Below are 72,089 nucleotides of genomic sequence, written 5' to 3' on the forward strand. Positions count from 1 at the left end.
CCTCAAAGTGCTGTTCCTCTCTAAGAGAGCACCCAAGAAGTGTATGAGTGTGCTTAATTGGAAAAAATAAATGCGCATCAAAAGCGTGCATTGGTATTCTGATATATATGAGGGATTCTTCCACTTTTCTTGGCAGAACGGTATGGTCTGAAAGATCTATTTGTGCTCTGCAGGATAGACTCCTCTATGCCCGAATAAATCAGTGGGAATAAGTGCATTAAAGTGAAAGGAGTTATTCCAGTGCTAAGTATTGCAGAAGCAGTACAAGCCAGCTTTCTCTAATATGTCTCTGTCTGCTGTCCAAAAGCTATATATTCATATGGGCAAATCCTAATGGCTTTAATCCCTTCTGACTTGCAGAGCTGCACACTTCAGCAGTCCTGCCCAGGGATTCGGGATTTGGGCAGCCAGGCAGAAGTGCCACTCCTCAGCCTATACGCACCTCAACCTTTGCGTGCCTCAGCCTATATGTGCATTTCCTTTCCCTGGGCTGCTGCCTCCTGTGCCCTCTTACAGCATCCCAAAAAGTTCCAATTATGTCTCCTTTGCATTTATTCTTTTCCAGTACTGGCAGATGGTCACAAGCTACTCTTCTTCTCCTTCTACATGTCTTTGCTTGTTGGCACATTTTCTCCATCATGTCTTGGAAACTTTCAGCTTCTAACTCTCAGTGTGTCACCTGGTTGTGTCCCTTCAGAGCCATAAAAGGAAATGATTGCTCAGAGGGCAGAGCTATACATCTTTTTCCAGCATGCATCATGCTTTGGTGGATGAAGTGAAAAAACTTTGTGTGGAGGAGGGATGTCTTTCAGCACATCCATTTGCCAGGAGAAGAAATATGGCAGTAGGGCTGCTGAAAAAGGAGGAGGGAAAGAAGCTAATTAGTTGTGCAAGTCAGCTCTGAGAATAAATACAGAAATAAAGGAGTTAACGCTCAGATGTGCTTCAAATCCTGAGGCTGCTTCTATGCTCTTTCATGTCTATATTTAATAATGCACAAGTCCAGTGCTCACGGGGCGTCTGATCTGTGCTGAAGAAGAACTGACCAGCCCACCCTGCTGTCTGCCAGCTCTCAGAGGGCATTTTTTTCCCTCCTACTTTCCCCTCAACCTGTGCTCAGCCCAGGGGCTGTGTCTCACTTGCTGTTCTCCCACTACCCCAGACCCAGTGGGATCAGCCTGGTGGAACAGCATCCCTCTGCCCATATGCTGGCCCAGGAAACCCCATAGAACCAACCCTGGAGCATGTGAAAGCCCAGAGCCATAGAGAAATAAAAGCTTTCAGATTAGGACGTATGGGACCCTCCAATCCATATCCCTCCATATGATTGCCTAACAAATTTGCAGATGTGGTCCCTCCTGAAATAAACTTCTCCATCGCATTCCCCTCTGTTAATAATCAGCTGGCCTGGGAGATCATTCAGTGTTTGCAATGCAGCAATAAGTGCTTATTCTGGACAAACAGAGCTTGTTAAGAAAGACTTCTAGGTCTTCTTGCTGGCCTTGTTGCTAGGAAACTGGAAAAGCTACAGTAAAGATGTTTGAGTGTGCTAGAGTCTATTGCTGGCAATCAGTGTCACTTGCCCTAGGTGATAGCCCACAGCCTTTAAAAATACTGCAGCATACCTTGATTCCATCACATGAGTCCTGCAGATGTCGTCAGGGCATGCAGTTAATTAAGTGCCCTGTGTTTGTGTGTTTGGAGCCCAGGAGTTCAATGCAAATATCGCCATTTAAAAGGCATTAGGGAAATGTTTAGGATGGCACAGGTTATGTGGATTTCTGGCCAGGCTCATTATAAGTCAGAGCTGATCAAGGCAGGAGTTTGCAGCAGGGTGGGAGGAACCTCCTGTGAGGTTTTGCAATAAACAGCCCCCTGGTCTCACTTTGTGTTGAATGTGGTTCCTATCCACAGCCTGGGAAGGAATTCTGAACAGGGTGGAAGCTCTCCATGCTCAGGGTGACCATTATCACCCTTTAGGGATGACCATGCTCACCTGTTAGAGGTGAACACCTTCACCCTTTAAGCATCTCTGGGTCCTTCTCAAAGGATACATATACACCTTAATCTTATTAGAGAAAATCTTCTTAGGCCAAATAAATCTCCAGCATAATCCCAATTGTCAGGAGGCATGTGCTCTCCTGAGGCACCAGATGTGAGTGAGAAAATGGAGGTGAAAGCTTTGATGTGCCTTCAAGAGGACATCAGAAGAAACAAAGCAGATAGGGGAATTTCTGCAATAGAATGAACAGCCCTGAGGAGCAGCCTGGAGGATACGTACATGATGGACCATGCACTCCTGAGCCTGGCACAGCCTTTGGGGAGGGAGATACTCTGGCAGTGGGAATGCAGCCTCTGACACCACCTAAAACACGGTGTGTCAGCTGCTTCGTACCAGGGCTGTTCTCATCCTCTACACAGATCTGCTTTCCTGCGAAGAGAACAAAGGTATCCTTCTTTATTTTTCTTTGTAACTTTTCCATTTCCATGGAAACCTTCCCTAGGAAAATGCTGTGCAAGGGTTTTGGGGGGAGGAAAGCTTTGTAGAAGTACTAACTTTCTGGCTAAAAGTTATTTTTTAATAGGTTACCAGGTGTATGGCTAAAGGAGACCAAAAATACAGCCAAGTAGAACTGTTAACCACTTACATCCCAATAGCCCATCTTCATGGCAAAGACTTGTGTTAGGAGGAGGATTCCTCTGCTCTTAATATGGAAACACTGATGGCTTCAGAGCCCACCCCTACCCTTGTCTGCAAAGTTGCATTATAGCTGCTATTTATTTAGCAGAAATTTAGGTTGTAGATATGTTTTCCTTGCTGACCTGTCTTTAATACCTCAGAATCTTTAGGACTCTCTTCAAAGGAGCTGTCAAACTGCACCAAAATGCTATTTTTATTTGCTAAACAAGACAGAAATACAAAAGAAAAGTCTGCAGTTTCCACATGGAAGATCAGCATTTTTTGTAACAGAAGTTATTAATGAATTACTCTTTTTTTTTTTTTTTTTTTTTAGAAATTCAGACACTTTATTGTGGGTATTCATATGACACAAGCATTGTCGAGCCCATAACGTATTATTTGACAAGGCAGTGATTTTCAGCTGTTTTTACTTTGGGGATCCTGGCTGCTTTCCAGCAGAGAGCTGTGAACCCCTCCAGGGAATAAAAAGCACAGCTCTGCTCCACAGAGTTTGAGGGTCACTTCATAAAAGCCATCCAAAACTGATGGCAACCTTTCTGGTGGTAGAGAACACTCCATAGCCAGCTATGAGGCACTGGCACAGGTTGCCCAGAGAGGTGGTGGTGCCCCATCCATGGAGAGCTGGAGAGCAAGATCAGGCTGGATGAGCTGAGTACCAGATGGAGCTGTGGGTGCCCCTGTTCATTGCAGAGGCTTTGAACCAGATGGCTTTTAATGGTCCCTTCCAACTCAGATGATTCTATGAGCCCAGCATATAAACCATGTTGGATCTTCCCCTGCATGTGTGCTTCCACCACCTGCCTGCATTCTCTCCATGGGTGCTCCCAGCAAACTCAGTGCTAGTGGCACAAGCTCTCCTCCCTTTTTGAAATTAAGACTTTCATGCTTATTCTGAGGAAATGAAAACAAAACTCAGGTGCCATGCAGTAAAAGGAGATACAAGGAGGGAAAGCTTGGAATTAAGGGTGTAATAAGCGTGTTTACAGTCATGCTGTCTACTTCTGGGACTGAGTATTGAAAAAGACATAGCACAAGGGGAGGAGGGAGAGAGTTTAAGATGATACCATATACAGGAAAGGATACCAACCTCACCACTGAAAGATACTTCACTATGGCTAAGTGGAACAAGGGATGTAAATTGAAATGCTTTGTGTACTCAGATTCAAGTTCATGTAAGCGTACAGACCTTTTTGTTGTCTTCCAGACATCATTTTCCAGAGAAAGGTTTCTTACGTTAAGGTCAGACACATCCTCAAAGAAATGCATGAAGACTTGCATGAAATGCACGCATGACTTGCATGACTGTGGAGACAATAAAAAGGTGATGCTCACCATGTCCTCTCCTGTTGGAAGCAGTAGCCTCAAAATCTGCCCCCTCCCCACCATCCAAGCCCTCAAGCTAAGTAAGAGCAATGCCTGGCCAGATGGCTGCACAGCAGGGCTCTCAGTGTCACTGCTCACTCTTCCCCTATGTGCCCTGTCCTGCTCAGCAGTTTTCCCATGAACTCATTTGAGCAGCACTCTTTGCTTTGTGCTATGAAGATCAAAGATGAGGTGTCCTGAATGAAAAGTTACCATGAGGTCTGCCTCTCAATGCGCTGGGAATAGAAATGTGGCAATCAGACTTTGGGATGAAATCATATTGGACATGCTGGCTTAATCTCTAAAGTATGAAATTGTAAGGAAAGAATTACAGCTAAAAAACATTTCACATTTTAGAAAGCTTCTCTGACCTGTGCTGGATCAGGAAAGAGAAGGAGAAAAAAAAAAAAAATACAACCCAAACCTGTGATGCATGATTGTGTTTGTATAGGAAAAGGCTGACTTTGGCTTATTTCAATTCTCAGGATCAGGTTTGCTATTTGCAAATACTTGGGCATTAGCTTCATGTATTTTAGCCCAATTCATCTCACAATCGTGTTTAGGTTAGATATGGTGCAGTACTGAGTTGGCTGCTCTTGCAGTACACCTTTATTTAGCTGGGCCATCAGAGGGAAGAAACAATAGTCCATAGATAGCCAGCTGCAGAAGATGAATTATAAGCAGAAAAATAATAAAGAAACAATTTTTGGGTTCCTTGCTAGAAGACATTTGCAATTCAATTAATATTATCTAATGTACATCCAAAACCAGAGACTCTCACTCTTCTATTCCATGGGTTGCAAAAAAAAAAAAAAAACACCTAAGCAAACAAACAAACACCACCAGCAAAAAAAACCAACCAAACACTCAAATTTACAAAAAACTGCATTATTCACATGTCATCATAAAGAGAAAGAGGAGGACTGGGACAACAATGGCAATGAGTACTGCCACACTCAGTGGCACACCTTGAGTTTTGTCATTAACACAAAAGAACAAGAGCTCACTGTAGCAATGTTTGAACTGCATCTCAACTAGATGGCAAAAATAACAAAGCCAGAGATTAAAGAGACCCCTTGCCTGCTTCGCTTATCAGTAAAAGTTTGCTCTTTTTGTTGTTCAGTGTTGTGTCAAGCAGTAAAAACCTGTAATTGTTAGTGTTTCTCAGCTTTCAACCATTCAACACACTCATTATTCTGGCAGGGTTGTGGGTGTGTATGGATGTCACATCCAGAAAGACTTTTTCCTGAGATAGTTATGAACCATGTAAACTCTGTCTTGTTTGTAGAACCAGAGATTCATCTGAGTTGGAAGGGACCATTAAAAGCCATCTGGTTCTAAGCCTTTGCAATGAACAGGGGCACCCACAGCTCCATCCTGTGCTCAGAGCCCGTCCAGCCTGACCTTGGCTGTCTCCATGGATGGGGCACAACCACCTCTCTGGGCAGCCTGTGCCAGTGCCTCACTGCCCTTAGCGTATGTTGTAGGTGATGGACTAAGCTCTCCAGCTTGGCCAGCTGAACCCTGGCCAAGGGATAATGGAATGACCCGTTAGTAAGTGAACAACTGAGAGTGTCTGCAAGGGGAATGGTTGGGGTTTTTGTTTTTGGTTTCTCTTTCTCATTTTTTTCATGGATTCTGATTTCTGAAGATTGGATGGTTTACCCATTGTATTCCATTGGAGAACTGTGCCTCTTGCTGAAGCTAACACAGATGGGTCAATGGGACCCTCCTCAGTCATGCCCATCCCTGCCATTCCACTACCACAGACCCTTCCTCTGTCCTCTCAAACCCACCTGCCTTGGGAGGACACAGGACAGCCCACTTGATTACCTATGAAATCTGCACCATCACTGAAAGAATGCTACATTAGAGACATTCAGCAAGGCTCAGTTTATTAGCAAGAAGTGGGAAGCACTGTGTGTGACACTGTCTATACACTCATAGTACCTCGAGGGCACATCATCAGGTTAGTCTTTCACCGCAGTGTCTTCCTTTCGCAGGATCATGCTTCCTTCTCTTTGCACAACAACCTATAAAGGCTAACATACAATTGGCAAAACATACTAAAAGTGTTTATAATTTGGATGGATTTTCAAGGTTTTTTGACCAGCTTGATGAGGAGAGAGAAAAGAAAACAGAGGTAAACAGTGAAACACAAACGGGTGAAAACCTCTGTATTAGGTCAAAAAAGGAACAAATCTCTGCAGGATTCCAAGGGGAGATTCTATTTTATTGTTGTTTTTATGTACAAAGGGAAAGGTTAATAGAAGGTCTGAACAGAAAGGTTCATAGAAAATTGTCATCTGTATGTGTTTTCTTTTTGAAGTAATAGTTTACAGGAGCCAAGGGAAGGGGTAAACCAGGAAAGGCCAGAGGTAAACTGAAGGTGGAGTGGTTTGGAAGAACTTTGACACCACCACTTAAAATCAGGGGATGTAGTTTTGTCAAAACAAATGCGTTACTAAATTATGCCAAGCTGTGCCTAAATTTTGTTTTACAGGAAAGGAAACAAGAGGGGATGAATGCTAACATTGAAAATAGCATTTAGAATAGCAGTTTTATTTTTCTTCTCCAAATTAATTTTCATTTAGATCAATTTTTGTAATTGAAATGACTTAATAGGTTGTCCGTAAAATAACAATGAATATCAAAACAAACACCACTGATCTAGAAAGTTTAAATCAATCCTAAATGAATCCCTGGGGTATGTTTTGTCTTGCAAAGAATGATTTAGTTTTCCACACGTGGTTCTAAGCCAGACTGGAAGAGAAATTCAAAGAAAAATATGAAGAAAACCAATTCTGGGCAAAGCATAAGGTCCGTCATTTGTCTCATGGTGGTCTCTGTGTAGAGCAAGGTGGGAGGAGGCAGCTGCGAGGTCTGAGCTCCTCTTCAGTTTGCAAGCCACTCTCACATTAGAGGGCTTGGTTAGTTTTGATTCGCCTTTGGTTTAATTTAATGTCTGTTGTACTGATGAGAACAGAGGTCTAAATAACCCACTGTGTCATCCCAGCAGTGTTCAACAGAAGGAGATTTTGCAGTGGACTGAGGTAATAAACAGTTCTTGGCTAGAATGATTTTTACCACCTTATAAACTCAATGGCACTGAACCCTTCTGGGATCCTTTCTTGTTTCAATCTTTTGCATATTATTTAAAAATTGAGATCAAGTAGAAAGGCAGCAGCTAATGGACCTCAGTGCTGAGGAGGAGCAGTTTAGTCAGTCTGGGCATGGCATCTGCAGTGGGCTGGAGAAGTCATTATGTCCTTTTGGATATGATCGACACTTCACCTCTCTTAAATCTATAGTCAGACTCCAAGCTCTTCTTGCTGTAAACAGTTTCCTCCTAACACAGGCGTATTAAGCCCAGAACTGCAGTGAGATGATCAGGTAAATATTTTCCTCATCCAGGAAAGCACTGCCCTGGGGTCTTCAAGAACTTATTTGCACCTTGTGTTTGGCAAAGGCGTGCAAGTGTGACAGGATGGCAAGAGTTTAGTTAACCGTATTCAGAAAAGAGCCTCAAAGTGCTTGCAGAGATCTGCTGTTCACAGAATCATTACAGTTGGAAAAGACCTATAAGCTCATCTAGTCCAGTTGTCTACCTACCATCAATACTGCTCACTGACCATGTCCATCCATGCCATATCTACACAGTTCTTGAACACCTCCAGGGACAGTGATTCCACCACTCCCTGTGCAGCAGTGCCAATGTATCACCACTCTTTCTGAGAAGAAATTATTCCTGATATCCAACCTGAACCTCCCCTGGAACAACTTGAGGCCATTCCCTCTCATCCTATCAACAGTTGGTGAACTAAAGTATGCAACGTGCCACTTCCATATGATGGTGCTCCCTGTGAATGGGTGCTCCTGTTGGAAGCTGTGTGCCTTTTTTTTTTCTTTTTCTCAGACATCTTACACTCTGGGATACGATTTCCCAGATATTGTGTCAGATCAGCAGAAATTCAACACTGTGCAGCTCTTAAGCACCAGAATTTGACATTTCCGCTCAGCTTTAAAAAAAGCAGCATTGGTTCCTCTGATCCTGATACTTGCCAATAACTCAGAAAAAGCAGCCTTAACCAAAGTGTGGATACAGCAGTTTGCTGCTGGCTCGGTTGCTAGCTGAGCTCTTCAATGAGTATTCACGTAGAAACAGGGTGCTTTTCAATTAGGCTGCAAACTGCAGCAAGAATGGTAAAACACGGAGCTCAGATATTTATCTGATCATTATCGGGAGCGCAGGTAGCTGGAAAGACCTGTGAGAAATAAGAAGTTTGCAATTGGGTTTGAATAGAGAACGTATTTGAGCATGAGAATATAACCACTTTTGTCTTGGAAACATGCAGAGAATTACCCTGGAGAGATTAGACGGCTGTGGTAGTAGATAGGTGGGTAGGTAGGTAGATAGAGAGAAAGGAAAAGAAATCTGAACAGAAGCAAGAGAGAAATTAGAATAGTTGAACATAAGGTGGGTGTGAATGGCATTGTGGGGCTTTCCTCTGATAAAACTCAAAGCACTTAAAAAATAATTTTAAAAAAATGGACTTAAGGGCTTTCTCTATAAGGAGAACTGCTATGGTAGGAGGAGAAAAATGGGCACCCAAAGGGTCAGTGCTCACATCAGGAGCAGGATGGAGAGGTCCTGGTGTGCTGCTCAGCCCCACCATGCTCTACATGATGGCACTGGGGCACATTGAGAAGGCAAGAAGGCTCCACAGCAAAGCAGGCAAAATATTTCTTTGTGAAAGGACTCTCAGGAAGCCCAGTGCAGTAACTCATCTGGAGGGAGAGCTGTAGAAAGAAGACAAGGTGCTGTGCTGGAAGACATATCTCCCCCCAGCCGTCCATTGCACTTTCCACCTGAACTGCTGCTGTCTGTGGAGAATGTCAGCTCCTTGGGGCCTCGTCTTCCTGCACCTCCCACATGGTGCTGAGGGCCCAAAAAACACCTCCCCAATAAATTATGGCAATCACAGGGAAGGGAACAGGTAGGGGAGAGGGTTTGCAGTGATGCTAGTGACATTCTGCCTACAGAAAGTACATGTTAGGGGAGAATTTCAAACTGTTTCCAGGAGCTGAGGAGGCAGATGCAAGTTAGAAACCTTTGAAGGAGATGAATAGCAGGAAGCCTCTCTAAAAGACCCACAATGGCATTACTGCAGAAAAACCAGCTGCAAAATGAGGTAATGACTCTTCAGTACTCCAAGAAGCTGGAACAAGTCCTCTGTGTTTCCTCTCCCTATCTATCAGCATTGCATTAAAAGATCTTCAAGTGTTTGCAGGCGGATGTGGTGGAGATGCTGACCCCTCCTTCTGCGGGGGGTACAGTGATGCAAAGGTCAACATCTCCACACACTCAGCAACACAAGAACCAACTCCACTGTGATTTTTTTTCATCTTAGAGTCATAGAATCATAGAATTGTTAAAGTTGGAAAGAACCCTTAAAAGCCATCTGGTCCAACCCCCTGCAATGAACAGGGACACCCACAGCTCCATCAGGTGCTCAGAGCCCATCCTGACCTTGGCTGTCTGCAAGGATGGAGCACCACCACCTCTCCGGGCAGCCTGTGCCAGTGCCTCACTGCCTTTATTGTAAAAAAAAAATTATTCCTTATATCCAATCTAAATCTTTTCTTCTATAGTTTCAAACTATTTCCCCTGGTCCTATCACAACAAGTCCATGTATTTCCTATAATTCCCCTCCTGGGGAATTTCTCCTGGGATAATAATTTAAGATAAAAAATAAGACCAGAGAAAAGCTGGGGTTGAGATGGTGGAGGGGAACACCCTGTTTCTGTGTGTCCCCCAAGACCTGACCAGCACATAGAAAATCAATGCACAAATGGCATCCTGGTCTGTGGTGGACCTGGGCTGGCTCTGCCAGTACAGCACTCAGCTCCAGCACTGCCACATCCCGCTCCTTCCCTGCCCCACTGCAGAAGGATCCATGCAGGCTGGGGCCCACCTGGAAAGGAAACTTCCTTGAATAAAAATTCAGACTCAAGCAGGTGCCCCTGCTTTGTACGGGAGAGAGCTTTCTGCGTGCAGGCAGCAGGAGAATAGATGGAGACCTGTCAGAAAGTGATGCATAGGCAGCTAAGTGAAGCTCAAGCATTCATAAAGAAACAATGTTATCAAAGATGAATAGCTTGAAAACTGCTTTTAGGAACATTTACACAGGGTTTCACCTCCTGGCAACACAGAAACGTCAATGCAGCTCTGCCGAGCTGACTCATAGCAGAACAGGAGAGCTTTGCAGAGGGCTCACGCTATTTCTTTCTCCCTCACCAAGGTCTGTGCAGAGGTGTGCGTGCAGAGGGGCGGCGGTGCAGCACCGAGGAATCACCCTAAATTGGTTCGGAGAGGAGTTGTTTTCAGACTCCTTGCCACGCTTTATTAGCGTGGAAATTCAATAATCTCATTAATTACAGAAAATAATGTAAGGTGGATCTGCTGGGCTCCCGAACAATTTGAGCTCTTCTTCTGTGGGTAATTGCCAATGACATGTCTGAGAGAAATATCACAAAGATACATAACAAAGGGCAGCGCAGCTTTACAGCATAGATCTTGTTGCTATGGGAACTTGTCTTTGCTCCTATCCCGGAGCTAGATGATTTATGTGTGTGTAAGAGTTCCTTTATTTTAGGGCTTTTGCAAAAGAGAAAAAAACTATCAGATCTCTATCCACATCTATCCATCCAGCTATCTAACCAGTTATCTGATAATTCTTTCTTTATTATAATTACCTGTCTATTACAATCTCTATCCACTGCCCCCATTCTTCTAAATAATCCACTCGCTATCTACTTTTAGGGGCTGAGATATAAGACAAGCAGAGGGAAACGTGGACATCACTGACTCTTAGGGTGTGTGAACACGGCTGCAGGGATGTGGCTGCTGTTTGAGAGCTGAGCCCTGTGTCACAAACCCTGCTGCCCTGGCAGGGATGTGCCCATGTCCACATGCAGCAAAGTGACTTAAAGCATCTCCCCGTTGCAGAAGCATAAAAGGAATGGCAGAGCAGGAAAAGCACTTAGTTCCCACTCCTTGTCGTAGCACCTTCCTCACTCATGCAGGGCATTTGATGATGGAGTATTAGCAGGTAGTGCTGAGCATCCTAGAAGGACTCTCCAAAATATTGAAGTTAGGATGTAATTTCCATTAAGTCCTACCCTTGATCTGACCATCTTGTACAGCAAGTGTTTGGGTAGTCATCTCAAGTGGCCTGGTGATATCTGGATAAATACCCTAATACCGAAACAGGAAAGTTTCGCTGCAGCTCTTTGCTCTCCTTACATTTCATGATCCATCAGGCATTTCCTCTTGGGCCAAGATTTACCTGAATTTAATAGGGTGCCTGTTTTGGTGGTGGGTTGTGGTCATTAGATACTTCCCTGGGACCTTGTAACCTAACTGTGTGTCATTAGGAGGTTGTAGTGAGGTGGGGGTTGGCCTCTTCTCCCAGGTAACAGTGATAGGATGAGAGGGAATGACCTTAAGTTGTGTCAGTGGATGTTCAGGTTGGGTATGAGGAAAAAATTCTCCAAAAGAGTGGTTGGGCACTGGCAGAGGCTGTGCAGGGAATGGTGGAGTCACCGTCCCTGGAGGTGTTCAAGGAATGTAGAGATGTGGTACTGAGGGACATGCTCAGTGGACTACTGAAGCTACTGAAGCTTCACACTGAAAAATGAGTGTATAGCAATCACTGGAGACACCCCAAAGATGATCTGTGGAATGCACAAGAATTTAAACTGACTTGGAGACATAAAGCTGGTCCTGGGAGGGAAACCTCCACATGTGATCCATTCCCCATCCTCTCCAGTTATATGAAACTCCTTGAAACGTGTACCTGTGTTTGTATAGAGTGAGGAGTGCAATAATTTGCAATTTCAAAATTTGATATGGAAAACATGTCCAGTGACCACATTCCAGTCAAGATTCATCTCTAAATCAGTCACATAAGACCTTGAGAAACACCTGGCACTTCTGTTAAATCACAGCAGTACCTAAAATGCAAGTTCACTCTTATTTAGCCAGACAGTACAGGATTACTCAAAGCTATTATTTTACTGGAAGAGTGAACATGATGCCAATGACTTTGTTCACTCGATGGCTGGAAGTAATTGTCTTCTTTTAAAATGCATCAGAAAGTCAGCGCTTTAAATTTTCAAGGAAAAAAAAATCGTGTGAACTTCTTGATCTTGAAAAGAAAGAAAGTGAAAAATTCTGTATTTATGAGAGTTCTCTCTTCGCTTGGAAATTCACTGATCAGTGAAACCTCACTTTGTGATTACACTCCCAATCTGATCAGTTCTTTGCAGCATGAAAACCTCCCCCACACAGACCTCCTGTTTGACTTTCCCCCCCTCCATCCCACTGGGGCCAACTCAATGCCCTGCCTGTTGGAAGCGCCAAATCACAGAGAGGGGACCAGGAGGTGACACACGATAAGACAAACTTCGTGGCATCTGAAGCTCTCTTGCTCCGTAATTTCACGGGTCCTCATCAGGAGGACAGCATGCTCACTGAAAGCACTTCCCTAATTCGTATTGAAGATAAAAGTTAATCCCTTGGCACAGCTGATCGACTCTTCGCAAGAGGGCTCCTGCTCCCACCACGGTTCTGTAGCCAGGAGCAACAGCTCACTCCTCCCTCAGCTCACGTTTCAATTCCTTGAAGCTAATCAATATCCTTATTAATGTTCCAAAATCAATTATCCTAATAAAGCCTGGAGGGAGCTGAAGGGTTGCTATTCAGCACTCACCTTTTATTATCCCGGCTGTTTATTTTCCCATTGATAGAACTGTCTAACTTTATGACAGATTACGGGTGAAACTGCAGTACTCAACACACTTGTCAGCCCTAGAGATATGTTGTGTTATTATTGCTATTTTGAGAGCCTTTTGCTTACATTCCCCAGTTGTGTGGATGCCTTAGAAAGAGTCCCTGACTTTGGTGTGCTGTAATGTGATACGGAATGCTGCAGCTCAGTACTGCACATCAAACAGATAATAATCTGTTATATCTATTCAATTATAATATTGCCCTAGGCCATGGCACTTTGTTTATGCAGTAGGCAGTGCTCTGTGATCTGCAGCAAGATGGCAAGACACATGCAGGAAAAATCGCCTGGTGGTAATTCGCAGCAGGTCAGGTGGATGTGTGTTCAAAATCGTGGTCCCTGAAGCATCAGGGGAGAATTGCATGTCTTCCAATTACATCCCTCTCTTCCATAAGGAGATTGTGCCAAGGGGATGGGATAAAAAGGATCCTCCTTCCTGAGCCTGTTGATTGACCGCTTAAGAACAGACAGTGGGAGAAGAGACTCCATGTCAGGCTGTCTTCTAAGATCAGTCTGGCAAGGAGATGAAGTAGGAAGGAAATGAAAGTCTACAAAAGAAATCAGCCCTTCCTAAGTGCCGTCCTTGACCTCGCATACATTTCCCATCCTAGCCAGCACACTCCTGGTGAGTAGAACTGGGTTGGAAGTACTAGGAAGGTCTTTGGATGTGCAGCCTCTTCCCAGGCTGGAAGGGATCCCCTCCCTCCTCCATCTCTACACTGGCAGCTCTGAAGATCCAGAGAAAACTCATTTGGCTGCATTTGGATGAAGGCATCTGAAATCACAGAATCATGGAATGATTCAGGTTGAAAAAGGCCCCTAAGATCATACCACCACCCACAACCTTTCCTTCACACCTCCAGGGATGGTGACTCCAGCGCCTCCCTGGGCAGCCTGTTCCAACACATTACCACTCTTTTGAAGAAGAAGAAATTTCTCCTAATATCCAACCTGAACCTTCCCTGGCACAACCTGAGGCCTTTTGACAGTACTGGAAATATTTGTATACCCAATATGATATGACCCAAAAAGATGGCAAGCTAATGGTGAGACTGACCTTTGAAGGAAAGACTGCCATACACAGATGCTTTCCTTCTTACCAGGGCCAGAAAACAACATGTACCACTTACTCCTCTTCAGTTAACCAGTATGAGATAAGATCATTCATGCCAATCTTTAAACTGATAATGAGACAGTCCCCATTTCAGGAAGATTATTGCTTTATTATGGAGCGAGCATTCGACAGATGTCTTAATTTTGCAGAATTCATTTCACATTATCAAGATTTCTGTCTATCTTATTTGATGTAACATTTGTTAGGAGTGATTTGTCTCTTTAACGCTTAAGACCAGTGCAGTCCAATCAAGCAAATTGTCTGTAATTTAAAGAGTTCCTAGGGGATTCATAATAGCAATAGGACCTTTTGGGTTTTCTTCTGAAAAAGGAAAAAAACCCGGAAAATACATCCTGTGCTAATGATTTCTCTCATCCTAGACTTCTTTTATCCCAGCCTTTCCTGCCAATATGCCCGTATAGCACAATTCCAGATAAATCAGAAATGCAATGAAAAGTGGCGTGAAAGCAGTGTCACAGAAAGAAAAAAACTTGATTGAAGTTGTGAGCTAGCAAGAGAAATGTGAGCCCATCCAAATCTGAATTAATTAAAGATTTTATTAGCATCTGATAGCACCCCTGGGAAAAGTACATTCATTTTAATCCTCTCTCTGTTTTAAAGGCAACATAGCAGGCAAAAGCATGTAAGGTCATGCAAAAAAATTAGTTTTGGGAGTGACACAGCTATCCTCTAGCTGTACTAAATTATTGGTGATGATTTTAAACACGGTCAAGCCAGATGTGTATTTTCTGTAGTTGGGATCTGGTAAGCCTGTGCTGATTGGGAGCTCAGTCGAACAAGAAATCAATGTGTTCTAAAATGTTACCATTCTTTTTCCAGTTTTTGCGGTGGAATGGAGCTCTGAAAAACTCCCCAGCTAAGTGGCCCCACACCTAGGTCATGTTAGCAGCTCAGATCTCCTATCCCTTCATGTTTCATCACATTCAGACCACCAAAGCAGCCAAGAGGATGAGCTCTCTGCTCTACCCACCCCCTGACAAACTGCCCCAGTTCACAGGGTTGGGGTTCTGTAGAACCAACATCAATTCTGGAAGAGAGAGCCTGGGGGAGTGCTTGAGAATTTAAAAAGCTCCAACCCCAGACTGCAGCCTGTGTTGTGAGCTCCACCTGAGTGCAGTAGAAACAGAGATGCTGCCAGATTTACACAGAGTTTGCCATTGAGCTGTGAAATCCTAGCCCTGCTCCCTGGACGTGCTTTGACGATCAAAGCCAGGAGGATGGGAGCAGATAATTCCCCTTCCATCCACCTCTCCATTCCCTCCCTGGTCTGCTAAGAGCTTGGTCTTTGTAATGAGGCATTTTCTTCCCAGGCAGAGAAGAGATTGCCTCAGACACCAAAGACTATGTGCAAGGCACAGACTCTCACACATTAGCAAGTGCTCGCATTTGCTAGAGCAGTGATGCGTTAAGGATCATGGCTAAAGCAGTGTTAAGAGCACCAAGCTATTCATAATTTGTTTGTTCAAGTAAAGCCATTGGTTCTGTATTTCTGCACTCAGCTGAGTCATTATATGCCACATTCAGAGGTGGCTGGCAGATGTGTCACCTAGACATCAGCAATCAGGAGAAGCATTAGGAGGCACTGCGTGTGGTATGAGCTGCTACAAGTCACAGAGTTGGGCTCAGTCATTTCCCCGACAAACTGTGGATGCCCCATCTCTGGAGAGATGGACAGCCTGATCTAGTGAGGGGCAACCCTGCCCATAACAGGGGGTTGGAACTGTATGATCTTTAAAGTCCTTTCCAACTTAAGTCATTCTATGATTCTTGGGAGGCCAACTGAGTTGGCAAAGCTTTGAGGAGAGATTTGGCAGTTGAGAGAACCAAAAATTGAGTGGATTCCATGTGGGTTGTAAATAGCTGGTGGAGATGCTCTTAGGGGCAATGGACTTACTGGAAAAGGCAGGCATGGAGCAGTAAGCAAGGAAGCTGCTCAATGCTGACCACGTTTCTGGAACTGGGATTTCAAACACGTTCTATAAAGAAATAAAATCACTTGTCAAAGAAACACCTGGCTCCATTGTCAAAATCTTCAAAGGAAAGAGATTCCAAGAGACAGATTATTGGCTAACTTCTCAGGCCAAACATAGCAATAATCTCACCCAGCCATGCCAAAAGTTGCTGTTACCCTTGGTGCACAGATTTAAAGCCCTGACAATAATGAATATAAAAATTTAGACGCTGACCTTCCTGCTTTAGACACAGCTGCAGAGAATCAGAGGACTATGTCCCCTCAGAAAGCCCTTTTTCAAACCATTTCCCTCAAGATCCCACTGTGTCCTGGAGCTTTGATTCCCTGACCTGGTTGCAGCCTGGACCAGTGGTTGGTGGTCCTGCACATAGCAGGGGGGTTGAAACTATATGATCACTGTGGTCCTTTGCAACCCAGGCTGTTCTATGATTCTATGGTATGATCCATCCTGGTATGACCCATCCTGGCTTGGAGCCTCCCAGCTCCTCGTGAGTGGGATGCTGAAAACAGCTGTGGCAAAGAACTGCTGTACCCAGGAGATGTGAAACACATTTCCTGGTCTGGCTCTGGTGTACAGAGCTTGGGGCAGACACAAAAGGGAGGACAAGAAAGTATGATCTGTTTGAAATGAGTAATTCTTGTGAAAAATCACTTCTCTTCCTCTGGTCAGGAGAAAAGCCAGTCCAAATCCATCCTATCCACGGGTATCAGAGAACAAGAAGCAGGACTGGGAATCACACTGGTGTGTTCCATTAGCTGATGGTCATAACTCAAAATAGAGATTTTTCCACCACCTTTGGTAAAGAGAAAGGAAAGGAAGGAGAATCTCTGTAGAGATTAGTCCCCAGCCAAAAGTCCTCAGCTGAACCATGAATGCCACAGCCCAGGTCTTAAAACTAGTGTACTAAACTACATGATAAAATTTGCTTTTGTTCCAAAGGATCCAGTGAGATTCTGTAGGTGGGAGCGAGGAGTGGAAGAATAAGGAAGGGTCACAAAGTTAATTATTTTTATTACCATCTGCAAACTACAATTTTGGTTTAAAAACTGTGATCTGTTCAGCACCAGTACTGCTGAAATATCTTTTTCATTCTTGTTTTTATTATTACTGTTTTTTTCCACTTTCTGTCTTACATGACTCCTGATTGTTCCCCATTTTGCTGGCTTGGCTTGTTATTTTATTATCCTCCTCAAGAGACTTTTATGTAGGCTCTGTAGGAGGAGATGGAGACTTCATGGAGGAACACCCCCCCACACCAAACCCTTTCCCATTACTTCTTTTCTGCATTTCATGCGGTTATTTATTTTGATAATAAACACACACAGTACTGGGGGAAGAAAAAGAGAAAAAAAAAAAAACAGAAAAGCTAGGTTTGGTTCAGGAAGCCTTAAAACAAACACCAAGGCAGGAGTCTTATTGTGTTAACATGCAAGCAGTCAGGATGCAAACTGAATGGTTTGGGTTTTGCTGGACATTGTCATCGCTTTTCATTCCACAAGTTTATGGACCACTTATAGAAGCAGCCTAGCAAATGACAGAGCCACGGAGGGCATATCTGAACAGACATGGGTAGATGTTCTCCACCACGGGTATTTCTTTTTGTTCTGAAATGGCTGGGTACCTCTAGCAGTATTTCTCCTCAAAATCCCAGATGGCCACAGTCACCAGCTCCGAAATTGATGTCTGGGGACATTTTACAGCTTAAAAGCTGAGACACAAACAGTTTATTTGTCTAATTTGAGGTAAAGTAAGAAACCTGCGGCAAGACCGGGGAGCACCCTCAGATCCCAGCCCCAGACAGATGGCCAAGCCAGCAGCACCACTGTTCTTTCACTCTGAGCTTTCAACAACGGAGAAGCATAAAATGAATTTACTTCTGCATATGAGCAGATGCTGGAGGGGAGATTTGTTTTCCTCTTCTTTTTGCAGTATCTGCCTAGCTCTGCTGGAGGCTGAGTAAATGAGATAAAATGCTGAACCAAAGCTGCAACACCCACTGATGCAAATTTTTCTTGGCCAGTGGTCATGGCCACCTTCATTTTCTGCACAGAAGGGAGTACCTGGTGCTCAGATACTAGAAAACCATGTATTTGCTTCATAGCCTGATAATTCCCTACAGCTCAGCCTGCACATAACAAGGGAACAGCCAACCAACTACTAATTTTCTACACTTTCAACAGACATGGCCTCTCAGGAGAGGACAGGACATAGTCCCATTTCCATTCCAACTTCAGTGTGTGTGGCTTACAGCTGTTCTGAAAAGCGAGTCTTCCTTACAGAAGATGCAAAAAGGTCATCCCTATGGAATTATGTAAGTCACTCACTTTTGACATTGTCACTTTTGTATTAAAGTGCAGGACAGATCTCATTGACAGACAAATTAGCCCAGTCAACTTTTGAACGATCTCCGTCCCGTGAAGGCAACCCTAAGGGTGCCAGGCCATACAAATCAATTGCATACGAGGAACCCAGATGTTGATACATCTGGCATCAATAAAGCATTTCTAACATAGAGTCCAAAAGTGATCCGTGCATAAAACTCACTGATGTTGAGAAATCATGTAAATTGAGGGCTGTGCTGTTTATGTAAGCTTGATATTGAAATCTCCCTAAGCTCTCTCTCCTGTACAAACAGCCCAGCCCATCAGGACTGAAGAGGCTGCAAATGCACACGTGACACGTGCACACGTGACAATACACAGATTTCCTTCTAGCAGAGATAATGCTGTGGGATTACAACCACATGGCCAGTAAAGCCATGCAAAGGAAGACGATGGTAAAATCAGTATTGTAAAATAAAGGTAGACCTAACCTGGACAGGAAAGCAGAAGCAGGGTGCTAACATAAATGTATGTGAGTCTCCAGTACACACAAAAGAATAAAGGGTTTGAGTTTTCTCAGAAAATGAGACTCGAACATTTTCTGTGCACTGAAGGCAGTACAAGAGGGAGAGGACTAGAAGCACATTCTTCCCCAGCCAAACTCCAGTACTGCTGTCATTCAGCTCCAGGGGATGCTTGAGTCCCACGACCCTGCTCAAATATTTCAGTGTCGCTGCATAGCTGAGAAGCCAAGGACCTCATTGAGAAACGCCCAGCACAAATCAGCTTGACTAGGCTGAATTAAGTTGTAGACCCATGGAGTGGAGTAAGGGAAACTAAGACAGGAGCCAAATTCCTTGGGTAGGAAGTTTAGAAAGTCAGGGATATGCCAATTCAGGTTGGATATTAGGAAAAAATTTATCTCAGAAAGAGTGGTGTGGCACTGGAACAGACTGTCCCGGGAGGTGGTGGAATCATCGTCTCTGGAGGTGTTCAAGTAGATGTGGCACTAGGAACATGGTCTGTAGCAGTCACAGGCAAGGGCTGATGGTTGGACTAAATGATCTCTGTGGTCTTTCCAACCTTAATGATTCTACGAGTCTATGATTCAATCCAAAGGGCAAACTGAAAGCACAGCCTAAAGGCAGAGCATTAAGAGAGATAGGAGAGCACAGGAAATCAATGTGAGAGGTGATGGCAGTAGCAAAGTTAAGAGAGGAAAGGATCAGATCTTGAGCACACTGGAGAAGACAGAGATTGGATTCTGGATTACAGGGAAATTACAGTGCTAGAGGCAAAACCGTTTTAGGCACATGAGTCTAAACAACATTGTGGCTAACAGATGTTTTAGGCAGTAGAAGTGCTGAGATGCATGTCTTCTCTGAGCTGGTGCAGTTGTGTGCTTGCTTGCTCCTATTTGTCCCACACCCACCTGGGACTGATGAGGCTGTGTTGTACCGTAAGGCTGGATCTGGCCCTACAACATTTACTTGCTAAGTACAGGGAAGGAATTTTGAGAATTGATTAGCTAATATTTGCACAGAGCTTTAAACATGTTTAGGGCTTGGTTTAACTAGGTTTTTCGGGGGGGGAGGAGGGGGGGGGGGGAGGGGGGGGGGAGGGGGGGGGAGGGGGAGGGGAGGAAAATAGGTAAACAAGATCTTAGCTCTCTGAGTCACAGAGCTGGACCTGTTCTCCTACTAGCTTTGTAGGGAAAGTCTATGATCTTGAAATGCCTCTTCAGGATTTCATTCTTCAGGTCACAACAGCCAAAGCTTTCTGCAGGTTGCAGGGCCCAGGGCAGCTGCTGCTGATGTATTGAGGAAGACTTGTAGAAAGAGCTCTAAGAAAGCCTCAGAAACTCCATTTGCTTGCTAGTACTTGAGTAAGTGGGTCAGTTTTGATGATAAACAGTGATATCTCTGAAAATCACAATAAAAGAGGCAATACATGGTCTTCTAGGTGCACCTCATGCCCTCAGGGCAATCTGTGGTTCTGTCAGCCCTCAGCCTGACTTTTAAAGCTTCATGCCCAGTCTTACTCTGTAGCTAAGGCAGATATCTGACCCAGGGGCCCTGCTGTCTGCTTCCATTCTGACAAACCCTCCTGGAAGAACCTGAACTTCAAAGTTTAGTGAGAGCCAAATTAATTCCCCAGTGCTTCCAAAAGGGAATGGAGTAGTTAAGAGGAGAGCCGTCAGCGCTGTCACTGGTGGGCATGGAGCGTATCTCACAGGGGACCCCTTAGCAGGGAAAGAGAGAGGGAAATGCAGGCCTTTGTGTCTCCAGGAAGATGAGCTGAGTACCCACTTCACCTGCTTGTCATCAGAGGGAAGAAGGCTAAGGGAGAGAGAAACAAAGCTGGTAATTAGCTTCCTCGGGTATCCCAAGATGATTGCAGTTCAAAGTGTTTGGTCGAGACCTTGCTACGTGCTTTCTCGCTGCACTAGACAGCGTGAGAGAGGACGAATGACTGAGAAAGAAAGCAAACCAGAGAGTTCGTCTCATTGTTAATTAAGTGTCTGGTGCTTAGAGGAGCAATTTCTCCAGCTGCCTCTGGAAGGAAGAGGAACTTGTGAGCATTAGGAGACAATCCTGTAGGTAGCATCTTAATAAAGCCCACACACTGCACCAAGAAAAAAAAAAAAGGCAAGAGATAGAAAAGGCAGAAAAGAAGAAATTAAGCATAATATCTCACTTGTAAGACTAGAGACTGGCAAAGAAACACCCATACAACCAGTTGGGCTGGGGCTCAATTTCCACAGGAGATAGCTGAGAGGGCAGATGTCTGGCTGGATGATGAAGCCGGGTTCTAGAAATCAGGGAAAAGCTGTTCCACCTTCTACCTCCTCCCCCCCCAAAAAAATATATCTGACTGTTCTCCTGGCTTTGCTTTGAGGGCAGGTATTCACCCAGCAGTGTGAGGGGTTAACCACTTGTTGCTGTATGGTGGCAACACCACCCCATACCCACTGCTGTCAGGAGAGTGTGGCAGGAGGGGACTTCCCAGCATCTCTGCTCTTGCTGGGAACCAGTGTCATTCCTCAAGCAAAGCCCTGTGTCATCATAGGCTGTTTGAGTGCTCAGTGCCGAATGGCATCAGTTCTTTGAGACTGTGTTGGTGAGAGGCTGAGGAATGGTCAGTGCCCTGCCCAGGGCATGTCCTGGCCAGTACAGCTTCTCCACCGACACTGGAAACAATCACTTAGTTTTTGGAAGCAGGCCCTTGATGGCACTGATGTACTGGACTGAGCACCAGTGCAAAACAGTAGAAATTAAGGACCTCATTATCTTTACGAGCTAGTGCCATCAGCACGTGTTGTCACTCATAGTGGAAAGGGGGGTGATTCCCTGGACCTCTCCATCCTGAGTGATTACATGCTACAGCAGGTCTGGGCAGGATTAACAGTACCAATACACATTTGGAGATATTGTCATGTTGCTCCTCCCAGACCTGACCCAAGCAGGGAAATCTGAGCACTGAGCCAGTTGTGAATTTTCCCCCTCACAATCCACCAGAGAGCAGGAGCTGATGTCAAGTAAGCTGAGAGAGGATGTCTGTAAATTAAAGGAACGCTGAGAAATGTTTTAATACAGAATAACAGAAATTGCCTTCTCCTTCATAAAGCATCCTAGGATGTGTAACTCATGATGTGCGATAGAGACAGGTACAAATGCCTCTGCGCACTCTAGTTTATAAGTGGCTTTGTAACAGGTGTTATCATTTTGTCTGCTCGGTATTTTAACATCATTCATTTGTGCCGTTGCAACGTGGCACAACAACACATCTTAGAATAATTTACTGGGAGAAGCAATTGTTATGAATCACATCATATTGTCATTATGAATAAAGTACATCTACACACCGTGCCTTCAAGGGAAGTGTGGAAGAGACGTGTTCTCCATTCAGCTACTTCTGGACTCGCATCTGCTTTTGTCCTTTCATTTCTGTTGTTCTCTGTCTGCCCCTGTAGAAATAACTGCATCCCAAGGCTCAAAAGGTTTTTTTTGCCTCTCTTTTATTCTTTCGTTTCTTTGTTTATCAGTTGTGAAAGCTGGTTGGCCGTGACTTGTGGGCTTTCTGGAACAGAGAATACAGATAGCTAGTGCTCATAGATGGATGTTTTTGCGACAGCCTTCAACAGAATCACAGAAATGTTGAGGTCAGATAGGACATCTGGAGGGTTCCCAGTCCCACCCCAAGTCTCCATACAACCTCCAGACTGCCACATCCTCAACTCCCAAACCCTGGCCGTCCCCTTTGCACACACCCTGGTTTCTCAGCACTTGGACTTTAGTTGGAGAGCAAACATTTTGTCCCAGTTCCATTTCTGAAATACACATCCCCCACACTTTCACTTCTCTGTGTCACAACTGGGGAAAAAGAAAACAAAACAAAGCAAACAACAACAACAAAAAGAAAACCAACAACGAACAGAAAGCAAATGACAATTTTTAAAAGACAATTTTCAAAACCTCAGAAGCAGACACAAAGAGAAATTGCTATTTTCTCCTCCACTTTCACTTTCTTAAGTCATTGTTCTGAGAGACCTTCTTGATATTTTTTATTTCTCTCCCCCTTTCCTATTTCATTTTCAGCCCAGCCTCTCTGGCTGACAATTCTGCCTGGCTGATATCCAACCAGCTTGTCCAGTCTTTCTTTGTACAAGCATATAACACAAAAGAATACAAAGAAGACTGGAAATGCAATTACAGAACTGTCTCTTCCTCCCAGATGCAGTTTTTTAGACAGCAACCACCCTTTCAGCACAGTTGGAAGGAAAAAAAATGCAACTAGAGCCCTTCTGAGCAATGTCATTACTTATTCTGGATGAACTGTCCTGTAGGAAACTTTAATTAGACCGCATGTATGATAAACCAACAGAAGAGGCTGAAGCAAAGAAATTAAACAAATGAGAAGGGTAATGGTGCAATTACTCATAATCCTTAAAGCTGTAGTGGTTGGAGGTGAGCCCAATTTATTCGGAGTTCAGAAGAAATTGGGACATGTGCACTGACAGCGAATACAGTGCGTATACACATACATGCACTCACAAAAATTGTCAGAAGTCTGCTTTTACGTGGTTATTTGGGCATTTCAACTAGATGAAATTACTGGAAAATAAATCTTCACAAGCCAAGTCTCATTTTGAAAGCAAAATTTTAATGTGTTCAGGTAGTACAAGGAATGCTTTACATTTGTGTGGAAGTAAATCTTCCTTTTCAGAACTCCTGTAAGATATACAGGATCTGTGCATGTCTGTATGCATACTGATACATATAAAGGCCTGTGTGTATCTGTACAATTGAATGTTTTATAAAAAAACTGTCAGCTAAATAGCTTAACTGCAGAAAAGAAAGCAAAAAAAATTTGTCATAAGATCAGCAGTGTCTGAAAGTTCAGTATCAGCAATTAAAAGAAATAGGCAACCCACCAACTGCTGAGCAGCAATCTATAACCCATGATGCAACATTCTGCTGATGTCTTGTGCATCCTTCTCCAATACTCATAACATAAAAAATATCATTTCAGACATCAGGTGAATATCATTCAGGTGTTCACATTTTAAATAGTAACATTTACAAGCAGAAATATAGAAAATAGAGAGAAAAAAAAGAAGCAAAATGGGAAGGAGGGGGTTATGAGATGGGCTGGGACACATTGGAATTATTTATTTATAGAGAGAGGTCTGCAGAACATGATTTCTATTATGTACAGCATTTCCTGTGTTCCCTTGGAGAAAAATAGGTCTGTACATTTTGCTCTTGTACTACAAACATGGGCAAGTGGAGGGCCAAAATGTATTCTCAGATATTCCCCTGCCTTCAGTGGGAGCAGGACCTGGTGAGCGCTGCAAATGAAAGTGTTTGGATGACAGTGACTCTCACAAGGATCGTGCATGTGCATCTGCCCTGCCATAGGCCAACAAATCCAGCAGAAGACGAGCTCAGCCTCATGGTGCACTGCAGTCTTTGGGGATATGTTATGGTGAGATTGTCCACAAAGGCAATTGCAAGTACAAAATCATAGAATCATAGAATCATTTAAATTGGATGGAACACTTTCTGTCCGTCTGATCCCTGCAATAGAACAGAGCCCATCCAGCCTGACCTTGGCTGTCTCCAAGGATTCTACATCCACCACCTCTCTTGGCAACTTGTGTCAGTGCCTCCCCAACATCTCACAGATTAGCTCCTTCTCAAAGTGGATTTTTTTTTTCCTCTCTTGGATATTTATGGATGTTTTTCCAGTGCTTTCTCAGCATGAATTCTTCATTACAGTGGTAACATGACTGGCTTTATCCTTGCCATCAACATGTACCGAGGTGCTGATGCACCACAGGCACAGTTCCAACTCAGACGATTGCCATATATTATCAGCCATCTTTCTGGTTAGCTATCTTTTTGTATGTCACTGGAATTTAAGCCACTGGTTGGAAACAATGAATTTTTCAGACCAGTGCCAAAGATTTTTGTTAAGGCGCTCAGATTTATAGAGAAAGAAGAGCCAGTTATTCCTAGAGACATGTGACAAACTCCCTTCCTGTGCATCGTTGAGGTGACACTTTTGCGTTAGCTATAAATCACCTCTATTTTTGATTGCAGGGAATGACTGGGAAAAAGTTCAGCTATTGTTTCTTTCCTATGTGGCTCCTGAACATTAAATTGTCCATTGGTGGTGTGTCAAAAGCATATTCTGGGTTTCAAACGTCAAGTGCTCCCAAAGAAATGAGGTGTCAGCACCTTGGATACTGACTTTTGTCATACACACTGCCATATGTAATGTGCTAATACAAAGATGACAACCCCTTAATACTGCATACTTAGCCCTTCCTGTGAGTATCTCTGAACCATATCCTTCTGGGGTCTCGTTTTCACTTATACAGCCAGGATTGTTCTCTCTCTGTACACTGGAGATGAAGTCCTCCTCAATTCCTGGTGCTTCAGAGGAGCTTTGGGCATCTACAGGATTTCTTTGAAGACATCAGGATATTTACTAAACCGTACTGAGTGACATGGTGTATAGGATTTGCTAGCTCATGGCTTGAATCAGTGATTGAGCACCTGGTAAAGGGATACAGCTGGCCTGGAAGCACCTGTGCAACCTGAAGGGGGTGGAACCAGGCTCCCTAAGCCTCATTTAAGGGCTGGCTGAAACAAGGGTTGGTTTTCTACCTGGAGATCCTGCTTTCTGGAGGTTTTGGCAAGCCCTGATCATTGGGACAGGTATGCAAATTTTTTTTTTTTTTTTTTTAACTGCATTTGTGACCATTTTTATTTTTATTTTTACTACTTAGAACTGGTTGTTGCCATTGCCTTTTCCTACTTGTGGTGTATCGTGTGTGTGGTGGTGATAGGCTAATGGTTGGACTTGATTATCACAGTTGTCTTTTCTAGCCTTAATGATTCTATGATCTTAGCAGCCTAACACATCTCTGTGTGCTGTACAGGACAACACTGTCTTTGATTAACTAGGAGACAGCTATGGAGTCAGTGGCCTGTGGGGGAGGAAGGCTTTGGGATGCTTCAAGCATTCTGCACTCCTTACTCAGCACAGCATCTAAGCCTGTGCTTAAGGATAAACATGCGCTCCAAGCTTAATTACCTTACCCAAGATTTAATCCTATCAATTTAAGCATGTGCTTATGTAGTCTGTTGAATGCACTCTTTGAACTCACAGGCCCATTTCAATGGTGGAAAGGCAAAAATCACCAGTGCCTTAGTAGGAGAAAGAGAGCTTCTGACCTTCATGCAAATATCCTGATTCAAATAGAGAAAGGGAATTCAAAGAGAAGCTCAGAAAGGATCTGCTCTGTCAGCAGCATTGGCTCAAGCTGACATATTTTTCAGAGTTCCACATGAATGTGGTGTGTTAACATACAGTTAACATAGTGACAAATTCGTTGTGTATATATACGGTGTCCCTTACTACTACACATTGATTTATGTCTAACAAACATAATGTGCACTGATAAAAGGTGGCAGAACCTGAAAGGAGCCTGGCTTATCAACTGCAAACGTCTGGAGGAATCAGAAGCTGAATCAAAGAATTAAAATATTTACATTTTTAAATGGGCCTGTTACATGCATTAAATCATAGGCTGCATCAATCCCATTACTGTTTCTCTGTTACTCATCCCATGTCTCATTTCCAGCCATCTTTAGCTGGGAAAAAGAAGGAAAGTAGGAAGGTTGGTGCACTGTGTGCACTCAGGGGGTGGCCATAGCTGAAGCTCAGTGTGTTTTTCTCGCTTTGCAGAAGTACAGCATTAATGAATGTGGAGATGCTCTCTGCAGGATGAACCACCTGAATCCCAGCAATCCTCACCTTTACAGCACTGCTGAGTCAATACAAGCAGTCTGCGTGCCAGCATCCCTCAATGCACAGTGGTCACAGGCACACCAGAACAGTACTGCACTGCAGTGATACAGTGCTCCCTGTTAATCCACCTAGCAAGCACCTGAAAAGACCTAACTATGTGTACCGCACAGACACCCTGCTGAGACAGTGGGAATAGGCACAGACCTGTAATTACCAAGTAAAGACAATGAAATCACACATACTCCCACCACCTGTGGTTCTAAATGAGGAAAAGTGTTAGTTACACTGTTGTATTTCTATGGAGTCTCAGGAGAAAAAACAGGGCGTAATGAGTACTAGACTTGTGATAAGCTTATAAGAGGCGGAATTAAAGTGCATTCACAATTTACCCCAATCCACTGCTCTGCAAGGAGGGGCTCAGAGGGAAGCACAATTAAATTTTTGCACCTTCCCTTTAATTTAGGAAAATGAAGAGCATGCCTGAAAGAACAATTCTGTGTTGTTTCAGAGACCTCAGCCTTTTGCTACCTCCAAATGGAAAGGTACCACATGATGAGAGCAAAGCCACATGGTGTTTGGAATGGGAACTTTTGCCAAGATGTTGGAGGGGGACCTGAGTCTGGGTGCTTGGGCTCAGTTCTGGTTGTTGTTTCACTTAAGTGTAAAGACAGAACTCACAGGATGGATAGCACAGTTGCTGTTTGAAGGAGATCTACGGAGGGTGTAACTTTATTCTTACATAGACTTAGGAAATCTTAAGAATATGGAAATGTAATGGTTAAAATGTTCCCAGAAGTAAGTTCCTTTGTGAAAAGTTTTCCTAATTGGATAGCTGTTTCTTTCCCCATGTTTTTTAATACTCTGTTTTCAATACTTTCATGAGAGTATTCATTCTGAATGCTTTCAGCTTTGTTTATCTGTTGGTTGCTATTACTTTGGTATTATGTGGTTGGCAGGTGAAAGTGTTTGGCCAGCACTTTTAGGGGTAGGTTTTTTCTCAAGAGGATGTGGTCATGGTATTTCCTTTGGGTGTCTAGAATTTGCATTCTGGACACGTGGTAGCAACTTCCAGACTTCATAGTAGGGAATTGGGTGAGGCACAGTAATTTAAAAGCTATCAAATATCAGCTTGGTCTTGGCCCCTTGTTAGAAGCAAGACACTGAAGCCCTGAAATGTGCCTGAAGAAGGCCAATGAAGCTGTTGATGGGTCTGGAGCATGAGTCTTATGGGGAGCAGTGGAGGGAACTGGGATGGTTTGATCTGGAGAGGAGGAGCTGAGGGAAGACAACACTGCTCTCTACAACTGCCTGAAGGGAGGCTGTGGTGAGGTGAGGGTTCAGGCTCTGCTGCCAGCTAATGGAGACAGGACGAGAGACGATGGCCTCAGGCTGTGTCAGCAGAGGTAGTTCAAGTTGGGTAGGAAACATTTCTTCTCAGAAAGGGTGGTGAGGCACTGGCACAGGCTGCCCAGGGAGTGGTGGAGTCATCGTTCCTGGAGGTGTTCAAGAACTGTGGAAATGTAGCACTGAGGGACGTGGTCAGTGAGTGTGTTGGTCAATGGCTGGACTGAATGGTCTTAGAGGTCTTTTCTAACCTTAATGATTCCGTGAAACATGAATGTTTTATGGGGCAAAATCAGTTTATCTTATTCATTTCATCAAGTAAGGCTTTTTCTCTAAAGCATCTTCCTGGGTCAATGGCAATTGTTATAACTTCAAGATGGAACATGTTGAAGAAGCCTCTTTAGAAGTGTTTTCTTAGATTTCTAAACCAAAACTTCTGCGGATTCAATACTGAGCTTCTGACACTTCTGACACCGAAAATTGTGCTTTCACCTTAGAATTAGTAGTAGTTAATCTGTTCTGGACAGGCCTATTGGAAAACATTCACTTTAAAGAAGGAAAAAGATACCTTGAAAGACATTTTCTTTATTCACAGAAAACAATGTCATGGAGAAAATGATGAGGGAGTGTGTGTGTAATCATGTGTTTATTTATCTGAATCCCACACTGCAAATTTTGTAGGTACAGAAGATGATGAGAAAGATAAGGCACTGAAGTGATTGTTTAAACTGAAATTGAGTCTCACCCACTGCAGAGTTTGAATTAAACAAAAATAACCCAAAGCAGCAATGTAATAACCTTAAGTGAGCCACTTTTTCTAAGCAGCTTATACATAATGGAATTCTCTCAGCTTTTTACCAATGTTCCACATACATTCAGATAATCATCAGACTGACGGGCTTTCCTCACAGATGGCTGGAAATAACTACTGATCTCAAAATGCAAGGATGTCGTCTTTCTTTTCACCATACATTCAACTTCTATATGTTGTTCTTCATCAAAGGATCTAAGTGCTTTCACTAGACTGAAGCATTCTGGTTTTATAGATATATAAATATTTTTTATAGCCACTATAGGGATTTCTATGCTACAGTAGACTAATGGTTCACCCAAGCAAGTGTTCTGGCTATAATAGTGATCAGTGCTGGATGTTTCAGTGTGAAGAAGGGCTCAGGTGTCTCTCTGAACAAGGTAACCTATAAATCATTTAGCATTACCACTGCTGACTCATTATTTTCTTCTGGTGAGTGCCACTGGAGAGACAGCATGCCAATAAAATAATTATTCTTAATTGTTAGCTACCATTTCCAGTTTGAAAGATGTATGATAAAAACAAACAGCAGCAGAGAAGGAAAAAAGATAAGGAAAAAGGTGTTAATAAGGAAAGGCAGAAGTATAAATCCTGTCACAGACAGGTCTAAAACAGGGCTCCAGGCAAATATGGTCAGTGTAGATACCAAGGGCCTTTAGAGTTGAATTTAGTAACTGGAACCTTAGATGTTACCATGTTAGCTTATGTATGCAATTATAGCAGTACTATCTTGATATAGCCCTGCCTTGGCAGCTGGGACTGCTCTTTCTTTTTAGACAGTCTGTTTATCTGAAAGGCAAATGGAGCACTTGAGTTTGGATGGCTGCACGTGGGTTGTTGCTGAGAAGAGCCTTAGACCATTTGGTTTTGCAGAGTAAGAGAGTCATGCCTGTCTCAGCTTCATTGCTGAGTGCTTCCTAAGCCCTCCCAAGTTCTGCTCCTTCAAGTGAGCTTGCCTCATCCCCAGCTTTGAATCCCACACGTTCCTCAAACAGTGAGATGCAATGTGGTGCCCAATGGCAGAGGGCCAATGTGACACTGCTGATGATATCCTTTTCTGTCAAAGGGGGAAGTGTGGAGACTTGAGAAATGTCAGTTCCTCTGATGAATGTCAATCCTAAGTGCATGGTGGGTATTTAATGTCTTTGATATGTGTGGGGTGTAGGTCATGGTTTTGCTGCTGGAAGCCTTAGTGCAGGAGGAGCATTATTACTCCATCTGTAGTTGATTAGGTCTGTACCTGCTTAGAGCAATTTCATGTTGCTTTCAGTGGAAAACCCCAAAATGCTGTGCAGTAGTTGGAATTTTTTTTTTTTTTTTTTTTTTTTAGGAAAAGGAGTTCTGTGTTTTCACACAGAACTGTCTCTCTTGTAAGGAGATGGAAATGAGAGAGAAGGCACCTGACAAGTATCCACTCAAAATAACTTTATGCCAACAAAGCACATCTACAAGGTACCTAGATTCAGTGGAGATCAATAGAAGATGATGTTACTGTGATGTCTGTGTGTGCTTTTTCCCATTTTACTTGTCCAAGACAGGAAGAACACATTCCTGTTAGACACATTCAAGGAGGCAGAGGCATTCAGCAGACCTCATTGGGTCTCTTAATAAAATTCCAAAGGAGTTAGAAAGATGGACTGAATAAGAATGAAGAAATGTTAGAGGAGGACTAGGTTACGCCCTTGAGAGAAATAAAGTACTCCTGCTGATTCCAGTTCAGAAAAACATTGTGGTAGGCTGCAGTACTGTGCCCAACCATGATGGGCCAGGGAGTATCTTCTCAACTTCTGGTGTCTGTGAAATTCTGGCAGAAATCCACCAGAGCCACACAGCACGTGTGAGGTTGGGGGTGCAGGATATGTCCCGGGCTGCACTGTGACTTGCAGCTCTCATAAGGGTTAATGAGGGGAGGATTAGGATTCGGGGTTCAGCACTACAGCTGGGGCTGAGCTTGGCTGTACATGTATCTCAGCATGCTGCCTGGTTCAGTAACTGCCAGTCAATCTCTTGCTTTGCTCTAAATACAGTAGATATGGTATAACTTCAATCTTTTAGAAAAATGGGTGAGAGGGAAAAGGAAGAGATTAACTCAGAGCTATCTGTGCATTTGCCATGGCTCTCACATGCTCACTTAGTTAAATAGATTTTCCTGGTGTGGAAATGCAGTGGGTGATTTATTTCTTTTTCATAACAAAAGATTTGGGATGGAAGGAGGGCTATTTTCTTCTATACAAGCTATTACATCCTAATGGTGGAAGCGAAGATCTCCACTCAGTGTCCTGGGGACAGCTTTGACTTGCTTTGATGTCCACTTTGCAGGGAGCTCCTGTCAGTACCAGTGCTTGTGCAGCTCCTCGCTTCAGGATTTGGGTGCTGCTGTACCATCGGTGCTCTTTAGCCTCAGAGTTCTCAGAAAATGGAGGATAGGTGGATTAGGCCACCTCTCCTGGCTTTAGGGTAAGGAGGATGAAGAGGGATGAGCACCATTCCAGCCTGCCAGCTTCTGGAGTGTCTCAGGTTGTCCCTCCCCCCCTCCTCCCCTTAGGTGCCCTCCCTCAGCCTTCCTCTTCTGTTAGTAATCTGAGCAGCAAGATTAAAGGGTGACTGGGACCAGAGAGCTCTGTTAGCTCTGGGCACAGTATTTCCTCAGAGCACACAAGTAGTGAAGTTTGATAAGGGAGGTCTGAGCTGCTGTCTGATCAGGCTGCATTTTCCAGGTTAGGCAGTTAGACTTCTATCTGTAGGAACTGTTGTCTGCAAGAAGATGCTGTGCTCCATGTTATGTAGTGTGCACAGAATGTAGTTACACTTTCAGTTGGCTGTTAGTCCAGTGCACTCTTCGGTAATTCTTTATTTATAGTATCTGAGATTTGAAACTTTTCCAATAATGATTCTGATAATTATAGCCATCTCATTCAGTATTAACAGTCCTAATTCAGGATCAATGGGAAGTTAAAAGAATATATTTATTAAACTCAATAGGGATAAGTTACTAGTTAATGATGTGAAAATTATGTCACCAATAACTGTGTAATTACATTCTTATTAATGCATTCAAACATCTTGCCATTTAATTGGCATTTAACAAGCTCATTATAGCAAGATAATTAGATAGCCATTAATTGGTAAAACACTGATTGACATGTAGTATGTTAATAGATGTCTAGTGTGGCATAGCTGTCTTGCTATATGGCAATTTAATGCTTTCATGCTCCTATCAATTAGATTATTTAAAATACACAAATGTAATGTATTAAGAAGAGATTGTATATTTATTGGCAAAGTCGTCATGACTGTACTGGAGTCAATCTATTATTTGCATATGTGTTTATCTCACATTTCAGTACAACCTCTGCTGGTACTGGTAGGAACTATGATAAAGTTATTAAATTCCTGGGGCCTCCTTGAGTCACTGCATGGTGTTACATAGGGGTGACCAAGATGTGGTTTGTGGCCAGTGTGGTTTGTGTCCAGCATATGTCCCTTGAACCACTTGAGTGTGGTTCCCTGACTGAAAGAAAGTCCCTGCTGTCTAATTCTGAACATTGGTAGAAATAAACCTGTACAAATCAATGAGGATGGCATCATCAACATGCCCAAGGTTGCCCAACCTACAGGTGGGTGCTGGTATCCCCAGGGAACTGTTGTCACATCCCACCTGTGGGCTGCTGCCATAGCACGGCTCTGTCTGTGATGTTGGCCACACAAAGATTTGGGAGGTAGCTTGTAGGATAAAGTTGATGCTTCTCTTCTAAAGAGCTGAAGTGACTGAGAACTTGGTGATATGTGAAAGGACAAATCTTAACACTCTCATTCTGAAATCCTAACTATATTTTGCTAGGAAGGAGGCTTGAAGAATGATCTGGGGCAGTAATCCTGTCAATGGCTGCTAAGCAGTGTACAAACATTGATTAACCCATTACCCTAGTCATCCTTCCATATGTTAGTACTGCGGCAGTTCAGTTTTTTGTGACACTCAGAGGATGATCTGGAATTATGTGCAGTCCACTTTGTTGGAGCTTGTTCATATATGTGTAATGTGTACTCTTTCCCTAAGACAATTATCAAATGCACTGAAACAGGATGGATATTTTAAGGATGTAATATGGTTATTATGTGCATTACAGTAACAGCTAAAAGTCCAGCAAAAATACAGTTTCTCTTTGAGTTTGGAACTGTATAAACAGAGTGAGAGATCTTCTTGAGAGGACATTGCAATCAAAATGGACTGGACAGCCAAAGGCTAGTGATGGAAAGTTAATGTCAGGAGAGAAGGCAGAAAGTAATACTGCAATCTATGCTAGCACAGAGACAAAGAACTTAATGTCCTCTGCAGCTCTGAGGTCTGGAGATACTCGGATTCTGGAGTGAGGAACTTCCTGGGCTGAATTCTCTGTTCCTGGGGTAAGAGATGAGTTCATTGTGCAGAACAGGAGATCTCGATTAACCATAGTTGTACCAGAAATAATGAATTAACTTATAGCACATTTCCCCAGCTACCGTGGGATTGTTCCCAGAGGTGTATTAAGTGGAAATGATAATGTGAGCCTGATTGTGATGATGATGTGAATATTGTTAATGCTGATATCCCCAAATTAGCTCAGAGGGGGAAGTTTCAGTTCAAATTTTGCAAATGGTATGTGACTACTACAACCTTTAGGAGAATTCTTTTAATTTTTTCCATTATTTTTAATTTTGTAGTCTAGGAAAATAACAGGAATGACTGGTTCACTAAAAATAGCCGTTATGTGACCGTGGAAATATGAGTTTTCCTTGAGAAGACAGTCAGCACTGCAGGGTACACAATGCTGTGCTATATTTTGCTCAGCTGTGGCATCATTCATGTGAATGTAGGTAGTTCAAAAAGGCTCAGAAAACTTGAGGGGTTTTTATTAGGGGAAAGTTTTAGCAGGGCGTTGGGGAGAATGTTTAGTTTCTTTCAGCCATTACAAGTAAGAAAAGAGATTTAAAGTGTTGGGAACCAAGGATGACAGATTGCTCTGAAAAACATGGGCATGGCTGAGCTGCAACACAGCTGAGGCAAGTGGCATGAAGCAGTGGGGTTATAAAAGCAGCTGCAGCACACAGGGATGGGATGTTTCTGGGTAGTTGAAGATTTATGTTTTTTTGGGAGATCTTTGGGGTTATGAGTGGGATGGATGGTGACTGTGGGTCAGACCGGAGATCTACGCATAGACTGTGAATGGCAGTGCAGAGGCAGTGAGCTGATCTGGGGATGAATGTCCTGTGGGACTGTCTCCAGCAGCTGTAAATCTTTGTCATCACCAATGTCACATCAGAGAGTGTTTATCAAAAGATAGACATGTCTATAGCAAAAAAAAGGCATCTCTATAAGTACAGGTCAAGTAGACTCACAGGGGCAGATTTCCTATGGTCCAGGTAAATTAGGGAAGTGCCTGTGAATGCAGTGGAACACACAGTGATGAACAGAACAGATTGCTTACCTCCAGGCACAGTAATTTGTGTGTTTATTCCATCACTCCTTTTTATTTTGAATTAGCAACCAAGAGCAGGTAGGCATCTCTAGAATTCATTTGTTTATAAGCCCTGATGCCCATCTGGGATCAGGACAGAAATCAGATTAAGCTCGTTTGTGTGTTAAATGTTTGAGAAAAAAAATTACTTGTTCTAATAAGGGGCAAGGACTGCAATGGGTTCCCCAAAGCAGACAGCCCTCATGCATGTGGGACCTGAATGTGTTGAGATCCCACCAGACCCTTCCCCTCACCACACTGCCTACCCTCCCTTCTGACTCACCCTTTACCTCCCACCAGAAGAAAAAGATGGGATAAAAGGAAAAAGAAAAAAAATACTCCTAGCAAAATGCCAGGGTTTTAAATTAAATTTAAAACAGTTTAATTGCCTAATTGCTCAGCTATTTTGTGCAGTTTATTAACAGAAGCAATTCTTCGGCAGTCATGCCAACATAGCAGAAAATTGGCATTTGAGCCAGCGGGAATTAAAGAGGCAGAGTGCGGAACTAAAACAAAAAGAATGCCTCGAACCTAGTGGAACAGACATTTGAGGCTTTCATCTCATTTTTATCTCGCTCCCTAATCTGCTGTAGAAAGATCAAGGCTTGGTTTTGCTTTTTAATGTTGGAATGGCAGTTGCTCATCACCGATGTCTTTGCGTTCAGAAAAGTACTGGGTTTCCAGAGAAAGGAATGTCTAAGGGAGCAGCATGTATACAAAGAAAAAATGAAATCCAATTTTGGCCAATAATATTGGCATCTTCTAAAAGAGTTAATTTGATGGAATTTTTCATAATAAACCTCACTGTTAAATGTGTCTGTGTATTCAAACAAAACTAGCAAATCATGCGTATAAATGAATGCATGCACTGACTGAATAGAAGAGATTAATATTCAGTTATAATACACAGCAACTCATCATATGTTCTTTCTTTACCATACAGAGTGGGGAAAAAAAAAAGGAGAGGCAAGGAAAGGAGAAGGCACTCATAATGCAAAATATATAATCCAATATTTATTGCCTGTAAAAAAAAAATTCTCATCAACTATGAATAATGCCATTACTTGATTCCTTAGAGCTGCATCTAGGTACGATCTGTGAGGCTGTCAGTGTGTACTTGCTGCTGTTTCCTCTCTTTCTGGCAGTAGGCAGTCACTGGAGCTTCTGTATAAGTTCATTTCTTTTGTGTTTGAAAGATAGAATGATAGAATTGTTTGAGTTGGAAGGGGCTGTAAAAGGTCATCTAGTCCAAGTCCCACTTGCTCTGTGGAGGATTTCTGTGCTCTAATGAACATACTGTGTCATCCTTTACCCTGTATTAAACTGAGAATCCCATGCACGGTAATATCTAGTACAGTTTTGGTATTGGTGAGGATCAGGTCATGAACCATGAAGCAGCCCTGTTGACTGCTGTGTGGCTAAATTGCATCTGCAATGGCAGGAGTGATGTGCACAGGCTGAAGTTCCAGTTGGTGTGTGGCACATTGAGAGATGATTAAGAGATGATCCACTGTGGCTGAAAACGAGCCCTTCATTTCTGAATGTGCATTTTCAAGATGCCCTTTACATTTTCAGGAAGGCCTACCTGAAATAGCAGCTCCATCCTTCTGGCTGTGAGTGTCACAGTCAGAATGAATGGAATCTGTAAAATCTCTTGTATAATTTGGCAGCTTTCCTGGAGAAACTGAGCATCCTTCTCACTGATGTGCATCTCTAAGGTTCCCTCAGAGGGGGCCAAGGCTCCTCAGAATCAGAGTGATAATGACTTTATCTAGGGTCCTCAATCCTTGTTTCTACTTTGGTTTTACTTTCTTATCTGTATGTAAGAAGGAAAGGGTGCAGCTGCAGACGTGTGTGAAGCCTGTTTCAGGAGAGCTAGATATTATTCTTTAATGGAGTCAGAGACATCTAACTTCTCCCTGTTCAAATTTTTACAAACAACCCCACCTCAGTTTTAGTTCAGCCAAAATAACTTTGATGTATTTTGACATATGACATTTTTATGTATTTTTCTATCTGGAAAACTGACATTTCTCATGAGAAGCATATATTTCCTGTGAATAGAATGATTTAGGTGCTAAATATTTGTCGCAGAAAGGCAGTTTCAATGGAAGATGCTCACATTGGTTCTATTCTTCCATCAGGTGGGAATGGAGAAATTTTCTTCCTCTTCTGGGTAGCATTTTATTCCATCTCATTCACAGTCTGCTTGATTCAGCTCTTGGCTGCATATATACAGGGAAGAAATGTAGCTCATAACCAAATTTCTATAATCTCATGCCAGAAATTTGGGAATCATCAAGAGCAGTGGCCCTGGTAACCACTTGAAAGCAAGTGGTTGAGGTTTCAAGCTAGACACGGAGGGGGAAGCTTCTGATTTTATCAGCCACCAGCTGCAGGTATGAAAGGTTGAGATGAACTCATTTTCTCAAGCAATGGACAGTTGTAATATTTGCCTTTTTGCCTCTTGTCTAGAAAAATGGCAAAGTGAGCTTTCAACAGGTCACTGTGTAGCAGCATTGACCATGCTAGGAAGCATAGAGAGGCATCCTAAGAGCTGAAAGCAAAGGTATCTGTGGCATGCAGTAGAAACAGCAGTCCATGACTCTCTGGAGTACCCAGAGCTTGTACTGTGGGAGATAAACCATGAATGCTCAGTAATTTCCTCAGTAGCACCTGAAAGAGAACCTTGATGCATCTGAGAAGAAAGAGTTTACAGTACTGTGACCTGAGAACCTCCCTTTAACTCTCTTATGGTGTGATGAAGGTATTGAGCATGGCATAGCCCTCCATTCACCTGCACTTCTGTGACTTATACCAATGGGAGACCAAGTCTCAAACATAGCAACAGCCTGGTTGGCACTCTAGATGTTCCTGCCTATTTAATCTAGATCTCAGAGCCCTCAAGAGTCTGGAAAATGCTGAATGGAGAATGGAGCTGGAGGTCTTCTTGCTCCAGTGTTGTCTCAGTCTGCCCAGAGAGCACTGTCTTACATGGCTGGGAAAGACCACAATTCTAGGATGGTCCTCACCACCCATGGAGAAGGAACAGGTGGGAAATGTTGAATTTAGATGCTCATGCAAGTAGAGTACAAAGAAGTGAGGCATAACCCCTATAGCAAATCTGTTTCAACTTCTTCTAAGGATAAAAGAAGAATAAATGAAGAGGCAAAGATGAAAGTGGTGGTATTTAGATGCGGATTGGAACTGTGAAAAATGTTTGTCCCTGAGGCAAATTCAGGACTAAGCTCTCTTTCAGGGTTTGATGGTAACAAATTCCCACCAGCAGGTCTGTGTAGGTACCCACCAGCTTGGAAGATACGCGATCTGGTTCAGAACAGCCAAGTCTTTTACATGCGTTTTCCAACTAAAGGATTAATACTTTTGAGGAAGAAGATGGATCCAAGGTTACAATTCCACCAGCCACAGCCATGTTAATGTAGCTTACAGATCAGAGGGAGGTTGTGGTCAGACCACATCTTTTTTTCCAATGTAACCTTTGGATGCAGAACTGGAAGACTAATTTAGTGCCTGTAAACTTCTCTGGTCACTGAAATTAACTGGAAAAATCAGACATAAATGCATGGTGAAACCCCTATCGTCCAAAACCACTGAAACTTTAAGTCCTCCTTGTCTGCTGTGAGGAAAATCTCAGTTTTGAGACAATTTCCTAAGATTTTAGCATTTGTTTCCCTTGTGTTTTTAAATAAAAATCAAATATAGTTAATACGGCAGCCTAGTGATTAAACATATTTAGTTCCTATTGAAAAGGAAATGGGTTGTGGCTCTGCATGCAGGCAATGTATCACTTCTTTAAAAAACAAAACCAGCAAATCCTAACTGCAACAAATGATTATTTCTTTTAACAGAAATATTTTCTTTGGCTAATCCACTTCTTCAGGCCGCACTGCCCAAATTGTTTTTCTGAGAGGACTAGTATATGATACAGATCAGATAGGATGCTTTATTTTGTACCAAGTAATTGAATTAATTGGTACAGCCAATGATCAATGTTAATTAAAAAACAAAACTACAAAGGCTTTGCATTCCAAAGCTTTCCAAGAGAATATTTGAGTTGTGAAGCCATTTTAATCATCCAGTTTAACCCTTCCATCTGCGGTTCTGTCAAGGAAAAAAAATCTTTTCCTATACTTGCATGCACTAAATAGCCCTATTAATTTTAACTGGTACTATCATGGGACCAAGGAAAGAAAAGAACTACAGTTCACTAGCATTTTTCCTCAGCTAAAATGACAGAGAATGGATTGTGATAGAAATGCTCATTATAACCTAGTGGGCATTTTCATGTGATGCTACAAAGACACATTGTAGAAGGGAGGCCTTCTAGAAGGACACAAGGGATGAGTCCTTCCTCTTGTCAGACCTGGCCAACCTTCCCTTGTGCCATGCAGTTATCTCATTATTAGGGCTTTCTGTGATGTTCTGTGACACATAAGCTAACTTATGGGACTAGAATCCCAAATGTGTATTATTCTGGACAGAATAGATTTCCTCCATAACTCTGAAGTTATCAGTTTGGCAAATTACTGATTAAGTGTGCTACTGTTTCGATAGCCTCAAGTAAGATGTGGTGCTTGTCCTGAGGATCTTGGAAACATCATGGTTTGAACAGCTGCTTAACATGGACACTTTTGAATTGCTCATTTCCTCCTGCTACAATAACCTTTCTTGCTAGCATAATCTATTGGCTATAACATTGTCGGAAGTGAGCACATTCAGTGGGAAGCCAGGGATGCATCCATCTTCTGTCAGTAGGAGCTGCTGTAGTATTGTGCATGTCCCTGCAGACACTTGGATTAATGGTTTGACCTGATTCCAAACACAAGAAAGTGTTTGTGGCAGAGGCTTCGTCACAAAAGACTGCCAAACTATTCTGCCAGACAGCAATAAACTCAATTTACATTATAACTTAACACTTCCTTACCCCTCATCCTCCTGCCAAGTATGACAACATAACATGCAGGAGCCTGCGGCACCATGTAGGAAAAAAAAAAAAAAAAAAACGTTAGGTTTTCAAGCAGAAAATTCCTGTGAAAGACCGAATCATTCACTCAGAGCTGCTGGAAACTTCTGGGAAGCACTGCTAATCGTGTCCTTTCCCCAGAAACCACCTTCTGCCTGGCTCAGGGTGTATACAGAAGGAGCTGGGCAAAATTACTGTGCTGTGTTCTTTCAAGTTTTCCCTTGTATCAAGACTTAAGTTTATGTGAACCTCAGCCTGTTTAAGAAGAGCAAAGGAATTTCAGCGAGTCGGTAGATTTTCCTCTTCAGTGCTGTAGGTATGCACTAATGTTCAGAGCTCCAAATCACTGCAAACAGTTTTGCTGCTTGTTTTTGTTATCAGTGTTTAGATCTGACTCAACCACTTCAGAGTATTTCTGAGCTCCTGAGAGTATTTTGCTCAGTTCCTGAAGAGTAAAGCCAACGGTCCCCATTAAGGAAGCACAACAGATGTCCAGAGGACACAGTGAAGAGCAGTTCATGGAATCAGTTCAATTGCTGCTGGAATTCTGCTGTCTCTACCAGTTGCTCTGCTGCAGTGACCTCCAGACTCTGCTAAGGGCATTAAAAACACCAGAGCCAACTCTACTCAGAAGATATTTAACATGAAGGGAAACAGGTTTGAATGGAATGAAAAGCAGAGCATCAGCAAATTGCAGCAAAGCACAAAATCTGCCTGTGTTTCCAGAATAATGAATGTATTCTGACTACATCAGCTGTGTGTATCCCTGCAGTAGCCAGCCATATACAATATATTTAATGTATACAGCCATATTTTGTCTCCAGCAATAGACTCATGCTGTAATCTCTGCCTTAAAACCCTAGTATTTGCTAACAAAACAGATTCATCTCTAAACAGTTGTGATTGAGCTTCTCTTGTTTTTTGTTTTTCTGGCACTGGTGATTTTGCCTATGTGTACGTGGATTCTTGTATGTCCTCCTGCTCCTTCTGTCCCTATTTTGGCACCTAACAGTGAAGACCCATTGATTTTCCTGCCCTGCAGAGGTGGAAGGAAAGGCCTGGAGGCTGCAGTACTCATTATCTTTGAAGGAAGAATTCCTTGTTAACAGGACTTTCTGGAAAGTATCTCACTTGCTTATGGCCAGCTCAAAGGACAAGCAGAAAGGATGCACAGCTGTCTGGTTGTGTGCATAGACATACCATAGCATTTTGCAGGTGATGGTGCAATTGCTACACTAACTTTGCAAGCAGTTTGGAATGAGAAGTATGCTGTGCAATCAGGCTTTTATTTTATGACGGGCAGGCACAGAAAACAGTGTGATTTCACAATGAGAAAATGGTGGGCACAAGTTTTCTGAGCTGGAATTGAAAACAAAAAGCATTCTCATGTGTGTAATCTGGAAAAATACCCATCAGTTTAACTAAAACAGGGAAATATGATGGTCTCTGGGGGTCTGGAACTGTCTTGTAATAACCCGCCCCTCCCTTAGTTGTGGTGATTTGCTTTTCTTTGTGACACATAGATGCATTTTGTTTTATCAAGTAGTGAGGCTTGGTGACAGAGTGGAGGTATTCATTTTGCAATTCCTGCCTCAAAACCAGTGTGGTCATCACCATAAGCTAACTCAAAACCATCTTAGTGAGGAGAGAGGTCAGTGGTCCAGATGAGCTCTTGCTGTTAGCAAACCCATCAAAAGCACAAGGTCCAGTGCTTTCCTTTCCTGCCCTTAGAGGCTTGTGATCCAGAAGAGTCACACTGGTCTGTTGTCCATGTTGCCCCTATGTGGATCTGTGGCATTTGTTTTCAGCTGCTTGTGAGGCAGGCTGCTGTCGTTAAGTACAAGAGCTGCTTTCTGAAGGAATCTATAAGGCAAATATCTTTTGTCTCCCTTGTTCTGGTAACAAAGGCAACACAAATTACAGGGAAGGTTGAAATGAAAATCAAGAATGAAAATAATTAAACCCCTCTTCCACCAGCCGTGCTGGGTCTGGCTTTCTGCTCTAACATTATACAGTTAGAGCCAGCAGGAGCAGAGCTGTCTGCAAGGAGAACTCTCAGGGTTATCTTAAATAGTTCTAATGTAGATAATGTTTCTCATTCTTTCTTCCATGTGCAAGCAAATGGCTCTGTGTATCCATCCTGTCAGCTCAGTGCAGTAAGCTGCACTCTGAAGCCCCGTGCATCTTGTCAAGCCAAAATTAGCAGTTGAAACAAACCTTGCAAAGCATAGGGTATAAGCTGATCTCAGAAAGAGAAATATATTCTTGTGGTGTGATTTTCTTGGTTAGGGAGCTGTTTGGATGTGCAGACCCGAAACTTAATGGTACTGGGATGAATATAGCAGGGAAAAATTCCTGTACGTACTTTCTTTACATCTTTTTTATGAGTGGATGAAGCAACCCTGAAAGAGCCAAATATTAGCACAGATTGGAGATGGGAATCCTGAGGGCAGATGCCTAGCAGGATTCCCCACACAGTTCTGCCAAGGCTCTTCAGTCCTGACCTGAAATGGCCCTTTCCTGGCAAAGAGGCATAACTGCCTGTACTTTGTGCTCACTTTCAGCAGCCTTTGGCATCCTTTACATCAGCTCAGGAGTGCCCTGTCAAAAGTCCTTGCTCCTACTTGGCAGGATGGTGTACCCACCAAGCCATCGAGTTTGATGAAGCCTCAGTCCTTCATCTTCTGACAGATACAGGATAAGAACTCCTCCTGTAACCTCCTTTGCTATTACATATCTGTATGAGCATGGAGAGCATCTCCTTATCCAGGCTGGCTGAAGATAGTACTCATAGGAAAAAGGAAAATGGGTTAAATCACTCAGGGCTGACTGAAGCCAGATATAATTTCTGGTCTCCCAGGATGAAAGTTGCTCACATGACCACCTTGGAGAACACTTTAGTGGGAGGATTTTGCAAACACTTGGCATTGGCTCCACTCTGCTCCTCTTAAGTCTGTGGGATCACAGCCCTTGTAGGAGCAGAGCCTTACTTTTATGAAGTGTTTCAATATTTTTGACTGATGAATTTGCACATTATATATGTGAAGCCATATGTGACTCTGTCGGAACTGCTCCAGTTCCCTATCCCTTGCAATGTGTTGTGCTGCTTTTAGCACACAGAAACATACGCCTCCTATCACTCATATTGACATGCTGTCGGTTTGATTGGACCCTTTCTCGACCGCTGGAGTCTGGAGCATCACTGCTCAAGACAACGGGTTGTTCTGATTTTTATCTGAGTTGACTTTTTCTTAAAACGATTAATATATCCAAACAGCTCCATGTTGGTGCAAAAACAGGGTTGTATTTCTCATCAGAATATCAGAGATCCCTTTTTCATTCAATACAGAGATCTTTCAGACATGCCTGCTGTCAGTGTTCAGCTCAGGCATTCCAACAGCTTCTTTGTATAGAAAGAAAATCCAGGGTCTGGTCTTTAAAATGTATACAAGGGGCTTTTAACACATCCACAGGAGGTTGAGGCAAGGAGTCCTGCATGAAGCCCTGTATAGATACAGAACGGAACAAAAATCCACACCCAAAGCTATGTGCAAAGCTATGTGTAAGCTTGGCTTTGCATCCAGCTGACGAAACAGGTCAGCAGTTCAGATACCGCAGTAAGGTGCAGTAGAAGCGAAAGATGACAGAGCAGGAAACTACTTGGAAAGCTACTTATGTACTTATTAATAGTCTTCTTTCCTCTCCCCCTTACCACCTATCATGAATAATGATACAAGGAATAATGATGTGCTCTGTGATTGCTAGCAGCGCGCATTACCAAGTTTGCTCTGTTGTGCAATGTCCAAAGGAAAAATGCAAAGCAATTCAAAAGCAGGAGGGAGCCTAAGTATAACTTGTTGAGCAGAGTTTGATACCTTTGATTCTCTTTAATATTTATCTAGGTTGGAAAGCAGAAATTCCATGCAACAAGTACAAAACATATATATTCAAAATGCCACTCAGTATATAGAATCACACGTTTTCCCCCTTCCAATTTAGTGGCATTTGATGCTTTACAGTTCTTAACAAATCACTGTGCCTCAGTCAGAGTCACACCTCATTTCTCTTTCCCCGTAAATATATTATGATCACATAATGTTTTAATAACTTCACAGGAAAATTGAAAATAAGGCAAGGATAGCAACTTATGGAGATAAATTTCAACAGCTTGTTTTTTTTTTTTTTTAATGCAGTCATTAAATGCTTTGAATTGAGCACAAGGTAGGTTCACAGTTTTGTTTAGCAGCGAATTGGAAATACAATGAAGCCTATAGCTGTGGGAAAATAAAACTGACTTTGTCGACTAATTTTCCTTCCATTAAGCTCCACAATTCAACAGGCAATGATACGTTTTTAAGAGGATCAGTAGATATCTTGATGAATTCCCAGCCTGACCATTGAGGGTGATTTCATCACATCTCTTTCATTCACAACTACTTTCAGCAAATATGCTCTTTACTATACTTGATGGGGAAGGAATGCATATATGCAAGGATGCTAGGAGGAAATAAAGCTGCCTCTTTTGATTAGTTTCCTAATGCGATTCTGCTTTTGTCTTAAAATTAGGGTCCGCATTTTTAAGTGGGCTCATTATGAACCTTCTGAAGATAGGGCTGAAATGGGTGGAACTTAGCCCTATTTTCAAACTATTGTTCAGCCTGCAAACAGAAGCTCTGGCCTTTTGGAAATAATGGTGGATCCGGTATCAAGTGTGAAAACCGAGTGTTAACTTCACGGTTAGAGCAGCCCATAGAAAATGCACTTCAGTTGGCACCCGTAACTTCTCTAACTCTGCATGTTGGTTCATCTCCCACGACAACCTCTCATTCTATAGGGTGGGCTCAAAAGTGATTTTGGAGCAGTTCACAAGGAAGCAGGTGGCAGCTTTGGAATAAGAAGCATTTCTAGAGTAGCGTGAAAGTCCGTAGCACAAGAGAAGCAGAAGCTGTTAGTGTGGTGGAGATGCTCAGTGTGTGGTAGTACATAAGATGCTCTGTTGGTGGCTAGAAATTGTGTGCTGACTCTTTTCATGGGAAGAAATATTAGTAATCTTCATAAAATAAATATACTCTGAGAGCCAGAGCCGCATCTCAAAGCGCTAATTCTTTCTAAGACTGATTTATCATCTGCTGAGTTAATAGATTAACAAAACAAAACACAACAGTGGATGTGATATGCTGGAAAGTCACCAACCTGATGAAGATTTACATGCAGTGATGAGAGAGGAAAAAGCCATTACTTTCCAATTCAACTCATTTGAATTTGTGCCAGGCACAACAAGAGAATTGTGAAGATCTGGTGAGTTCTTAATCCACATGAGTACATGGGTACAACGGTTACTGTGAGAAACACAACACGTTCAGGAGTGCTACACTGAATACAGTTCAATGTACAAATAGAGAGAAAAATAACAATTGTGGAAGCTGGGTAGTAGAAAGCCATGGATAATGAGAAAGCCTTTGTGTTTTTGTGCATGTCTGCATGTGTGCTGGATGAACACTTGCAGGGGGTGTTATGAAAACAAGCTCCATCTGACAATCTTTTTATTACTCCCATTGAAGTATGAAATAAGGCTTGGACCAGAGCAAAGAGATCCACTTTCCTTCAACAGCCCTAGGAGGCAACATCAAAAACACATGGCAGTGGAGAACTGGTTTGGGATAGTGCAAGCAAGGTATCTGTGTCCTGTATCTACCTCTCTGTTTTCACAGTGAATGTTCAAAGCCCCTCCTCCGTTCTTACTTGAGTAGCTGTGTGGCAGTCTCATTCTAGTTCAGTAGGAGCAATTTATCTCTCACCAATTTCTGATCAACTTTGGGGAAACTTGGGTTATGTTTAGAAGGAAATATGGGTCAGGAGACACTTGAAGAAGCTCTACAGCTGGAACAAGGCAGGCTGGATAGGAATGAATTGAGAAAAGCTGCTTCCACTTGCATGGCACACTCAAAAACTGCATCTTCTCCTTAGCCTGATTCTGAAGTATCACACTGCCTACTCAGCCAAGGAAAGCAGAATCTCTATCCTAGCTGGGAGAACCAACATCTGTATCAACTGACCGTTGTGATCACCAATGCCCTAGACTTCCCATCACTGTTCAGGTAGCCCAACTTTTCCTGGAGCACTGCTTAGGAGCTTAGTGTAGCAACCAGTCCAGCAGCTGAACTTCCTAACACAGTGAGCAAGAGGGAGATGACCACCATATGATATAGCTGAGCCACCTATGAAATATCTACCTTGTTCAGGTATTTAAAGAAACTCTTCCTCAGGCTAACATGGAGGGACCATTGCTGATACGTCAGTGGTGCTGTCTCTGTTTCCCATTCACTCTTAGCTGACTCGAAGCACACACTGACCTTTCTCAGTGAGATAGATATTGTGTCTTTAAGGTCAGAAGTGTCTTGTAGGTTGTGAGGTCACGTAAGCCATCCTAAAAACAAAATGCGATGTTTTATGCTTAGCTGTAATCAATAGGTATTCAGCATGGAAAAGGAGATGAGCATCTGGCACGTGTACGTTTATAACAGGCCAACATCATCTTCCTAAGCCTGTAGCACTGGAATTATGGCTTGCTAGTTATTAATCTGAAGATTCAGAAAAGAATCCCTTATTAATCAATAGCTGATCCATTTAAGCAAATCATGTCCGAATTTAGGAGCTGTGCTAGCACTGGGAGGCTCAGCAGGGCTTGCAGCAGCAGTTTTTCAGCATAGAGAGCCACCAAGATGAGCTTGATTTACTGAGCCTGTAGGTGGGGAAGGGTGAAATCAGACTGTGGTACAAATCATGTTACTGTTGTAAGTTTAGTTTGCCAGACACAAAGATCCTTCCAGCCAGGTAGCCTATTGCTGTAAGCTAACATATGTCAGACTGCCATAGACCCCCAATTTAAAGTTTCCATTTGGCTCAGTGGGGATTAATTGTTAGGTTCTGGCTTCTTCTGTTTTCTTGTTAACGTCAAACACCCATCCTGTGTGAGCTGCAAATAATACCCTCCTAAGGGTAAATTGTGAGCTCATTGCTCGTTTAAGTCACATTGAGTGAGAATACTTCCTAGCTGTGCTCTGTGAATCAAAGACAGAGCATATGCAATCATCTGAAGCAGCAGCAGCAGCAGCTGCATTTCCCAGAAAGCTTTGGGAAACCTGACACAATTACCAATCAATACCCTCTCCAGTTAATTGATGGGCCATGGAGCCAAAGGGGGGGAAAAAAGAAAAGGAAAAAAAGAGGCTATCAATAAATAATCTTAGTTAGGAAACTGAAGTCTGAGGAGAGGTACCTGAAATTTAAGGGAAGATGCCCATGCCCAGGAAGACAAATGAGGACTGAGGATAAGAGCAGTGTTCTCATATAGATGTGTCTTTTGAAGATAATGGGCATGGCAGAAAGAGAGTAAGATGCAATGATGAACCTTGGAGAGTCTGAAACCATCGGGTCCTAAAGGGAAACATCTGCAGACTGCTGCTGAATTGCTACCCAAAACTCTCATCCTGATCCTCTCCTTCTTCCCAGCCTGGGAAGACTTCTTCAGTCCCTACCCATCCTGAGTCAGATCTTCTTTCACTTTCTTCTTTCACCTGGTTAAAAATCTTTTTTTGAGTACCAAGGGATGGCTCTGAACTGAACCCAGTTTGGGAACCTTGCTAGCTCAATTGCCTGACTCACAGCAGGGACAGAGCCCTGCAGCTTGGCAGGACCAAGCACAGCAGTGGGGACAGTCCCAGAAAGACGTTATAGGGAGCAATGTTCATCAGCAAAAATTAGAGGTGATGGTAAATGAGGAAGAATGGGAAAGGCAGCAGTCTGAGCCTTCAGAGAGGAATGAAAGTAGTTCTGTGCTTTAGCAAGTGCGTGTGTGAAGTTGGAGAGAAGGCCTTTCACTTTTAGCAACTGAAAATTCACGAACACAGGTAAAAATAAAAATGAATTACCTTTCTAAAAAAGGCCTTCGGTTCCTATGAGATGCTCGGATTCTCTTGAGAACCTCTCAATGAACTTCTGTGAAAGTTAGGTACAGTTGAGAGAAAACTACACCTGTAAACTGAAGCCCAGTGCTGCCCAAATATTTGTTACTGATTTACACTCTTGCAGATACATTATTTTTCTTCATTAAAACAGTTCTACCCCCCTTTCACCAAGCCCAATTAATAAGCGCGGGGAAGAACTTGGAATAGGCTGGAGAACATAGCAAGCACATTCGACCTCAAACACAGGTGCCAGGACAGAGCTGAGGAGGCTTTTTCTGCTATCACCCAGTAGTGAGAGGCCCCATTTGCTGTTCCTTGTCAGCCTTGCTATGTCTAGACATCTGCAGGCACATCAGCCATCAGTCATGAAACAGTTTGGTACCCTAACAGGAGAAAACGCCATCAGCTACAATGCTGGTAGGCCTTGCTCTATGGCTCTCCCGATTTTACCTCTCACTGAAATTCAACTTATAACATCTTTATTTAGGTCTTTCAGAGTTGCAGCAAAGCAGTTGTCAGATAAAGCTGGGACAAGGGTTATATGAACATCTGATTCACTCTAGGCATTACATATTTGCCCAGGAAAGTGCTCAGTATCAGATGAACTTAAAGCTCCCAAATTAGGCAAGAGCCTCGCTGTCCCTCCCTGCAGCCTGAAACTCCGGTTACCTCTCCTGGTACCCAACAGAGTTGTGTGGTGAGTTTGTCATGTCACTTCAGTTTTGAGCCACTTTGCTGCATACACTGCTAAGTCACCCCTCCAAAAAAAAAAAAAGCAGGGCAACATTTGTCCTCACTGATGTCTTATAGGTGTCAGGAGGCTTCATAACTGACAGCCAGGATAAAGGTGTTGAAAGGGCTCTGAGCCTGTTGCTGTTATCGAACACATGGGAAAGGCTGATTTATCAGCTGCCACACGTATTAAGGACAACACCCTCTTGTCCTTTGGCCAAGAAGCTCCATGCTGTGGCAGGGAATCCTGACCTTTTACGGGGCCATTTCAAAACCTCTGCGTGACTCCCTCATTATTCTCCGTGCTGACGGCAGAAATCGGTGCGGCACTTTCTGTGGTTAACCTCTGAGCGCAGTGAGGGATCATGCATGTCTTCCCAGCAGCACAGCATCTAATGAGCGGCCTCAACAGAAGCCCATTAATTTCTAAGGAAAGGCAAATGTGTGTGTGTGTACATGCATACGTGTGTGCACAGAGAAATAAGGAAGGGGGTGAATAAGGGCACCCCTTTGAAACTCCTTCTCGTTCTTCCCTTTGATGTGATGGCAGGGTTGGTACAAATGCGTGCACGCACGCACAGTCATTGCTTTGATAAATCTGTGCCTCACAGGCAAGATTTCAAAGGGAATTTCCAAGCACCTTCCCTCTTCTCTCCTGACAAGCCTGAGTGGGAAAGGGGGGGGAGCCAGGTGGAAGTGGAAATGTTGTGGCATCAGCTGCAGGAGATGCAAATGCAATTGGCAGTAGTAGAATCACCTTCTGCACGGGCACTTTCTGGAGGACAAGCTCTCACCTTGTTTCTGTCTGCCAGCATTGTGGAAGGGATCCTTGCATCCTTGTACAGCAGAAGAAGGAGGCATCAGTCCATCCCCAGAAAAAAAAACAAAAACACAAGTGATTGAGGAAGACCCAAAATCTGCCTTGGCATGTCTAGAGAAGAATCAAGAAAAAGTGACCGTTGCAATCTACCTTTAATGTGCACGTGGGTAATGATCTGCGTGTGGGCACAGTAAAATAATCGATGTAAAATCTCATAAGGAAAGATTTGCTCTTGCTTTGGGAGCTTCTGGCCCTTTTCAAAAGCAGGAGCGGTGGTGAAGCAGTTGTTGCACGCAAAATTTAGTGCACTGTTCCTACATGATGGAGATTAGCTTAATACACATGTCTGTTCCCAAATCTCATGCTTTATTATGAGAAGCTCAGGACGGATGGAGAAACAAAGGGGTAGATCATGGGGATTCAGAGAGAATCTGAGAAAATTCTCACACATTTTCTCTTACTTCCCTCAAAACATTCAGTTCTTTCAATTCTCCCATTCATATTTCCCCTGAAATTATGTATTTTGATAACAGTACATTAAAAAAAAAATCCCAAGAGAGTCTTAGCAATTTGGTTTTGTTAGTAGGATTTTGTTTTGTTTTCTGTTTTCACAATATAGTAAATTACATTCAAAAAAGAATTTAAATTTTTATTTTGGGGGAAAATTGAGTAATTTTATCATGGTGGAGTTGGAAGTAATTTGGAACTCACTGTTCAAATGTAGAGCAACACCTGATGTTCTTCTCAAAAAAAACTGTTCTCCTGATCTTCCACAAATCTCTTTTACTTTTCTTTTTTTTAAACTGCGCTCTCCCCAAACAAACTTGTATGCAGATTAGTAAAATAGCTCCTATCTGCATCTATCAAACCTCAGGTTTCTGTCAGGAATAATAAAAAAAAAAAAGACAATTGTTTTATTTCAAATAGATTAACAACCTGCTTTATTTTATATTGAAGCATTTGTATTTATTTACAGTGTTGGTGGGAAACTTGGCTGAATTAACAATTTTAGTCTTGTTTATAGTGAGAGCAGCAAAAGCCTCCTATTTCACCTTTTATGTGATATTATAAATAATCTCAGCTTCATAAGGACCTCACTGGGTTTTTACTATAATATACTGATAAATCAGCATAGAGGTCTTCAGCATGAATTGGAAAATGGAAGCAGTCACTATATGCCACATATTGCCAGCAGGCAATATGACATCAACGTGTTCTTGTACCAGCAACATATGGTTTCCAAAAAAAATCCATCCTTAAAAATACATTGATTTTACTGAGAAGGGAAACTTGGAATGGAACAATCTGGAGGAGATAGGCTGGTGGACCTCAAATCAAATATTATGATTTGCTGAATTGAATCTAAATTTTAGATTAATCTCACAAGCAGCAGATTTTTGCCTGAACTTTTGCGGTGATTTGAATAAAGTAATGTTCCAGAGCTATGCATATTGCCATAGGGATATGTGGCCAAATTACCTCTGTCAGGATGTGCTAGCATTTTTTCCTCTAACTGCAGTGCCAAAATTCATCCCAAGAGATATGGAATGGTAGAGTATCTTGGGAAATTGAGTTCAAAAGCCAGAAATAAACCAAAATGAACCATGCTGATATTTCATGTTAGAAATTATTAAAGGTTTTATTTTGCCAAAAATTTTCTATTTTGCACCAACCTGCTTGTAAACAAATGTTCCAATGTCAGGATTTCACACAGTGCAACTTGCACTTCCCATTAGCTCCATCAACAAGCTATTTGCGTAAGGCTTGTCATTGTTCTGCTCAAGTCTCTCCTCCTAAACTTTAATTAATCTATCCTTTCAACACCCCTGCAGCCCTGGAAAGTAAGGATACAGCTGGTATTCCTTTTTGCATGATGAAATGCTTTGCCGAGGGTCACCCCAGGAGTATGAGCCAGAGCCAGAAACACAACCTAGTTATTCTTAATCTCAAAAGGCTATCTTTCTCCAAATCTCAGCCTCTGACAAATCTTGGCAGAGGTTCAGTCAAGTCTCATCCTAAATTCCTTCAACAGTCAGTTCACATTCACTAAGAGCTGAGCTCCAGGGGCATATGATATTCAGCCAGGCTGGCTGCTGCATGCTTTCTTGGCCAATACAGCTGAGGGGTGCCATATCTGAATCGAGCCAAGGCTTTGAAATTTTTGAAATTCATCCACTGCTCATCCTTACTTCTCACACCTCCAGACAAAGGGAAGCAATTGCTCTTCTGGTACAGCGAGAAGGAAAAGGAGCTTCTCCGCATTTATTCAGTCTTATTTAGTTCCCCTTCTCTCTTTGAATAATATACAGTGTGTAAGTTAGCTATAAAAAGCAATGAGATAGTTTTTGCAAGTAGCATTTAGTGGTGCTCCACAAGTTCCTGTCCCTTTGATGAGTCAGTCTGAGGTAAGTATTTTGTGTCTGGGTTTCATGCCTTTAGGTGTTGGCTAATAAGGCAGGTGCCAACTGGAGGACATCTAATGAATCAGCTTTGCAAATCAAGATCAGCTACCCATATAAAGACCTGACCAAAATATTGCCAAACAGAAATTTCAGTTCTTCTTTGCTTGGGGGAAAGTACAGCCATGGCCACTTGTCTATTCCCTCCCTGGCACTCTTTGGTGCAACACATCTGTTGCTTCAGCTGCTATCAGAGCCTTTGGCAAATCCCTGTTCCTATCTGGTCTTTGCCAGCCTGCTTTGCATGGTAATTTGCATACCACATCCTTTCTGTTTGAAACCATGGCTAATGAAACAGGTGGCTGTCATTATTAACAGCGCTTGCTAACTAACTCTGCTTCAGCACCACTTCTTCCTTCAACATGCCAGTGTTATTCTTTCTGACACCACCCTTTCTCCCACAGTCTTGCCATTCCTTCAAAAGGCTGCCACCAGCCCATCCAGATCCCCTTCCTGCAAACTGCATGCTCTTTCAGTTCAGCAATTCTTATTCCAAAATCTTTGCTGTCCGTAGGGAAGGGGAGGAGCGGGTGGACAGATGGAAAGGGCTGGAAGGGCTGACAATGGCAGTGCCTCATCCACAGGAGAGCTGTAACAGCACGAGCTCTGCTACAGCACAGCTGCTGGAGCTTAGCTGGAGGTGATGGAAGGAAGAGCGGACCTGCAGTGTTGATGACCTGGCCAAGCTGGCCCTCTCTTCAGCTTTTTCATCACAGATCTCATTTCATGCCCCCAGTTGCCAGCAAGTGGCATTGGCCTTGGGAATTTCAGTCTGAGCAGAGCTGTATCAAACCATGTAAAGAACATTGGAGAAAGTCATCATTCAAGAATGTCCCCGTCTCTGCAGATCATAGCACAGAGTGAGCTTCCCTGGGAGCAATTCTCTCAGTAAGATTGAAAGGTCTGTATGGTACTGTGGGTCACTGCCACCAGGCAACTCTGAAAGATATCCTTGTCCTCCAGCAACAAACCCTCTCCAATTTACCACTAGTCTCACTGAAAGTCTTCTTGCCAGCGGTTGCTGAAAAAGAATGTCTCACTTCCACTTGTGCTTTAGTAAGTTGTATTGTAGTCAAATCAGTCAAATCTCTAAAAATACATTACAGTCTTTTTTTTTTCTGTCTTTTTTTTTTTTTTTTTGGTCTATTGAGGAGATGACAAACTATTTGAACTGAGAAGCTGGTTTTTGAAAAAGCAAGAAGGAGTTAATGTTGTCTATTTTAACATAGCACATGGCATTGATACAGCCCTTGTATCCTGCCCTGCAATAGAATTTCCACTGTCCTCAGTGAAAACATTTCTGCATAATGCAATACATTAAGCATTCTTGTAATAAACAACCATCATTATGTTTCTTGGGGCTCCCCCAGTCATGGCTCACTGTACATGATTAGTAAAACAGTAAAATAAAATTACAGCTTTATAGTAAAAGAACACATTCTGTATGATAATCTACCCCTTCAGGAGACATCCTCTAAAATTCATTAGATTACAATACCAATTTTCTACAGTTTTTTGAGGATCATAATGTTGAACATGATGTGCTGCTCTTGAGTTCTCTAGGGAGGAGCCATCATTCTCTCTCCCATCACTAGGGCTTACACAGACATAGATATGAATTTCAAAAGAATTCATTTCCAATAGTGTTTTTCCCAAAAGATCTCTCCTGGGTCAAAGAACTTGTGCAGAAATAGCTCAAGCCTCTCCTCTGCAACACCTGGACATTTTGCTACAAAAATTGAGTAACTTTTTTAGAATCTGCTGCCAAAAAAAAAAAGCTATTGACTACATAAGCATCCTGTGTTGTCTTTCCTTCAGCAATGTTGTAAATTTGGGCTTTGAGAGGCCTCAGGTAGAAATTTGCTTGAATAAACTTTTGCCATGGTCTACATTCACGTTTGACTTCTTTGACAAGCAGCACTGAACTGTTGTAGTAATGAAAATTTCATTTAATGGAAAGCTACAAGAAAGGGTCTTCACATGATGTGCCATTGAAAAATGTGAGTGGTGTCTCTAAGAGCATAATTTTCTTTGCTCAGAGTCTTATGCAGCTTGAGATCCTTACAAATTCACTCTTCTTTACTTTGCAAGGAAAATTTTAGAGGAGAAATATAATCCATTCTAAAATATGTGAAACAACCCTAGAGGAATTTCAAAAGTCCGTGTATTTTGCTTTTCTCTTTTATTTACATTCCATTTACTTGCTTGGGTCTTTTAAAAAGTTCTTAGCATTCTTACATTGAAATAATATTATCTGAGAGACCATATAGTCATGCCTTTACACAAACATCATGCAGTTAATGAATAAGTATTAATTTAAAGACATTCTTAAGATAATCTTGCATGGCAAATCACCTTGTGTATAAAGATTAGAAAACACATAGTACATTTTCAAGCTGAGTGCACTTTGTGTCTTGGCAATATTGATAATACTTAATTTGTCAACTTGCCAGAATTCTTTTGTAGTAGTCAATACCTCCTACAAAGTAAGGTTCTTTGTATAAACGTGGATAAACCATTCCATCCAGGCATAATCCCCATCCCTGTGGATGAGATAAGGTCATGAGGAGTTGAAGGATCCAGCTGGCGATAAGGAATGATCGTTTCCAACACCTTCCTATTAGGCCATGGGCCAATTTTACAGGGTTGATACAATAAAACTTAGTAGTTCTGCACCATCAATTATGTTTCCATATCCCACATGAGATGATAGCTCTGGACTAAGAACAATGGTTCTCTCTCAACCTAAGCTGCAAAGACCATGAGTGGGTAACCTGGAGGAAAAGAACAGTAAGAGGAAGAAGCCAGTCAATGAAGCCAAGCAAGTTACCTGACAATCATCATCACATTAATCATGTTTGCCAGAGCTATCATACTCCCACTTTGCGAGAGCCAGTGAAATTGCAGAGATTCATAGTGGATCTGCATTTAATTTTTTCTAGCTCCACATACAAAATGCACCCATTCCTCTATGCAAGATCCATCCTTGTAACAGGTTAAAAACTTCTCAGCAAGGATCAGCACACCACTGTCAATCTCTATAGATATGACTGTTGCCATTTGCAAGGGGCATGGGAGAGTCAGGAAGCTCCTAGCCATTGACAAACGATTTCACCCAATAAATGGTGTTGGTATTAAGCTTTTAAAGGCTGGTAAATCTTTTGCTCTATTAAATCCAAACCCTCAGAACCCATTAATTGGTGTCTTCCTTACAGTGAAGCGCTAGTTCTAATTTGACATGTATTTTATGGATCACTCTACCCCTTGGCTCATAAAAATGATCCAACTTCTCCTCGCCTCACTGGTTGAGGCCACTTTCCAAAAGTGTGTCCATAATCTGGATGAAAAATGATAGCCCTGGAAAGGTGATGTGTCAGAGGAGTGTAAGGCGCACCGATACACATGCAGATGCAAGGAAGCAATCTGCTGAATTAAAATTACAGAGAGAGGAAATGATGAACCATCTCGTTAACTGAGCTTGTCACTTCAGTGGCCTCACTCCATGTAAATAAATAGCGGATGGGAGGAAAAAAAAGAAAAGGGAAAAAAAGCATTATCAAAGCACAGATAGAACAAGAAAGTACTTAGGTCATCATTTGCTCTAAGTGACATCACTAGTGACATGGCTGTAATGTTATGATGGCTTGTTCATCCTGGCCTGACCATGACATTCCTAATATGTGATCAGATCCTCCAAGAGTCTGAGCGCTGCTAGGGACGGTCTCAGCACATCCAGCTCCTCTGGCCACACTGATCACTGAAGGAATTTGCTCAAAAAATGCCCAGTACTTGGCAGAAAAGATCCCACACTCATCTCTGAATGTTCCCTTTTTTTAAAGCTAAAAAACAAATATAGTCCAGCTGTAACTGTCACCGGCCTTCTCCTGTGATTCACTGAGTTAAACTCACTGAGGTAAGGGGTTCTACAGACTTTCCCTATTGGCACAGGAGTATGTCCCATACTCTTTCCTCTCAAGTTAGGAGTAAGACCTTCAACTAAAGTTAATGCAAAAGCTTAAGGTGAGAATTTGGATCTGAATATTTCAGAATGCCATATTTCACAAAAGATTGCTACTAATTTGGGAAAATGGCAGTGAAATATTGGTAGCAACAATAATAAATCTTTTCCCTTTCAATCTTCCCATGTCTATTGAAAACATGATAATGAAGGGAGGCATTTTGAGAACTGAGTGGCCTCTTTTGAATTTCTCCATCAACTTCTATTTATGCAGACTTTCTCCTATTCTACTGTGTATTAGCTGCACCGAGAGGGTTGGAGCACTGTGTGAAAGGTTGGTCTCATGGGTTACCCAGGCCAAATGAGTGCTAAAGCTGCTCCAGCACTGTTGCTCTCAAGTGCCTTCTTCATTTTATGGACTTAAGAGGTCTCAGTTATTTCAATTACTGATACCATGATCCACTTATCCAGCTGCCTGTATAGTTTCTCAGAAATTACAGGCCTTTTGTCCTTTGTTTCTCCATTCTTTTATATATCTTACACTTCCATCCTTTTGTACCACAATCAGGTCCTTCACTATGATGCTGGGGAACAAAACCTATCTCTAGAGACTGCACTTGATCTGAATGATAGTAACCTAATCTGATAGCCATACAGTGCATATTGTCTGCCATCAAAAGGGTTTCAAAAGAAATTTGAGGATTTGTTAGGTTTCGATTCTTGTTTGTGTTCCTACTTTTCTATCAGATGATTATGGAGCACTGGTGGCAATGGGAGGGACTTGCTGGCAAAAAAAAAGGCTTCCCACAAAAAATACGAGCAGAGGACATAAATGGCTTTTCCTTGACACGTGTATGGCATTCAGCCTTCTCAGATTTAAGTGCTCTTGCTGCTAATAAGGTTTTTGTAAAAATTCACTTCCAGGCATCAGTTGCAAGGCTCTAAATGTACCCAAATCGATATGACTAAAGTTGTGCCGTGTATGTTACAACTGAGCATACCCCAGACCTATGGAAAGCAATCATTTAGGGCACACATCTTCAGTGGAGTGCCTCTGATTCCATAAAACTTACTTTTCTGTACTGTCAATTCCTGAAAGCCTTCTGCAAACCTGCTCCTCAAACCCACAGCTGCTTGGTGCTCTGTGTCACTCATGGGTTTTCTCCTACCTGCACCCAGATGGTAGCAGGCTATAGGAACCAGTTAGGAAAAAAGGGAAAAACACCTTTCTGTCTACACCTCTGAAAAGGAATTATCCTCTGAAAACTGTGTTTTGTCCGGGTCTTATGGTTGCCTCCTTCTCCATTTTCTGCACCCATTCCCCACTGGTAACAGTTCCCCTGATCTGCAGATAGCCAGGTATGCTAAAGAAGAGTCCCACTAGGACATGAGGTATTTACCAGCATTTGGGGCAGCTGTGCACTGGTGGATATGCCTTTATGATCTCATCTTCATGCCCTTATTGAGCACTGGGTTTGAGCGAAGGTGTGTATGAAGGATAGGAAAGAGAATGAGTGAGAGAGGCATTTCCCATCTGTATTTCTTTCTGTGTCATCGTAACACACCTCCATCCCCTGCAGCATTTAATGAGATCGCTTTCAGTTTCCTCCCAGCACACAGGAGGAGGGGGAAAGTCCCTGGCTAAACCCAGAATGCCATTTTGTGGCAATTTATGAACAAACAAGCTCCCCATCAAACCAATCCTTAGAAATGTCACTCCAGGCTGGCACTGAGCAGAGATTAAACGATGCATTGTCAACCTTCCTTTTTTATTTGATGTTTTGAATTTCACCATTCCTCTCTTTCATTAAAAATGAACTAGAGGGGAAAAAAAAAAAACAAAAAACAAAAAAAAAAAAAAACACAGAATAAAATGGAAGCCTTTTACATCTAAAAGTCAGGATAATTATCTCTTATACCCAACCCACTCCTCCAAGACTCTGAATGAAGCCATCATTAAAATCTGTGTCCATCTGCTGACTTTTCCACAGCTAATTAGGTGAAGATGCCGGTTAGCAGACATTCTACTGAAATCACTCTCTTTCCTTTGTAAAAAACTTCCAGGCATGGCCCATGTACAACCTTGATGCTTCTTGTTCTGTCCCTCGGGTGTTGAAAGAACATGGGAAGAGGAACCATGGGAAATGACTGCTTTGGTGAGCTGCTTGCCAAGGCCCTTTCATGGCATTGGGGTTGGGAATAAAGGAGAAAGTGGATGCAAAAGACAGCAGGTTTGACTTCCGCTGTGCAGGAAGCCCTTTCGGGAACTGGTCGGATGTTGTGCTGGCAAAATTTCACTGTGTTTCTGCATGGGGCTTCTTTTAATACTGTGATTTCCTCCCTGTGGTTTGTCAGGCACTCAGCCAGCCTACTAAAGACTCTCCACGAGATACCCATCTGCTGCATTTGTTAGAGCTTGTCACCCTAACGCCTAGGGGCTGAAAGGTATTGATTCTGCCTGTGTCCAGATGGATGGTTCGTGGGGCATCCCCTGCTCCTCCCAGCACTACACCAATTCTACTGTTGACACTTAGAGGACTGCCAATTTCAGGATAGCCTCAAACTTACAAGGAGACTGTGAGTCCTACAGGGATCCTCCCAATCTGAATATCGTCCACGTTGAGTATTATGTATGTGAGTGGGGGAGCACGCGATGTTCACAAATTGGACTTTGGGTACAGTACTCCAGGCTGCATTAATCTCTGAGTGATGAATCTTTCTTTAGATTCAGATGGGGGAAATTCAGCCACCTTACAACTTAAAGAGATTGGATCTCATGTCAAGGACAATGGATAAATACCTGTGTGTGGTAATAGAGGGCATAATTGCCTTAATGATTCTGGCATCAAAGACCCAGGAATTTTGGTCAGTTATACATATGGAGCATTGCCCAGGGTCAAGGACAACTGACACCAGCCTTTCAGAGCTCTCTGTCCAGCCTGTAGCTCACTCATCCAACACTGTTTTCCCTTTGCAAATATAGCTGGCAGAAGTCTGACATTCTCTTTCACAAAGATCCCAGGGCTCATAGCCCCATAACTCACAGAGGGATACATGGCACTTTGGTTTTGTGACTGGGCATGCAAATAATTCCTGGTGATGACATCTGCTGTGTGCGTAACCGCTTTCAAGACTTCATGCACATCTGTCACAGGAATGGGAAAAGCCCTCATGCTTTTTGAGGGCTCTTCTACTATGCTGCTTGGTCCCTCTTGGCATAACCATCAATCCCCACTGCATCGCTACTTGGCTTCCTCTATTGAACTCTGTTGTTTGAGAATATAAGCCCCTGAAAGTAAGAACACTGCCTTCCTCACTCTCTCTCTCTCTCTCTGGAAAATGTCTGCCTCACTTTGGTACAATTACATTAATATAGTTATAATTCTAGAAGGATTGTAGCAAGTAATACAATAACTTTCCAATCTTCTCAAAGAGATTTAGCAGAGTCACAAAGACTCTGACAAAAGGAAAGCAGGACACATTGACCTAAAAGGTCTTGGCTGTCTTTAATTTTTCTGATTGAATTCATGAGAAGAGAAAATTACTGGAAGGATTTTCATTTTCATTTACTTCCAAAGCCTGGGTCCAAATGTTAAAAGAGCCCAGAAGGGTTAATGTTCACTAGAGTTCATCTTCTGCCAAAGACTCCCTGCTGTTCACAGATTTACATCATGCAATTGTCATTATAGGAAGAGATGAGAAAACTTGACAAAATGAGGCCTGTATGGACAATGGATTGAAATAGAGCTTGGGGAAGAATTGTAGCCAGGGAGGGCTTATAGGACATAAATACATTACAAGAAAAGGACTTTTTAGATTCAATCATAGCTCACTACAGTGTCATCATTTCTAAACTGCTATATCCTGTTTAGCACCCTACCATTCATGAACAGTACAGGAAAAGCTGTACAATTCAAACACAAAGAGAATGAACAGTGACTATTTCCTTTAATGGCACTGCAGTTTTCAGGAACACTGGGTTTCTTCAAGGCAACTCAAGGAAGGTGTTGAGCCAATTAAGATATTTCTCATATCTTGTGATAAGTTCACTGTACTGAAGTTAACTCTGCCTTGTACATCTTCATCAACAATGCAATATCCCTTATACCAATTTAATTTTACATTGCCAGCAAGATAAAGGCAATTTATAAGTTTCAATGAGTGCAGCCTGGCTGGGCTCCAATCCAATCCAAGGGAGTGTAACGTTTGCTGGGGAATTGCTCGAAACCTTAATGTCTGGCATATGGTGAGCTGCTTTCATTTCTGACCTGTGCAATTAAGGTCAGCGGAGAAAATTACATTAAAACAGTTCTTTATTAATCATGTTCTATCTAGGGCAGATGATGATGACCTCTAAGCACAGAGATGTGGCAGCCACAAAACAAAATACTGTGAATCTCAAAAGCCTCTCACCAACAAAGGTTTGCATAGATTTTCTTTGGTTCTTTGCCCACGGCTTTGAAACAATAAGGGTTGGTATTCATGTCTTGGGGAGAATAACAGCAAGCAGTGCTAGAGTGAAATCTTAATTTAAAGTGCGGTGGATTTTAGAGGGACTTGGAAAAGGGAAATCCATGGGGATTTTTTGTGCTTCTCTCCTCTATTGCAGAGATAGGTACTGTTTCTCAAAGCAGGTGCTCATTTTGGAAATGGCTCTGGGTGTTTCTTCAGATACATGACTGCCCCCAAAGCAAAAAGGCTCTACCCTTTCACATGGTGTGAAAATGGGGCTGCCTGGTAGCTTGGGACTACCAAACTTTTTATCTTCTCAATGCTCTGCTTCCTCTTTCGTATAAGAGATGCAAATAAAACTAAATTCACAATGTGTAATGAATTTCTGTCTCGTAGAAGAGAGAAAGAGTCCACCCCTTTTTGCTCTAGTGAAATACCCACCCAGTCTTATGCACGTAATCCAAAGCCTACTGAGAGTCTCAAGACATTGGTTTAATCTGATTTTGCTTAGATTCTGTCCTGTCCTGTCCTGATGCATCATGCCCTGATCCTTGCAGTGCAAACACATGCAGCACAGATCTGTTGTGCTAGTGACCATTTGAACTCAACTGATCAACAAGTCATTAAAGAGACTCTTAAACTCTACACGTGCTTCATCCCCTCACTGATGAGGATAATTGTAGCAGCTTTTGGCTATACAACAAATACAGTGATGTTGTGACCACCAGTGTCCTGAGCTCATTCCCCATGTCCAGAGAGAGAGTGAGACAGACTAAGGGAGAAACAGTCTGAAAGACCATAGCATTAAGGAGTGATGACTCTGACCTGCAAGAGGGCCAGAACATTGGAGTCAGTAGAAACAGAGTGGTGCTGATCTGAGATATGATATAACACACATACACACACAAAACAAAAAGAAAAAGAAAAAAAAAGAAAAAAAAGCAATAAAAAACACATTGGAAAGGAAATGTGAAATATACAAAGCCAGGCAAAGGCAAAGATGATTTTCTAATTTCTATGGAGAGAGATGTGTAAATGGAGGAAAAACTATGTAAGCCCATATATCTTTATTTCAGCGTTCACAAACATCTACATTAGGAACTAAGAATAGCAATGCTATCTCATCTCTCTTCTCCTTATTGTACATTAATGCTAAAAGGACGAGGAAAAAGGATGAAAACAAGGTGTTCCTGTTTCAATTGTTCACTAAAACATCACAAAAGATTGAATTTAAACAGAAAACAATAGCCAAAAAATTCTTGTTTACGGTCAAATAAGTTCACAATCTCAATTAATAAAATGAAGAGAAAAGCAGCATTTCATCAAAGCTGGCCAGCCATCAGAAAGCCATTCTGAAAACATTATCCCTGAAAATGTATTCCTGTTGTTTTGTTGTTATTTGTTTTTCTTCTACGATCTCTGCAATTGAACAGGAGATGCAAACATTGTGAGTTTCTGTCAGTTTTGATGCCTGCCTACAGGTTCTTCTCACTGCTCCCCAGTTCTGTCCCAAGCTGGAAAGCAACAGATGCTCTGCAGATCACATATCAGTACTCAACATTAAATAGTCATCCAGGCTTACAGAAATAATTGCCCCTATTATGCAGACAAGCAACTGGATTCTGAAGAAAAACCTTTTAAAACAAAAAGCTGTATTACTACCCTCCCCCTTGTGTGATCATACTTTCAACTTGTTAGTTAAACTTCAGGGTTAGAGAAGAAGCACTGTCGTGGTTCCCATCACAAACCCATCCAACTGTAACCCACCAGAAACTTTCACTGCTGGTGTCTAACATCTCTGAAACACTCCAAAGAGGAGGTGTCTCCCTGTTCCCCCCAAAACATCTGCCTTTACTCCATCCTAAAAGCTGGCAGAACAGCCCCCCTGTTATGTCTGTCTTTTGCCAAGGAAATAATTCACTGGCACTCAGGTCATATTTGGCCAGGTCTGAGCAGGTATGTATACATCACATCAGAGGACATTTGCTCTGCAGGAACCTCTGCTAAGTTATGTGATTTATTTGTGTATTCAGATCTCTGCTGCTTCTCCCACTGATCAGAGAGATCTCTAAACTCCATCTCACCAGGCAACATGCGGAAGGATGCCATGAGGAAAGCCAGCAAAGGGCTGAAGCTGCCTCCTCTTGGGACCACCCAGCCTCAGCCAGGACTCAAAAGCTTTTCCAGATTTGGTGCAGCTGTGATAAGTCCTATTTAACATGCAGTGCCCACTCCTGCCTCACCGCATCCCACCACGTGCAGCTGTCCTATCTAACCAACACTAACTCCATAGCTTCTGCTTTCTGCAAACATCTTTGCTTTCCCTCTCTCCCCTTGATCGCCTCTCTGAGGATCATTTTCACTGTGCTTATCTGTATATATATGTATTTGTAACTAATTCCTGTTTAAATGCTTGCTGCGTGCTGCCTCGCTCTTTCTCCTCACTGGTGTGACCTCTTTCTCTTTCCATCTACTTGGTACATGTAGCTTAGGACTTCTGTTATCCCTGTGATAGATTTATTTATCACACTCTAATGATTCTTCTATCCTTGCTCTGTGTCTCAAAGGCTGGCTTTCGGGAAAGAGGGTGAGAGGTTGCTGTGTAGCAATCTTTGTTTATTTTAAACCACAATAATCCACTTGAGCTGGAGAGGTGGGAAAAAGAAATTGGCATTTTCTTTTTTTTTTTTTTTTTTTTTTCCCAATAATAATAAAAAACCTGACGTTTGCAGCACATTAACCTCCCTAGCCAGAAACATCTTCCCAGTTGAGACACAAAGAAATATGCAGCTACGAGATGTGTTTTACCCCCGCTTTATGTCTTGAGTGAACAACAGTATGTGACACATAGATCAAGATAAGTAGCTGTGCAGGCTCGCTTTGCAGCGGGCAAGCTGACGTGATGTATTGCAGGCACAGATGACTTCACAAGTCAGTGCTTTATGCCCTTGGTCCCAAGACCATTTGCACCAGGTGTGTGCAGGACCAGTTTCCTTTCAGGCAGTGATTTACACTGAATCTGGCCTGGAAACGGGGCTGCCTTTCTCTGCAACCTGCTGGAGAAGGCAACGTGAAGTTTCTTCGAGTATTTGGATAAGATTTAACACCAAGTCCTGCAAAAAGAGTCTGTTGATGCAAAGTTAGCCCAGTAGCGTTTTCTGAGCAATTTTTTGCTATCAGAGCAGGCATTCATCACATCAGTGCTTTGCATCATTCAGTCACAGCATACCTGGTCCAGGGCTGGAAGCTTTATATCTGGATTTATTGCATCATCAAAAGGAGGTGTAGGAGTCTATCGGTGGTGGGAAGTGGTTACACATCTGCAGTCCCTTAACAAAGTGACCTGCATCTGACTGGAGTGTGTTACAGAGATACCATCAGTGGGAAGGCGTAGGATACTGTCTGGCTTTTTAGTCTGTGTTGGGGACGAGCAGCAAACATCTGTCACAAACCTTATCAGAGGACAGCTCCTGTTGGACGGCGCACAAATAAAATCACAACACAAGTAAAGATTGTGGAGATGAAAGGCAATTGCTAAAGCATCTGCTAAATTCAAGGTTCCGGGAACTTTCTAGCCATACAAGTTCAACAGCCCTTCATTTCTCCTTCTAATAACTTACAAGCCCATTAAAAATATATATCTATATATTCCCTCACCCCTCACCCTCCCCAAAACCAAATCTTTAATCAGCTACACCTTTTAATGCAGAATCAGCAGCAGCAGCAATGAGGAATGACCCTTTAGCAGCAGCCCTGTTGAGGCAGGGATTTTTTTTTCTTTCTTCCTTTTTCTCTCTGCAGCTTCAATTGTGCCTTTGAAACATCTTTAAGTGCCAGAGCTTTGTCCTTTTCACTTCCTCCTCCTGTTCTTGTATTTTCCAGATAGAGTCACTGAAAGAAAGTGTTTTCATTGTTATTAGCAAGACGTTTCTGCTCTTTCCTAAGGTCCACGTTATCCTCCTGGGTTGCACGGTCATACTCTGCTTTGTGTCTGCACAGTACTTGGCACAAGCACTCCCTGTCCGAAAATGAAATCTCAAGGCACCACTGCAAAGCAAAAATAGTCAGGGTAGAAGCAATCATCCTTCATAAGAGCTTTCCTCATTCCAAAATATCCCCTGTACATAATGTCTCCAACTCAGCTCTTAAATTCAGGGAGACCTGCAGATTTCTGACAGAAGGGCTGAGGGCCGAATGTTAGTCTGCTGATAATAATTTTTATTCTCTTCATTAGAAAACCATACCCATTAGGCGACTGATTTTTATGGGTCTTTTGAGTCAGTGTTTTGCTAGTCACAGCTCCTAGAAATGTCAGATCTGCACTGTGGCACGAAGAAGGATGTGGACAAGGGCTTGGGCAGGTTTTCCATGCAGCACTGTCAACACACCTCAGACATGACAGACAGCATCTCCTACTCATCCAGCTGCCCCCAAACTGTCAAAGAGCCCTTGTCCCCAGGAGGCTGCGAGGGGCTGGAGATAAAAAGACAATCTTCTTTCACCAGTAAAGTCAAACTGAGCCTTGGCAGCAGGCTTCCAGAGGAGAAAGCTGGTGTATTAATGTCTCGCTATTCTGGAGCAGATCTCAGTGAAAACCAACAAGCCTTACAGTATAAATTTCAGTATTTTCTGTATAATCCTGCTCAGTATTAGTTATAAATCTTATCAGGTGATAGACTGTTTGTTCTCACAGAAATAAAATAACAAATGGAGTAGAGATTGCAGAGAGCTGACAATCACCAGAGGCAATGCAGCACTCAGGCTCCTTGGGATCACAAGAACTTTTCAGCTCAAGAAGCTTAACAGCCCTTCATTTCTCTTCTCTAGGAACTTATGAGCCCATTAAAAATATATATCTCTGTATTCCCCTCCACCCAGAAGCCTTCCTCCTTCAGCCAGCTGCGCCATTTAATGCAGACTCAGCAGCAATGAAGAATGGTCCTGCAGAAGAACCCCAGGGAAACAGCTTTTTCTTTCTTCCCTTCCTTTCTTCCTTTTTGCAGATCCAGTTGTGCCTCTAAAATCTCTCACAGCAGCTGGCACCTTGTCATTTCTTTTTAATTTCTTTTGTGTGTGTGTGTGTTTCTAGGTAAGAAGAGAGACTTTCATCTTCATTAGGGCCATACATTTCAGCAGGTTCATTAGGCTCCTTTTTTGTTGCCATTGGTGTGCAGTTGCCTGCAACAAGAAAAATAGCCTCAAACATCATTAGTCTGCTGAAGAAAATTTCAGTGTTCCTTCCTGGGGCTCTGGGAATTTGCACTGTGTTGAAACTTCAGCAAAATCAAAAATCTGACATAAGCCATCTTCCTTTATTCTTTCTCATGCGCCTTACAACAGACATCGTTCCTCAGGGCCCAATCTTTCCTTTACATAAACTGTGCTGTAGTCTTAAATAGAAGCCAGGGCAAACCAAGGCCCTGATCTTTTTCTAAGGCAGCAACACACCTGCAGCGATCGCTCCCTGAGGTGTGAGCTGACCCATTCATCATGAGGGGTGTTGACTCTACACATAAAAATGACAGCCTAAATTGTATTTAATGACATTAGCTATTTCCCAGCTGATCATTTTAGCAGATTCATTCAGCCGTGCACAAGTTGGCAGAGCTTGGGGCAAAAGGCTGCACCTGGCTGTGCAGAAACAGCCCCTTTGATATCTGAGTGCAGGTGAAATTGGGGCCCAGTTATGAGAAGCTTTTCATCTCGTGTTATCTATCGGGGTGACTCCAGGACCCCACTCTGCTGACACCAAGCCTAATGCACAGATACAGCACATGTGAGTTCCTGTAATGGTTTTTGGCTTGCCATCCTCTCCTCAGCATCTGTCTATCTTACGTTTGAGGCCAGTATTTTTTTCCTAATTTATAAGCTAAATAAATGAATCCCTGACCTCTCAACAGCTGCCCTGCCATGCCCTGCTGAATGCTAGGATTATTTCTGCATGAATTAAACAGCCTGGAAATCCAAAAAGAGTGTGTAGATGATCGAGCCTGAACGCCGTTCCTCCAGGAATATTAGCCACTGCCTGAGGCAAAAAACACAAGTCCACGTCAGGGTGCCTAGGACTCTCCTCTCTTAATCTCCTAATCATTCAGCCCCCAAAGTCAGATTTATGTAAATGCCACATTTATCTAAATTCTCAGCCCACTTTGACCATCTTTATAGAGGACTGTAACTCCCATTGGATTCCTCTAGCTCTACTGGCTCTTTCTATTCTTACAGTCTATATGCACACATATACCAACAATGGTTTTCACAACATCTGCCTTTTTCCAGTAGGACCTATGAATCCCAAGGTTATCCTGCTTCTAATACGCCTCTCCACGTAGGGCCCCATAAAATTTCCTGCAATAAACAAGAGATAATCCTCTGCTCTCCCAGCCACGATTCATTTATCTTCTGTGAATGACCAGGCAGATGACAAGTTGCTGCCCTCATAAACTCCTTAAAGTGCCTACTGTAGACATGGCGGGCTTTGCAGTGTGTTTAGTTTGGCATTGATCTCCAAGTATATGGTAGAAAGAAATAATCTTATCCATGCAATGAGAAATTGGAGGAGGGGAGGATGTATTGTAAGCATATTTCATCAAAAAAGTCCTCAGAAGTAATTGCTCAAACTAGACAGGGAAGCTAATTGAACATAATAGCAGTGAAAAGGTTCTCTGTACTTCATGACAGAGGCAGCACTGCTGGCTGGGTTTAATCTGCCATTATGGCATACGGGTTACACAGAGAATTATTTGCAGCCCTAGGAAAGAGCCTGCAGCCTGGAAGTGTTTAACATAAACTATGTGGCCACCCATATGACTTCCTTGGAAGTAACAAGTGATTTTAGAGACAGAGATTATATGAGGTTGCTGCAGCCAGATTTTTTTCTACTTAGCAGCTACACCTTTACTTTCCTCACAAAGAGTTTTCACTCTGCTGATTGGTGTTGTGAATACAAAATTTATAGCATCTTGAGTGAGTCTGGGAGATTCAGGGAAAGAGTAAAATAAAATGTAATTTCACATCAAAATAACTCACAGAGGAGCTGCTTCACTGACTGTGAGATTAATTGTCATATTTAATGCATTATAAACCTCTCCTTGTTAATTTATATCAAGTCACCCCAAGATTTCCAGGCTGTTGCACCAGGCAGTCGCTGATGCCAAGGTAGCTTGCTGCTGCAATATTTAAGTCCAGCACGGCTATAATGCTTTAGGGTCTTACTGCTCAATTACCGGAGGATCATTAAAAAATTATTTAATCCAATAGCACTGATAATAAATCAATTCTTTGAGACCAAGGTTTATTCTACAATAACTGATTGTACTTTAGGAGATCAGTTTCAAAACCTTGAAATTTTTTTGCTTTGGCTCACAAAGAGTGGTGTACCTGGACTTCTGAAACCTATCCCTGGCACAATGCAGAGATGGAGACATCACCTTTTCCCAGATCTAAAGCTGACCTTGTGTAACAAACCACTGGCCAGACCATGGAGAGGATTATTTCTATCTGCCTACCTGCTTCTTAAGGCTGTTTCCTGAACATTATGCTTGAACATATGTTCCTGAAGACAAGAGGCAGGGTGAGCTGATTGTTGGACCTGCATTGGGTTTGTCATCCTTGGAGCCCAGCTTGGCACTGCTTGCCAGTCAGCCTACCTGCCTCCAACAGGGTCAAGGAATGCGTTTGGTGATGCTGGTGTCAACTGACATTGGTGGTAAGGCACTGGCATGGCTGTCCAGAGAGCTGTGGGTGTCCCACCTCTAGAGATGTACAAGGCCAGGTTGGATGGGGCCCTGGGCAGCCTGAGCTGGTGGCTGGCAACTGGCCCACCACACAGGGGTTAGGACAAGATGATCTTTAACACCCCTTCCTACCCAAGTCATTCTATGACCCTCTGATTCTATGACAGCAGTACAGTCAGGGCTGTGTAAAGCCAACATCCATGACACAGGAGTGAGGCCCAGAAATCTGTTCTCACAAAAGGAATGAGAGAACTCCTTTAAATTCATCAGGATTTACATGCCACGCTGTATTGCCGCTACCGCCCAGTGAGCACGTTTTCCTTCAGACAAGGGCAGATCATGACAAGCAAAGGAAACTCCTGTTTCAAGCAAATTTAAAGACTATCCATGCATGCTTTAGAGGCACAAATTAACCCCCACCACACACAAACCAATCAAATAGCAGTGTCATAAATGCAGAGACACCAGAGCACAATATCCCCCACTGACTCTCCTCACATACCACATATACACACACAGTGTTTCGTCTCTGGGTCAGTGGGAAAGTTAATTAGAAGAATGGAGTTTTTCGTGATGGAATATACCACCCTGATATGATTCTTAGTCCTCTCTGTACTTGTGATGAATTACAAATGACATCAAGGGAAGTGAAGGACAACAGCAGTGACAGTTTGTCAGCCACGCTGGCTCTGCGTACATTATTGGGTGGGTAACTTTTTCTCCTCTGTTCATTGTATGCTACTCTCTACAGCTCCTCTCTTCTGCCTCCTCTCTCTGTGCTTTCATTTCCCAGCAGGTGACTGGAAGGCAAGAGGGAGCGCAGCCCCTTCAGCATACCTTTGGAGCCAGAAGGGAAAGGCTCAGGCAAAAAGGGAAATATTTCTTATCAATGAAGAAGTCATTGGGAAGATGGGGACAGGGCTTGCTCACTCATGGTTCTTTGATTATTCTTGCATTTTTGGTAGTTACTCATCCAGTGCTACAGAGTTCTCACTTTTCTCAGATGTGCTGTTACAAGACATGTCTGCTGTCAGCCTGGTTGAAACATGTGTGTTTATTTTGGTTGCCAATGATTGCGAGATAAGCTGATTTGGGAAGGGTAAACCTGGCAACTGGACTCATTTTTATCAGGACAACAAACGCTGTGAGTGGTTGGAGCAGACAGCACTTCTCTTGCGCAGAAGCAGATGAAACACGTGGCAGTCCTGACCCTTGATTGTAGGACCAAGATGAGGATTTGAGCACTTATTTCAAGGGATGGCAAATTAAATGAATAATGATAGAGTATATGCTCATGAAACAGAGCATGACTATGCTTGAGTGAAGACGATTGGTTGTTAACTCCACTCCTATTAAAGTTCATCTTCTGAGAGGCTACATAGCTGCTAAATAAAAGCTGAAATATATTTCTTTGCCAACTTCAAGGTCATGTTTCTGCAGCATTATGGAATACATTAAAATGCTCAATTTATGCCCCGTAACTCAACAAAAATAAAAATGTATCTTATATTAAATAAACCTCTACCAACATCTCTCCCTTTCTAACTTTATCTCCTTGCCCTTTTTTATTTAGTAGAGGTGGCTTATTTTTTCCAATTTGAGAAGCTTTTCTTTACTGTATTTGCTCTTTACTCAATGGAAGTCCTTTTTTGCCCCAAGGGAAAACAAACAAAAAAAACAACCAAACAAAAAAGTATATATAGAGGTGTTATCTTTCCACGTGAATGACAAATCAAAGGTCTTGAGTCTTCTCTCACCCACAAAACCCACTGACCTTGGTCCAGCTATTTATTGTCCCCAGCCTGAAAGAAGAATTGCAAGACTGAATTTTGTTTGGCTTGAGCCCATGGCTAAGTTATTTGCCTTTGTGCAGCACATCACATTGTGTGTAACCTGGTTCCTCTTCCTTTATCTCCAGAAAGACTAGCTACAGTCCTTTAAAGCCAGGGCACGGAGCATTGTAGGACAGCCCAGAGCCATGGTTATCTGACCAGGAAGGGTGTCCTGAACTGCCAAAACAATCATTTCTTTATCACTCTTCTATTAAGTCCTCTAATTCAAAGAAACCAGCTTCCAAGCATTTACTTCTTTCACTCAGTCTGAACTCCACAGGACACATATACTCTATATATGTCACCATTGAGAGTGGTGAAATGCTGGCAAACACTGCCCAGAAAGCTGTGGGTGCCCCAACCCTGGCAGTGTTCAAGGCCAAGTCAGATGGGGCCCTGGGCAGCTTGGTCTAGTGGAAGGTGTTCCTGCCAGTGGCAGAAGGTTGGAACTGGACTATCTTTAAGGTTCCTTCCAACCCAAACCAAGCTATGATTCCATCATTTTACCGCCAATGAATTACTTTCTGCCCCACCTGCTGTGCTTGTGATTTTCTTGGCTCTTGCAGAACTTACAATGCAACTGAGAGGCTTTTGTTCACCTTCTTCCTTCTTCCTGCATCCCCTGAGATGACTGGTGGCACCACTTCCTATGATTTTTGCCTGAGCTGTCTTGCCAAATGTTTTCACATTTTGAAGTAGGAGAGGAAGGTGTTTCCTGCAAACAGATTATGAATTGAAATATTTCCCTGAGCTCCCATTCACAGGATTTCTAATGCACTGGGCATCAGCTTAGCCCTCTGATGAATAGAAGTCATTTTGTAAAAATGGCACCTTACTGTTGCATATATATTGCCCCTCTGCAGCTTCCCTGGCATATTTATTCAGTTTACTAGTCAAAACTAGTTTCATGCTACACTAAGCCCAGCAGGGTCAACACCTAACCTATGAAAATCAAGCTGTCTTTTTTCTCTTTGCTTCATACATCATCATCAACCAAAGCTGGATAATAGAAAGCAGGTTTTGATCCCAGAATGAGTATTGCTGCTGCTGCCTGGGATTTGACAGGAGGAAAGACAAAGAGGAGGAACATACGAGTTTGCAGTGGCTTGATCCATCAGACGTCAGAAAAACGTATAATATGGTTTGTCCTGTAAAGGAGGGCACCGTGTGGACAAGGCCTGTAAGGTATCTGTGGGAAGGCTGCAGATGCAGGTGTGGCTTGATGTAGATTTACAAAAACACACGGAGAGGTTGGAAGAACTGCAACCCAAGGCTCATGGCAGTAAGATAGCTGACGTTATGGTGAAATGTAGATTAAAAATTATCAAATCAGTGGGCTTCTTGGTTGCAGTCAGGAAGGAAATGAACATCAGGAGTCCTGGAGAGAGACCTCTGTTCTGTACGGGAGTCACTGAGACAAATCCTTTGGCTGACAAACCTAGCAAAAACAAGCTCAGTTCCAAAAACCAACTCAGCCTAAGCCAAACTAACTGCAAATGAAAAACACCTCAAGACATAACAAGCAGGAGCTGAAACATTTCTTATCCCTCTGTGGAGTAAAATTTGTAACACAGTTGCACTTGTTAAAGTTTTGAAAACATAATTAAAATCATGCATTTCCATTGCACGGCGTACACTGAGCTGCAAGTTCAGAGCTGTGTGTGTTCCTGCATGCCACACCTGCCCTGCAAGGTACATCTCTGTGAAGCTGCAGCTCCAGTTGTTGTTTCACATATCACTGTGTTTAGCATGCAACCAGAACTCCTCACCTGCCTTTCCCTGGAACTCAGCATGGCCCCCCTGCTATTGATTAATTTGTGCTAATTAAAAGCAGCAGTGTTTCTGCAGAAAAGAAAGACGTGTAAGTGTCAATAAATTATGGGAAATTTTGCAGATTAAAGATTGCCAACTTCTGCTTGAAAATAACTAAACAAATGCTAATGGTTCTTTCTAAAGAGCCCAAATTTCCTAACGGCTGCATGAATGGGCTCCACTGATCTTCTTCGATTTCAGTGTAGGTAATACTTACAGCACTTCTGTGTCTAGCTTATGAGCTGAAAGACTTTATTTTTTTTCAACATAGGTATTTCTGTTTTCAAAGGTAATTTATTCATTGCTCTTTTCTCATCGTTGCCAGCTACTCAAGCCAAGGCAATGGGTTGAATGAAGACTTTTAAGTGCCAGCAGCCAGTCCACTCTACAAAACAGCACTCCACAAAGCAACAAGGGAATAAACAGGAATTGCAACAAGCCACCAATGCAGCTTGTTAGCAGCTGCTGGTAATAAACCTGCCTAAAAGCAGGTGCAATGAAGAAAACTTTATAAAACCGTAGAAACAGCTGGAGATAAGCCTGGCTTTTAAGAGATGAAACTGTATTCGGGGACTGAGAATGCTTGCTATTTATCTTCTTTGCAGGGCACAGCAGAGTGTGGAGATGTGGAGAAGCTTCAAGGGACAAAAGATATGTCTTAGGCAAGGTACTGCCTTTTCCTCTTCCCATTAATCCTCTCTGGGAATTGCAGGAAGGAGGCAACCAACCACTCCTCTAAGTAGCTGGAGACAAAGGAAGCTCTTTGTGTCTCTGGGTGTGGAGAAATGACCAAAAGGATCATAGGCAGAGCAAAAAGTTCATCACTGATGATGAGTCACAGTCCAAAGCTTGGGATAGTTAAGGGGATGGAGAAGCCCTCAGGCAGGATAAAATTTGCGCAAAGCACTGTCAAAAATGGGGAGCTCAGGATCAGGGTTGGATTAATGGTTTGGATCCCCTGGGCAAGTGCTTTCTATGGGTCTCTTGCATTTCATGGCCTTCTCAACATATAAGAACAAATGAC

Source organism: Lagopus leucura, unplaced genomic scaffold (genome assembly GCF_019238085.1).
Source record: "Lagopus leucura isolate 7727_CA_CO unplaced genomic scaffold, USGS_WTPT01 Super-Scaffold_100026, whole genome shotgun sequence".
NCBI lineage: Eukaryota > Metazoa > Chordata > Aves > Galliformes > Phasianidae > Lagopus > Lagopus leucura.